This window comes from Triticum urartu, chromosome 4A, assembly GCF_056163025.1.
Source record: "Triticum urartu cultivar PI428250 chromosome 4A, HENAU_Tu73, whole genome shotgun sequence".
Lineage (NCBI taxonomy): Eukaryota > Viridiplantae > Streptophyta > Magnoliopsida > Poales > Poaceae > Triticum > Triticum urartu.
This window is the reverse complement of record NC_141876.1, coordinates 8,946,931-9,007,878: the sequence shown is the minus strand read 5'-3', so window position 1 is coordinate 9,007,878 and position 60,948 is coordinate 8,946,931. Positions and strand designations below refer to the sequence as shown.

Below are 60,948 nucleotides of genomic sequence, written 5' to 3'. Positions count from 1 at the left end.
GGTCGATGCCAGGACGCCCAAGTGCCTTGCGCTTTTCGGCCTCATTGTAGGCTTGCACGCATCTTTCTGCCAAAGACTTCATCCGCTCACGTGAGCCCTGAGCTTCTGCACGCTTTTTCAGAAAATTTTATTTGAGCTCATGCAGCATGGTCTTGAAGCTCTTCACTTCTTGCACACTGAGCTTGGCCATGTTCTTCTTAAACTGAGCCTTTTCATGATTAATTTTCTGCTTCAGCTCAACAATGCGCTGAGCAATGGCAAGTTCTGAAGCGATTGTGCCTTGAAAGGCGACGCTGAGGCCAACAGGCAGCTGCAGATCTTCGAAGCTGATGTCTGGTGAGGCAAACCATTCGTCGATGAAGTTGTGGATGATGGCGACATCAAAGAGAGGCAAATTGTTGAAGATTTCAGCTTCTTCTTTTCTTTTGATAAGCTGCTCTAGAGCGTCATCTCCAAGATCTTCATCGCTTGATAGATCAATGGCTTCGCTGCGCAGAATGGCAGCAGCAGTGAGCTCTTTGCTGGTGTGTTGCTGGGGCACCTTTTCCTTCTAGGGCTTGGAGACGCAGGATACGTCTTCAGACTGCACACTGACTTCAGGAGGTGCAGTTTTCAATGGCTTCGCCCTTGAGATTTTTGACGAAGGGGCCGGCTTTGAAGCTTTTGGCTTCTTGGACTGCTTTGGCTTCGGTACAGCAGGAGCTTCATCAGAATCAGAGTCAGCTGGAGGGTCATTCACGGCAGTCCTTTGGACTAAGATGTGGGTGATGAGGCCCTCAAGGTTGGCAAACGGACCGATGATATTGGGTTCTGCGTAGCGTGTGCCATCTGCCCTTGGTGCGGAGGGGCCAGGGTTGAAGTCTAACCCATATTTCTTCTTGTCCTGCTTCGCTGACTGTTGGGCAAACTGGTAGTTGCGCTTGAATAGATTGTCGTCACGACACCAGAGAAGTGACGACGGATGTGCATCATCAGGCTGTGGTCCTCGGACCATGCACGGGTAGAAGCCTTGAGCAATGGCTTCATCTCTGGTCCTGGGTACAAGGTTCTTGTATAAGATACCCCCCATGGTCTCTTGATGGCACTCTTTTCAGCATACTCCTGGGTGACGAAGCGGTATTTGAACCATTGTTCTGCCCAATAGCGTCGAATCCATTGGATTCGAGTCTTGCGCTGCCCATAGCTCTCTTCAGGATCTGTTTTATACATTTCTGCCAAGTCTTCAGGCAGATCTTTGGAAGTTCCTTCACGTCTCTGTCTGCGCCCCTTCCTTGCTGCTGCTTCTGAAGCCACAAACTTTAACTTGAAAGGCTTCAAAACTTTCAAAGGCTTCAAAGGCTTTCCTTTTCTGGACCAACAGGAACTGGCTTCAGGAGAGTTTATGTGATGCTGTAGGAATTCTGCAAATGAATGCATACTATGAGAACCGAAGGATTCTCCCACGGACATGTACCTGTGACAGCATTAAGGTGCGAGGGAAGGGGAATAGGTCATATGCATTCTCAGAAGGTTTTTGAGATTAATCAGTTTAGAAGACACTGACCTCATCGTGCGAAGACATTCACTCATAGATAAGAAGTTGGTTCCAGATTTGTACGAACCCACAGATCAATACAAGTGAGGAATCTAACTACTTTATGAAGCACAAGTGAATATACTAGGCATGTTATGAGATGCAGATTGAGAGATCTAACTTGTGTGAAGATAATCCTCTTATGGTAGAAAGTGACAGAACCATGAGATCAAACGGGGCTGTAAAAAGAAGTTTTATTTACCACACTTGGAACTGCTAGACGGAAGTGGGAGATGATGCCGAGCAGTTCAGTCCTCCGTGCCCTAACTTGGCGACGGAAGACACCTATGGCGACGGCGGAGAGAACGATGTCCGCGGTCGGCGTGAGGACGGCGTCGGAGAGGTTGCGGCAGCGAAGCGCTTCGTCGCCCGCATCGTCGAGTGCTAGTGGTGGCGCTAGGGTTCGTGCGAGGGTGGAAGAAGGAGATAATGACCGCGGTAAGTGTGAATTTATAGGCTCAGGGGCGGCACTGTGCTATTACACAGGTGCCCCTGGCGGTTCGCATCTGAGGAACGCGTGGCCAGTTTGCGGAAGTTTGGGGTTTGTTCCACGTCCCACGCACGCCTGGATTGTCGGGCGGTCGTTCCTGCTTCTCCGGATTTTATGTGGAGGAATGAGCATTGAAAACGGACTTTATGGTTGTCTCTGTATCTTCTGCTGACAACGACGCAGTGAAGACATTCGATAGTTTCAATAGAATGCATATGACTTGGAGAGATAGAATTTGAGATAGAAAGCATAGAGAGATTAGGGTCCGATCACATTCACTTAGTTCAAAAGATTCAACCAAGAAGACATAGCTATAAGTGAATGCTGTAGAGGACAGAACACTAGTATATATATATATATATCTATATAATCAACGTAGTGAAGATAATCATGAAGACATGTTGAGTTCGAAGCCAAACCAAATGTGAAGATATTGCAAGGTAACACCATGCGTAAAACACTTCAAAATGGAACGTTTGGTGGTGGCGTTACCCACCATATAGGAAGTATTAGACCCAGACACGGCGCACAATTATCGTGGCGCTCCGAAGTCAAATTCCACATTAATGTATTCACACTTAGAATGTATGTCTTCATTGATTGAAGATATACTTTACTTTGTGTGTTGCACATCTAAGTCATCATATGCATAAGTGTTAGAATGTGTGCCTGATCACAGGACATTTGAGGATTCCAGGATATTTAGCTCACACCGTAACTTGCAAAACCTCTTCTCATCCAAGGGCTTGGTGAAGATATCTGCCAATTGCTCTTCAGTGTTGACGTGTATGATATCAATGTCTTCCTTCACAACATGATCTCTGAGAAAGTGATGACGAATTTCAATGTGCTTTGTCTTCGAGTGCTGAACTAGGTTGTTGGCAATCTTGATGGCGCTTTCGTTGTCGCAGTAAAGTGGCACTTGCTTCAGATGAATGCCATAGTCCTTGAGTGTTTGCTTCATCCACAGAAGCTGAGCGCATCAAGATCCAGCAGCAATGTATTCAGATTCAGCAGTGGAGAGAGATACACAGTTCTGCTTCTTTGAAGACCAACATACAAGTGAGCGTCCCAGAAAGTGACATGTGCCTGATGTAGACTTGCGATCAACTTTGTCACCAGCATAATCAGCATCCGAAAATCCAACCAAATCAAACTCTGAGCCCTTTGGATACCATAATCCTAGAGTTGGGGTGTGAGCCAAATATCGAAGAATTCGCTTCACAGCTAAGTGATGCGACTCCTTTGGTGCCGCTTGAAATCGAGCACACATGCAAACACTAAGCATAATATCTGGCCTAGATGCACATAAATAAAGCAAAGAACCAATCATGGAGCAGTATACCTTTTGATCGAACCCTTTACCATTGTCGTCAGGACCTAGATGATGTTTGGCTGGCATTGGTGTTGTGAAGCCTTTGAAGTCTTGCATACCGAACTTCTTCAGGCAATCTGTGAGATACTTCTCTTGAGATATGAAGATGCCATTGCGTTGTTGTCGTATTTGAAGACCAAGGAAGAACTTCAGCTCCCCCATCATGGACATTTGATATTGCTCTTGCATCATATATCCAAATTCTTCACTGTACTTCTGATTGGTGCAGCCGAAGATAATGTCATCCACATATATTTGGCACACAAACAGTTCACCATCATATGTCTTCGTGAAAAGAGTGGGATCCAGGGAACCAGGTATGAAGCCTTTGCTCTTCAGGAAGTATTTGAGTGTGTCATACCAGGCCCTAGGGGCTTGTTTGAGGCCATACAGTGCCTTGTTGAGCTTGTATACCATGTCAGGATGTTTTGGATTTTCAAAGCCAGGCGGTTGTGCAACATACACTTCTTCAATTTTGCCATTGAGAAAGGCACTTTTCACATCCATTTGATATAGAAGTATGTTATGATGATTTGCATAAGCCAGCAGAATGGGTATGGCTTCAAGCCTAGCCACGGGAGCAAATGTTTCATCGGAGTCAATGCCCTCCACTTGAGTATATCCTTGAGCAACGAGACGAGCTTTGTTTCTGACAACTTGACCGTGCTCATCTTGCTTGTTGTGGTATATCCATTTGGTGCCTATTATGTTGTGCTTCCGTGGATCAGGACGCTTGACCAGTTCCCATACATTATTCAGTTCAAACTGTTGAAGCTCTTCTTGCATAGCTTGAATCCATTCAGGTTCCATGAAGGCTTCTTCAACTTTCTTGGGTTCTGATATTGATACGAATGCAAAGTGCCCACAGAAATTTGTTAGCTGAGTTGCCCTTGAACGAGTGAGTGGGCCAGGTGCATTGATGCTGTCAATTATTCTGTCAATTTGCACTTCATTGGCAACACGAGGATGTATAGGGCGAAGACTTTGCTCTTGCTGATCTGTGTTGTTGTTGGGAGGAATGTCTTCAGGATGAGCATTGTCTTCATGTTGATCAGGTGCTGAGATGATAAGTTCTTCCTCAGGATGAGCTTCAGAAGGTATAATCTCTCCAGTTCCCATAAGCTTGATTGATTCACTAGCTGGAACTTCATCTAGCACATTTGGCAGTTGCTCTCTTTGTGAACCATTTGTCTCATCGAACCGCACATCCACTGTTTCAACCACTTTGTAATGAAAGAGATTGAAGACTCTGTAGGAGTGCGAATCTTTTCCATATCCAAGCATAAAGCCCTCATGTGCTTTTGGTGCAAACTTTGAGGTGTGGTGTGGGTCCTTGATCCAGCACCTTGCGCCAAATACTCTGAAGTAACTAACATTTGGCTTCTTGCCAGTTAGGAGTTCATAGGATGTCTTGTTCAGAAGCTTGTGAAGATAAACACGATTGATTGTATGGCATGCAGTGTCAATAGCTTCAGTCCAGAATTTTCTTGGAGTCTTGTATTCATCTAGCATTGTTCTGGCCATCTCAATGAGTGTTCTGTTCTTGCGTTCGACGACGCCATTCTGCTGTGGTGTGTACGGAGCTGAGAATTCATGTGTGATGCCCAATGTATCAAGATATGTATCAAGGCCAGTGTTCTTGAATTCAGTGCCATTGTCACTTCTAATGTGCTTTATCTTGGCGCCAAAATTGTTCATAGCTCGATTGGCGAAGCGTCTGAAGACATCCGAAAAGATCCATGTGGAGCAGTTCGAAGGGTTGTGTAGTAGTCATGATTGTCTTCGAAGGATGTTTTGCCCTTGTCATCTTCCCTGCTTCACAGGCACCGCATAAGTGATCTTTCTTGAACTTGACGCCCTCGATGCCTATGACATGCTTCTTCTTCGCAAGAGTGTGGAGGTTCCTCATGCTAGCATGCCCAAGCCTCCGATGCCAAAGCCAGCATTCTGAAGCTTTTGCAAGAAGACATACTGCAAGTTGTGGTCCTGCTGAGAAATCTATCACATACAAATCATCTTTTCGATACCCTTCAAACACTAGAGACTTGTCAGATTCCATTAGTACTAGGCAACGATATTTTCCAAACATTACGATCATGTTCAAATCGCAAAGCATTGAGACAGACATTAAGTTGAAGCCAAGGGATTCAACAAGCATGACTTTATCCATATGTTGATCCTTTGAGATTGCAACTCTACCTAGACCCAATACCTTACTTTTACCAGTGTCAGCAAATGTGATGTGGCTCTTGTCGGATGGACGTAAGGTTGAGTCCATAAGAAGGCTTCTTTTGCCAGTCATGTGATTTGTACACCCACTGTCAATAATCCATTCTGAAGACTTTGAAGTCGCTGGTGTCGTACCCTACAGTGCAGTTAGGGGGATAGGCTTCACAAAGAGAATTGTGAAGCAAAAACATTTGACGAACCAGTGGGTTATGAAGACTTAGATCCAGATTAGGACTAATAGGGAGAGTAGCATGCGATTCAGGAATGAGGTACATAATGATGCCATTCGGGCATTCTATCTTGCGCCTTACAAGATTTTTAAGGTCCCCAGCAATAGCGTAAGAAGATTATGTTTTTCTGCTGGAGACCTTTCCCTGCAAAAAAGAGTTAAGCTTTCTTAACCACCCACATCTTCAAGGGTGGCTTAGAAGCAATAAGTCTAAGTGCAGCATCTGAGAATTTTGGCTTTGAAGCCTTAGCAAACAGTCTAGCAGGTGTACAATAATACTCATAGGAATAAGCAGAATAATTTTTGGTCATATGAACATGACGGTTCGATGAACCGCTCTCATATTCATATGCCTGAGTATGGTTTCCCTGCAAAACATTTGCGTTAGTGTGACTCAGGTGAGTCCTCTGTTTGTATGAAGCCATTGGACCGTATGAAGCCTTTGGTCTGAGGTTTGTCTTCTTCAAGTGAGGTGTCATGAAGACATTCACAGGAAGTTTTTCCAGACACTTTTTCGGAACCCAGATCTTCTTCATAGGCGGTCCATTCCTGCAGTTAGTATCAATGTACCTGGCAAACACTTCACCATTCTGATTCTTAAACAGTTTATAGTTTGCATCAAAGGATTCATCAATGATAATGGGGTTAGCACAAGTGAAGCCAGATAAATTGGATGGATCTGCTGAAAGTTCCTTTGCAGCAACCCATGTGGTTTTGGGGTACTTCTCAGGTTTCCAGTAAGAGCCATCTGCATTTATTTTCCTCACGAACCCAACACCCTCTTTCCTAGGGTTTCGGTTCAGAATCTGCTTCTTGAGGACATCACATAATGTCTGATGTCCTTTAAGACTTTTGTACATCCCTGTTTCAAGCAATGTCTTCAACCTAGCATTCTCATCAGCAATAGCAATGGTATCCTTAGCAGAGGGGTTAGTTACCACATCAACAGTTGAAGATATTGGAACAGCAGTAGCAGTGGAACATCCAGCAACAGAAGCAGCATTATCACGCTCAATGCATTTAAGACATGGTGGTTCAAATCCTTCCTGAGCGGAACTGATCTGTTCGGTGCGAAGTGACTCGTTTTCCTTTTGAAGATCTTCATGAGCCGTTCTCAATTTCTCAAGTTCTTGCTTCCTTTGAAGATAATCATAGGAAAGATTCTCATGAGTTGTTGAGAGAGTATCAAGACGATCTTCAAGTTCCTGATACTTAACGTGAAGATTTTTTATGTCTTCAATTAAGGATTCAGATCGAGTCATTTCAGCACCCAACAGATCATCGCTTCTGTCTAACAGTTTTTGAATATGTTCTATAGCTTTCTGTTGTTCAGTTGCAATTTTAGCAAGTGTTTTGTAGCTGGGTTTTGCATCACAGTCAGAGTCATCGTCACTAGATGTTTGATAGCGAGTAGTGTGTGTGTTTACCTTGGCACCGCGTGCCATGAAGCAGTAGGTAGGAGTGGAGTCGTTCTTGTCATTTGCATCGGTGTCGGTGATGAAGTCATTGTCTTCAGTGTTGAAGATGGACTTGGCGACGTATGCTGTAGCCAGACTCGCAATGCTAGAATCAGACTCCTCCTCAGACTCCACCTCTGCCTCCTCAGAAGCAGACTCCTCCTCTGAATCCATTTCCTTGCCAACAAACGCACGTGCCTTGCCAGATGAGCTATTCTTGTGTGATGAAGACTTTGAGGAAGACTTGGAAGAAGACTTTGAGTATTTCTTCTTCTTCTTGTCGTCAGAATCATATTCCTTGCTCTTCTTCTTCCTTCTGTTCTCATTGTCCCACTGTGGACACTCAGAGATGAAGTGTTCAGTTTTCTTCTTGTAGTCATGAGCAGAAGCTTCATCATTCCTTGAGCTTGATCGTGAAGATTTTCTGAAGCCTTTTTTCTTGGTGAATTTTTGGAACTTCTTCACTAGCATTGCAAGTTCTCTTCCAATGTCTTCAGGATCATCAGAACTGCTGTCAGATTCTTCTTCAAATGAGGAAACATCTTTTGCCTTCAAGGCACAAGTTCGCTCATAGTTTGGACCGTAGATATCTCTTTTCTCAGAAAGCTGAAACTCATGTGTGTTGAGCCTCTCAAGTATGTCAGATGGATCGAGTGTCTTGAAATCAGGATGTTCTTGAATCATCAGGGCTAGGATGTCAAACGAACTATCAAGTGATCTCAGCAGCGTCTTGACGATTTCATGTTTGGTGATCTCAGTGGCGCCGAGGGCTTGAAGCTCATTTGTGATGTCAGTGAGTCGGTCAAATGTGTGCTGGACATTCTCATTGTCATTTCGCTTGAAGCGGTTGAAGAGGTTGCGAAGAACACTGATTCTTTGATCTCTCTGGGTTGAGACGCCTTCATTGACCTTGGAGAGCTAGTCCCAGACCAGCTTTCATGTCTTCAAGGCACTCACACGGCCATACTGTCCTTTTGTCAGATGACCACAGATGATATTTTTGGCAGTAGAGTCCAGTTGAGTGAACTTCTTGACATCAGCAGCAGTGACACCTTCTCCAGCCTTGGGAACGCCATTCTCGACGACATACCATAGGTCGACGTCAATGGCTTCAAGATGCATGCGCATCTTATTCTTCTAGTAGGGATATTCAGTTCCATCGAAGACGGGGCACGCAGCGGAGACTTTGATTATCCCTGCAGTCGACATAGCTAAAACTCCAGGTGGTTAAACCGAATCACACAGAACAAGGGAGCACCTTTCTCTGATACCAATTGAAAGTGCGTTATATCGACTAGAGGGGGGGGGGGTGAATAGGCGATTTTTATGAAAGTCTTCAACACGTGGGAGTTATGAAGACAAACAGCGAAGATTATGCCTATTACTATGCAGCGGAAGTTAGATTACACTAGGCCAGCCATGGTCAAGTATTCAATAGAGTGAAAGCACAACGACAAACAGCTGCAGTGTAATAAGGATCAGGTAGGAAGAAGTTATGAAGCCAAACAGATCATACATTCATGTTGTGAAGACAAAAGATAAAGCAAGCATGCAATGTCTTCACAATGAGTAACAGTAAGAAAAGGAAGTGAAGATGAAACCAGTGACTCGTTGAAGACAGTGATATGTTGGACCAGTTCCAGTTGCTGTGACAACTGTACGTCTGGTTGGAGCGGCTAGGTATTTAAACCTTAGGACACATAGTCCCGGACACCCAGTCCTGAACACACAGTTCAGGACACCAAGTCCTCACCGTATTCTCCTTGAGCTAAGGTCACTTAGTCCTCGCCCAATCACTCTGGTAAGTCTTCAAGGTAGACTTCCAAACCTTCACAAACTTCGTTCACTGGCAATCCACAATGTCTCTTGGATGTTCTGAACGCGACGCCTAACCGTCTGGAGGATTCACAGTCCTCAAGTGTAATAAGTCTTCAGATCACACAGACAAGAAGACTTAAGTGATGCCCAATTTACTCTGGCTCTGGGTGGTTAGGGCTTTTCTCCTCGCTAGGAATTTTCTCTCAAAGGCTTCGAGGTAGGTTTCTCTCAAACGACAAAAGCCGTGCACTGAAATCTGAGCAGCCCCACCATTTATGGTTGTGGGGGTGGGCTATTTATAGCCACTTGGCAACCCGACCTGATTTGTCCGAAATGACCCTGGGTCACTAAGGAACTGACACGTGTCTCAACGGTCAGATTTCAAACTCTCATGGCAACTTTACTTGGGCTACAAGCAAAGCTGACTTGTCCGGCTCTGGACAAGATTCGCTCTCATTGTCTTCACTCGAAGACATAGGTTTTTGTTTTAGGCATCACTTCAGTCATTCTGACTGGTTCTCCTGGACCCCACTTAACAGTACGGTGGTTCCTATGACTCAACACAAAAGAAAAAGAACTACGAAAGATCTAAGTCTTCGAGCTCCATAGGCTTCATAACGTGTCTTCTTTTGTCATAGTCTTCAATGTGAATATCTTCATATACCACCTTTGTCTTCAATGTCTTCATACATTTTTAGGGGTCATCTCTGGTAGTAAAACCAAATCAATGAGGGACTTCTACCTGTGTTATCCTGCAATTCTCACAAACACATTAGTCCCTCAACTAGGTTTGTCGTCAATACTCCAAAACCAACTAGGGGTGGCACTAGATGCACTTACAAGCACACACTAGGAGAGGCCAACCATCGTATCATCCTATGGAGAAAGGATTGCATCATCTTTCGAAGGCCACCGACACCGCGTCATCCGACTCCTCGTCGCAGTCCGCCACCGAGTCAGCAGACTCCCGCTCCTCCAAGTCCACCAACGCGTCAGGCCACTCCTCCTCCAAGTCCAGCACAGCTTCAGGCCACTCCTTCTCCTCCAAGTCCAGCAAAGCGTCAGGCCACTCCTCCTCCAAGTCCGGCACAGCTTCAAGCCACTCCTCCTCCAAGTCCGGCACAGCTTCAGGCCACTCCTCCTCCTCCAACTCAGCCACGTCAGCCGTCTTCGCCGCCTCAACAATCACGGAAGAGAGCTGCCTCAGCTATGGTGCGTAGCGGTACAAGTCGAGGTAGTACTGGAGGTACAGGCGGAGGCAAGCGATTTCAATATGGTCCAAGCCTCGCGCCTCTTCCGCAGCGGCCTTACGACAAGTCCGAGGAGGAAAACGTAGCCATATCGAAGGCCGAGGTGGAAGCCCATTTTGCACCAAAACCGCCACCGCCGCCAAAGGAGAAAGTGCCTGTGGAAAAGATTGACCACTTCATTCGTATGGCTAGAGCACCAGCTCCCAAGCCTGTTGACACACACTATGAGCGCCACATCAAGAAGTTAAATCGAGCACGTCTACAGAAAGAGGCGAGCTCGAGCTCGAGCAAATCAGCTGGCAAAAGGAGCAGTAAAACCGTTCCCCAGCTGGGAGAACAGGCGGCGCAATCAATCCCCCCGCTTGTTGTGCCAACAACACATGAGAGTAGGCGCGCCCAATATTATTGTGGGCAAACCGTTAACGTTCCCGGGGTGGGCGATGTGGTAATAACCGAGGAGCATATTGCGCAGGCTGAATCGATCGGGATCACTATTGGACAACTCCTTGATATCGAGCCCATGTCTCCGACTAGAGAGGAGGAAATAAAACGGAAATATGCCCGGGGCCAACCTTTGGTCGAGCCAGAGGAGGTCCATAAGCTCCCAACGAGAATGTATGAATTGCATCAATGGTACATGGACATTACCAAGGTTTCCAATCGAGAGTCCCTCATGGTGAATGTCAACAAGGATCATTACTACCATGAGAAAGCTATGACCGTTGAGTATTCAGAACTATTTCAGCTATACAATCAAGACGCACTCGACAAATCTATCGTCAGTTGCTATTGTCTGTAAGTGATTTCTTTCTGCAATTTAAGTCTCAAGCTAGCTGTAGTGATCATTTTGATCAATCATTACCTGTAATTATCCTCATTATATTCTTTTCTGTGGTATTATGCAGGATGAAGATTTATGAAATGAAAAAAGGTGGACGCTATGGCATTGGGTTCGTTGACCCAAATACCATTAATGAATACACATGGAAAATAGATCCATATCACAAAAAAGTGTAGAGGAAAGCATGCTACAGTTCTTCAAGGAACTCAAATACAATGAAGATATAATACTTCCTTACAACTTCCAGTGAGTCACATTGTCTTGTACTACAAATTCTGTTTTTCCCTACTAGCTAGCTACATATTTTTGCTTACATATGCCCGCTTAATTAAGACATGCAAACGTGTGTTCATGCATGTTTCACTGGAACTTGTTAATCATTAAAGTTGATGAAGGAACAGTTGAAGTACTAGACTCACTACTTAAGAAAGCAAGTGACTACACCATCGTGAAGGGGATAGTGAATAGGTAATTTCAATCATTATTAACTATATCTCGGCCTATTTAGTTGGTTCGTCATTTCCTGATAACAACTATTTAATAACCCATTTATTCATTTTCTTTGTCGGTGGGCAGGGCTTGGGCAAAGTTCATCAAGGCCACTCCAGGCCCATGGAAACAAAATCTGAAATGGTATCGACCCAAGGTAAGTAATTAAGTAGTACTAGCTAGCTGTCATCTCTTTAATTATCATGCTTAATTAATTATTATCTGATCAAATTCCATTCTCGTAAAGGCCCTGAAGCAGGCGCCGGGGAATGATCTATGTGCATACTACGTTTGCGAGAACATTCGCATGATGGCGTCCGAAAGAAGCAAATCTCAAAGACAGGAGTGGGTACGATATCGATTGTCAGAATACTATATATATATTATGATCGGTTCTACTAGAAATTCTATTTATATATATGCATAACGTGTACAATATGTAGTATCATAAAATACCAGCAAACGAAAAATAATTAAATGAAAAACACAAAATTAAATGAAAAAGAAATCATAAACCCAAAACCCCCAACTTTTTAATACCGGTTGGTGACACCAACTGATACTAAAGGGCTCCCTGCCCCCGAAGCTGACTCGTGCCACGTGGTTGCCCTTTAGCACCGGTTCGTGCTGAACCGGTACTAAAGGGGGGGGGGGTAGTGCCTACACTTTAGCACCGGTTACCAAACCGGCACTAAAGGGCCTTACGAACCGGTGCTATTGCCCGGTTCTGCACTAGTGACTGAATCTTCTTGTCATGTGCAACAACCAAGTGTGGTATATGCTAATGATATGGCTGTGTGGAATCTGGAATTTGCACAACAATGTAGGGATGGAAAGACCATCCCGCCAACGGTCTCAAAAAATTCCTATGTCTTAGCTACTTGAGTCCCTTGAAGCTTATTCGACAACACAACCCAGTAGAAATAATCAATGAAGGAGCGCCAATACAAACCGAGCTCCCTCCATTGCCGCGGCCTCCTGCAGCTCAAACAGACATTGCGGGGTCTTGGCCTCGGACATGCAGTCAAACTGTTGACACACCAAAAGTCTCCGGTATTGATCACCCCACAGAGAGTGGCCAGCCTGCTCGAACGCTACAGACATCTGCCCAATGAGAGGAACAATGATGCCAAGTTTAGATCGCTTAGGCTGACCAACCACAGAAGGAAACACAGCTGGATGTGCACAAAGGAGTATAAGTGGCAGGCCAGAATAAGGTAACCAAGTAGATTGGGAATCACAATATTAGACACCTCTCGAGACTGCTTCAATGCACTCTTGGTGTGAGCGAAGGACTTGGAGGTCACGAGCAACGCGGTGACCACTCTCTAGGGAGGTCGCCTCTTGTACTTTGAGGTCTTCCAACGACGCTTGAACGACCGCCAACTGACCTCGGGTATCATCGACCTGCAGCCGGAGGCCATCCCCAGTTGCTTTCCCTTCCCGCAGTTGGGCACGGAGTTCCTCAGTCATTCCTTGGTTCTTCTCCAATGTCCCACCTTCCACATGGAGCTGCTCCTCGCAGGACCGCAGGTCCACAAGCTTCGCAGCAGCAGCGTCATGGGTGCGGCTTGTCTCCTTCTAGAAAGCACCGAGAAGATCCTTCATCTCCAGCAAGCGATCTACCGCTGTCAACAAGAAAGCAGGTTCAACACAGATAACACTCATAGTCCAACCAGCCCAAAAGGAGAATACAACAGGACTTGCGAACGATGTCTGCTAAGGACCTTTCAAGTTGGGAAACACGGCTCTGCTTCGTCCCCACAACTTGGTAAAGTTCGCTAACCCGCATAGCAAGATCTGATCTTTGGGAAAGCAAATCCTAAAGACATAGCAATAAAAATCCAGCATCAAGCACATTATGACAAAATTGACTTAAGACCAATGTTTTAAATAGCGGGCTATGGCATTTAGCGGCGACCCTTAAAAACAGCTATAGTTGGGCTATAGCGGGCTATAGCGGGGCTATAGCGGCAAATTGTACATGAAATCATTTAGCGGCAACACCCTCAAACAGCTATAGCGGGGCTATAGCCGGCTATTTAAAACTATGCTTAAGACTCGGGGGCTACTACATGGGATGCATTGCGCTAACATTAGTTCCGGCAACCGTCGATTGTCTGACCACCCCCAGGGCGTCCTTCCGGGCCTGGGCCATATTGCCGCTCCTAACAAGAGAGGCCCGCAGACGACCCAGCGCAGGAGGAGCTATGAGTCAGCCATCAAGCAACGGCGAGGAGGCCAGAGGGGCGTAGCACCACTCACCACGTCAGCCTCCGGGGCAGGTCTGCGTGGCAATGCCGCGACCTCCGCTGAGCCCCGGCTCCTGTCAAGGGGTCGACCGTAGAAGAGCTCGGTCCAGCCGGGCTCCAGAGCTCACATCTTCACGGGGCCACTTCCCTATAGGAAATGCGATCGCCGAAGACAGAGGCGGGTGCTGCAAGTTTTCTTTAGGACATGTGTCGAGCTAAGAAAAACAGAAAGATGGGAATCTCGCAAAAAAGAACCCGCAAAGGGCTGCAGATGACAAATACCTGAGCAGCCCATTCTTAGCCTTGACCTTCAAAATCTGGCGAGGAATCCCCGGGTAACCGCGGCCCACATCTGGGCTGGCTCCTTTAGAGGGCTGGAATGCGAGCGGCCTCAGCTCTCGGGGACTCCTGAGCAACAAGCGAGGGCTCCGGTGGGCGACACCCACTTGTACACACGACTGACGTGCCAAGTCGTCCCATGGATGGGTTTGGGGGGCCTCCGTCAGCATTTTGATGACCTTTCCCACAGTAGGGATGGCTGGCGGTGTATTTATATGACACTAGTAAGAGCACACGTGCAACGCACGTCTCCACCAATACTCATAATTTTTTTTGTGAGTGACCATAAAAATATCAATGCACAACAATATACATTTTTAAAGCACATCACCAGTAAAGAGACATAAATGATGTACATGTTCGAAAACATAACATAGGATGAACATGGGTCTAATTAGTAATCATGCACACAAGGCATTTCGCAGCTGACGTAGACATTCAATCAAACACAAGATACCTTACAAATTTATTTTCAAATTTTGTGGTAAAAGAACCAAGAGCTCCACTGAAGTGTTGCAATACAACCGGAGAAAAGTCAGATATATCTTTTGTGTAATATATGATTAAGAAATTCTCGCACAAAATATGATGTTTTCTTTAAGATTGGTCTCTTTAAAATTTGGTAAGTATATCAAATACTGGCATAAATGGAATACAGATGATCGCATCGTCTCCAAAGAAAAGGAGGGGTGTGTCTCAATCTATTCTGAAAACATAGTCATGGATAATGTATAGACAAAACATGTGCCCGTCCGGTGAGCACATCATTCATCGTATTCAACTCCATACTCTTACAACAAATCTAGAAGGATGGAAACGATATACCAACTCACACACAAAATAAGCTTATCGTTTACTTCATCTGCCTGTTCTTGGTTTGTCGTGTGTCTCTTTGTCTTGATTGTCGAGAGCTCCACGGCCATCTCCTTATCAGCAGCTGGCTGCACCGAGACTTCTTGTTTGCCAGGCCAGGGTGCTGTAGGAATGGACATTGTACGGGCAATTGATCTTGTTGCTGAACTGAACCATGGGAGTGATATCAACATGTGTACCAATACCTAGTAATCATGCACGTCTCTCTACAAACATAAAAAAACTAATAACACTTGAAGAGTACAAAAAATAAAAAACACATTATTCATAGTGCAGTTCATCCAAAAATATTCTTGAACTAGATGTTTCCGGAAATTTCTTCAAGAAAATTGAAAATAAATTATGAAATGGTGTATCAAGTAAAATGAATAAAATATAGTGAATTACCTATATGCAGGAATCATTCAAGAAGTTCATTCCACCTACCAGCAATAAATTGTATCAGGACAGTGATATAATTTCTCTTTGGTTTGTGTATATTTCTTTTTGAACAGTACAAAAATTTGAACCATAATTTTATAGGAGAGAACACAAGTTACAAGAGCACCCCAAAGGGGACGACATCCACGCTCCACCACCAACACATATTACAATGGACTACTATGATAATCCAGCCATCCTCTTCCCTCCCGCAATAGGTCAGAAAGAATGAGAACACAGAGGTGAGCATTATTGAATGCCCTAGCACTGCGTTGCTTCCAAAGGCTCTAGCACACATGCATCACAAGATAATCAAAACCACATCATTACTTTGCGAATGAACTGGCGAGACCACCCCACCAATCCTGAAGATTAGCAGTGACGGAAGGAGCAGGGACAACATCAAGAATCAAGATGAGTTGATCGAAGATAGCGATGACATACCTGTCGAGCATATACGCACTGAAGCATGATGCGATCGACAATGTCCTCATCCTACTTAGAGAAAAAGGCAAAATATGGTCCTGCAGCCCTCTTCTGACCTCACGATCAGATGTCCATACTCGATGACGCGAAGCCAAGCAAATGAAAATCTTGTAGTTCCATGGCACCCATCTATTCCAAAGTGCCTTAGCACCAGGAAAGCAAACAGCTCCTTCAGACAGAAGAATGTACTGGTTAGTGTATATAACACTTCACAAATTCTGCACCCTGACCTTCCAGCACAGCTGACGCAAACTTGATGAATTCAGAACTCAACAATGAACTCTGCCGGTATCTTTAGCACAACAAATTCAACCCATATTTTGGCTGGTCTTTGTCTGCTCACCGAGAAATTCCACATGAATACCCTCATCCTAAAAAATACTGTGTCTAATGCAGGCACCACCTGAATGCTTACTGGTTGGAGCACTTCAATCATTCACATCATTCTTCAGCCACACGATCACCTGTTCACAACCCAGGTATATCAAATGAGGCCACCCTTACTCATATAATCAAGCTATGCATCTCTACATTTGGGTTGTAAAATTCCAGGACGAAACTGAACACAAAGTGCTCTTAGATGCTTAGAAAACATGTATAGCGATGTGATTACATTCTCACACATCCTCTTTGTAAAATTTCATCCTCACAATCAGAAAGAAACCATGCTCGAGACCTGCAGAAAACATTACATCATTGGTACTCGAAAAATAAATAATTTATGTTAGTTTTGCCCTTGAGAAAATAATGGTCAATTTGGTTTAGAGAAACATGTTATAAAGGCAAAAAATATTAATTAGGAAAGTTTTAGCTTGCAGACTCTCCCGTTCATCATAAATAATGTAGTAATTTAGATAACAATGTTGGATGGAGCAAGAGTATGGATGTTAGATAACAATGTTGGATGGAGCAAGAGTATGGATGTTGTAGTCATCCTTGGAATTATTGGACCTTGGACAGGCGTGTAGTAGCATTTCAAGAGCATATGTACTCTATCTACAGTTTATATGAAGGACAAAAATATCTAGTGTCTTACCAATGTTGATTCCTTCCTGCCCATGGTTTCAGTAGCTTGTTTAGAAGGTATATTATGTTTATACAGTATTATATGAGTAAATACATTGGTAATACAGGAAACTGGATCTCCTGAGTTCAGGTGCTACCTCCGAAAGCAAGAACTTGACAGCCATTCTGAGGATAGTCCATGAGAGGTTCCCAATATGTTAGGTCCGTTTATCGGTATAGGAATATCACGACGGTGTTGTGTTGTTAGTTTGCTGACACACAATGGGACACAAAAGAAAACTACCGTTTATCGGTATAGGAATCTTGTGATAAAATAGCTTGACATGTATTTTCATCAAGCTATAAGAGCAAACATTATGGATGATGGTGAACAGAACCATGCACTATAGAATTAGCACATGACTAATTTTCATTTTGCCCGAGGAAAAGAAAAATATATCCAAACATGACTCTAGCTAGTAGATTTTAACAATCATGTGAAAAAAATGAAGGCCTCTGCGGTTTAATCACAATAATTAATTTATTATTAGCATGATATTATGAAACCATTCACTAACCTTTAGAAGGACAGAGAAGGTAGATAAACTACATCAGTATGTTGGTGTGCCTTTCAAGCAGCATCAATTCTACAAAAGATAATGGTAGCAATATGCCACCATACTAATCTCCCCGTCGAAAATAAGAACTGCATTCCTGTTCAATCAAACAAGGGGACACACAGAAGTCAATAGAAACACAGTATAAGCCCAATGACTGCTCCTAGCAGTCCACATTCTACTGATGTTGCAATCGGGAACTCTGCCTTATCTGACAAAAAAAAACCACTCAACATCTGTTAATCATATGAATCAATAAGCTCGCAGCTAGGACAGAAAGGCCAACGACCAACCTAGCTGAAAAATATTGTATATGGTACATGGTACACCCACCTAGATAATAGTTTAAATAATTACAACTTAAATCAGGTAACTATGGGAAGTGTAGGAAGATAGGTTATTGTTTCGATAGTGGGCAAAAAGCTAACAAATCATGATTTAGTTAATCAGGAAAACATGCTAAGTCTGAGATACACATCCTCTCACACTCTGTCGCCTTTTCCCAAATATGTGTTCTAAACTTCTAATACCGCATTATCCTTTCCATCGAACGAATTCAAAACAATAGTGGTGTATGAGGATTCTAACAATGGATTGGACGAATTGTAAGAAATAAAAGGGGTTGTTGGCTCCATTTTCTCGCGCCCATGGGGAAGCAGAGGAGGAGCGCCGGGCGGTGGCAGCGTTCCATGCTCGCATATCTGTTATAAAATTACGGGATTGGGCCAGCAGAGGAGGAGCGGCAAAGTTTTGTGGCAGAGATAAAATTACGGGATGAGGTAATGATAATCCCACTATCTGAGGATGAACGGGTGCGCGGGGCGGGGTAGTCTGCTTTGGCAGAACATTCAATCTGGACTGTTTATTTGCGTGGCATACTTTTGATGTAATATTGACTGTTAGATGTGAGTTAGTTAGACTAATCGAACGTCTCTGGTAATTCTGTGTACAGTTTGTGGTATGTCTTTAGTGCAATTCTTGTTTGCTCTTCTAATAGTACTGGAGATATAGAGTATGTGATTAAATTTGAAATGGATTTAAATTTTTTTATGACGTAGGATGCTTAGAAACTAAAGACGACCTCGAGGCAAACACCGCATATTAAATTAACCTGTAAATTTTTTCCAAGAATTTCTTGCGTATGACCTATATATACAGTCAAGGACTTATACTCCCTCGGATCCAAAATAAGTGTCGCAACTTTGAATAAGGTTGAACTAACCTCAATTCAAAGTTGCGACATTTTTTTTGGATTGGAGGGAGTACTTTATTGTACATATAGTTCAAATGTGATTCATGTCCATTAAATATCTGCCTCGCTGGTGGACCGCAAGCCTTGTGACCCATGAAATGTTGTCCGGCAGCACCTTCCGGTGGCCCTCCCCATCATATCTCCTTTTCTCCTCTGTCTGCAGAATGGTCAGTTTAGTGTTGCGGCGATGCTATGAGATTCCGATGGTCGTGGCGGAGGCCAGCAAGGAACACGTCTCAGTACACCAGCCAACAACAAGATTTTAGCTGGAGGAAATAGCATTTCCCAAGACGGTATTAAAAACAGCGAGCAACATACAATAAAACCAAGCCAAAAAGTAGCCAACCAAGTATAGAGTTTACACACAGCCGCAGACCAGCCATGACACACAAATATATAGAGTTGACAGACAAAGACACCGACACACAAGAGAAAAATTCCAGTTGCAGGGTGCTTGCGAGCCCGGAGTGCCGAAGCAAGAATTGTCATGTGATTCCACGCGCCCTGTCCAAAGCCCAGCAACCGTTGAACTGCCTACATATTCAAGGATACATACACCCTATCATTCCATATCACATGGGGCTATGCTTTTTTGGCTTCGATTACTGCTACTTAACTAGGACCCAAGGTTGCAATCTGCTTCTCCAACTACATCAAAACAAGAGTAGATTAATGATTATGACAGGTCTACAAAGTACAGTGGTGCTTAATTTATGTCGGTATATTTTTCCAGTACTTGGCAAAGGTTAAGTTAAGCTGGGAAACACAACTGGTTTTTTGGAGTTAGCCTAAGCATCTAACGAACCATCGTGACAACATTAAGACAGAAACATTCAACGCCAAATGGGACTTTCAAAGACCTCGTACTAAGTGCTCCAGAAACCAAACAATTTCAATAGTAACAAGAATAAGATCAACGTTATTACTTTTTTTATCTTAAACAATATATGCCCAGTCTACATATTGTTGATACTTTTGAGAAGTTGGAAGTCAAAAGCCAACACAGGCACATAAGATGCTACCTGCATAATGGTCTGTAGCCTGTCGCGCACATCGTAGAACTCATTCCTAAGAAGATTCAATCCCATGAGGCACCTGAAATAATGCAAACACACCACACTGTCACATTCTGAAGTAGTTAAGCAAACTGAACCGGAATGCTTCGGAAATTGTAACTGAATGTTTGAGAAAGAACTCTAGCCATCTCAAAATTTAATTGTGGTATAAACAAATGTCTAGAATTAACAAGTTACAAGAGAATAATCATACAGATAAATAAGTGAGTTATATCAATCAGCTGATTGGAGATGAAGTGAATAAGCAGGTTAGTGCTTATGAATATTAGATTAATATGAGCCAAAAATATTGTCATTAAAGACAAAATAAGTTGGCAGGTTTCACACAGGGGATTTGATAAGCACAGAGAGTAGAGAGTAATTACTGTGGTACATATATAATAAGGTAACAAGAACTGACCTTTCTTTGCTTTTTCCCTCATAGAACTGCTGGAAGTGCACGCATGCAAGGTTAACTTTCCTAGCACCAACGCTGATACATGCCAAAAAGAGCACGATCAAGAAACTAGAAATTTCCCAAACTTAACAAACACTGTGGAATGTTGAACATAAGCATAATTGCGGTGTCATAATAATATTATGGAGGAGCTATTTGTCAAGTGTTTGATCACCCAAAACAGAAAATAGTGTTGGTCTTATGTGCTATAGCAGTTAGTAGTGCTAGAGATATTTATAAAACTTTAAAGTTTCCCTAACCAAACATCATTAATATACATCGGCATTTCCACTGCACGAAACATAACTAAACTCGTCTTTTGAATTATGGCTGAACGACAACACCAACCGCATGAGGCACACGCCCACAACATATACACACCCACGCCGACACATCCAAATAGAGACAACATCGATGTATGTAGCGGAGAAACTGGAAAATAGCCATTTGCGTTACATAGAGGAGATCATTAATACTATAAATATTTTCATAACGGCAACTTTTATTGGTGACCTAAAATAATGCCATTGTTGAATATCACATTCAATAGTACGAGAAATTTCCACAAGACGGCAAAGTTTTCCTAGACGAGTTTTAGCGTTGCCATTGGCAGGAATGCTGACAATTCCGTTATATGAAATACGAAACACAACTAAACTTTGCTCTTCTATTTATTTCTATATGACAACCGCAAACGACACATCACTAACACATCTGAATAGAAACGTGGACAAACGAGAATACCCACCATCGCCATAATGCTGAATAGCATATCACTAGCTCAACTAAAGTTGGCTCTTCTAATTATGGCTAAACGACAAAACAAATGGCACGAGCCGCATGCCCACGATGTATCCACCAACCCCGACACATCTAAATAGAGACAACATCAATGTAGCGGAGAAACTGGAAAAACAGCCATTGGCGTTATGTAGAATAGGAGATCATTAATACTAGAAATATTTTCAGAATGGCAACTTTTATTGCTGGCCTAGAATACTGCCAATGCTGAAATTCACATTCAATAGTACTCGAATTTTTGCAAGACGACAAAGTTTTCCTTGACGCGTTTTAGTGTTGCCATTGGAAGGAATCAATGCAGACAATTCTATTATATGGAAGACTACTAAACTCAGCTTTTCTTCTTATGTATATACGACAACCGCAAACGACACTGCGCCGACACATCCGAATAGAAACATGGACAGACCGGGAAATCGCCATTGGTGTTATGCTGAATAGCATACCGCTAATTCCAGGAAGGCTCGCAAGACAACAAAGTTCTAATTTCTGATCGAGCCATAATAACATTGCGGTTGGATGAATGCCGGTGCTTCCGTGAGGCACACGAAATACAACTAAGCTCGGCACTTGTACTCAGGGTTACAGAATAGCGCAAACAACACCAACGGGGGGTATGCCCACCATTTCAATGGCAAACCATTTCAATGGCACGATCGACATCGATGCAGTGTGGGAAACAGATAATCACCTGCCGCTGCACTCCTTGAGCTGGTGCACTAGTTCGCCCACCATTTCGAAGTCGACGACGGGCAGGTTCCTGGGAGGGAATCACAAATTAAGCAGAGGATACGAAATCAATACCCAGGACGATGGGGCTAAGGAAAGCGGAGGGCTTGGTGCGGTGGTACGGCACGGACAGAAGGCTGGTGATGTCATTGAGCATCATGTCGGCCTCGTGGAGGAACATGTTGATGACCTCGGGGACGAAGCCCTCGTCCTGCGGCGGCTGAAGCTCTTGGTAGTACTCGTCTAGAATTCCCTGGATCCATCCATCAATACGGCGATCCGGGGGACAGAGCGAACACGGACGAATTCCGGCCCAGAATTGAGTTGAGGGGAAGGACGACTCACCATGGCGTACATGTAGCTGACGCGCGTGTTAAGCTGGCTCCTTAGCTCGGCGGCCGACATGGCGAAGGGAGGACAGAGCAAACACAGAGATGGAATTCGATGCTGCTGGCGGAGTGGACGAGGATAGAGGAGTGCAGGCAGGTCACGGAGGCTCTCTCACACGGAGCCTTTTGGCAGGGAGTGCTCGTTAAACTCTACTGGGCTGGCCGCCATCAATGAAGAGCTTGAAGAGGAATGCAGGCAGGTCACGGTGGCTCTCTCAAGGAGCCTTTTGGCAGTGAGTGCTCTATTGGCTGGCCGTCATCAATGAAGAGCTTCAAGTTGAATATGGCGTATGTGCGAGCATGCATGCAACTAGTACATTTTGGTGGATTGATGGATGGATGCCGGACCAGCTAGTCACTGCGGCACCCAGGAGGCAAGAAGATGTCTTTGGCCACTCGTTCGGCCCTTAGCCAAGGCCCCACAGGTCACTGACGGAAGGAAGGCAGGAAAGGGTCACTTTTCCAATTGCATAGCCCATCACTAAATAGTGCACATATGTTTATTGCTAATGAATATTTTTGGCATATTATATTGTTGGAGCAGAAACTCTTGCCCTAGCTCACCGCACCTCCCTCTCTGGTCACCTGACTCTCTCCTGGCTCGTACCGAAGAAGAACAAAGGAAGAAGGAGGGCACACGGTGGAATTTTTTCCGGCCTGAACGCCCGCCGCCCGAACGGCTTTTCTCCTCAAGCAACAAATTTGAGCCACACCTATAACACACGTGAGGGGTGAGGGTTTATACGTGCGCGCACCAACGCTCCATGACACGCACCAGACACCACCCCACTCACCCTCTCGCCACGCCCCGTGCTCCGCGGTTCACGCGCCCGCTGTGCACACACGCACACGGATGCGACCGGGTCCAGCGCCCAGCGCGACCACACACCTACATATCTCGCCAACTAACACCCCCCCCCACACACACACACGCGTGGCTACGGACCCGATGCGGCCTGGACCACGCCCGACACGTCTGGCGCACGCACGCATGCGCACCCGACGCGCCCTGGCCATAGACGCGGCTTATTTGGCTATCATTCAACCCCTAAGCCACGGCCTGGAGCAGTGCCGGCTCGAGCTTGTCGCCGGCCTCCGCGATGAGGGCTTGCTACGCCGCCGCCAGCTTCCGAAGCCTCGTGCACTCATGCCGGAAGTGTCCTCGCTAGCCACAATTGTAGCAGCGTCTGTGCCGTCATCGTCAAGGTCGAGTCAGCCTCCGCCCCGCCGTCTGTGCCGCCGTCATCATCAGCTACTTGTCTGCTCGTTTTCCGTCAGCCTGCGCACGCTGCCGCGACCTCTTGTCGAACGTCTTCAGCCGGCCGAGCGCCCCCTCGAACGGCATGGTCTTGACGTTGCAGAATTGCTCATTGTCGGCGACTGCCACGTACAGCCGGTCGGGCACCGAGTCCAACAGCTTATTCACCATCTCGGCATCCTCCAGCATCGTCCCAATTATGCCGCCATGCCACCAATCTTGCCGGCGAATGCGTCCAGCGACTCACCGTCCGCCATACGCAGACGCTCGAACTCACCGTGGAGGGTGGCTAGCCGCACCGCCCGGACCCGATCAACTCCAGCAAAACGGGTCTTCAAAATGGCCCAGACCTCCACCGCCGTCTTCTTCATCGACACCTGCATCAGCAGGTCTTCGGAGAGCGCCCCGAGCAGGTAAGCTCGCGCCGTCTTGTCCTTATTTGCGACGACCGCCGCCACCTCTTCCTCCGCTGAAACCACCGCCTCCCAGAGCCCGGCCGCATCCAGGTTGGCCTCCACCTTGATTGCCCAGGTGGCGACGAAGCTCACCGCCGGGGAGGTATGGGACTCCTTGAAGGTGAGGTTCGTCGGCGCCGATCGGGTCCGCGCGGCGAGGCTGGGGACGCTGCGCGGCGAATTTGACCGGATGAAGATGGCGGAAGGCGAGGAGCTCGACGTGTACGGCGGGAGGCTCGCGGCGATGGCGGCGAGGTACGCCAACCTCGGGGAGACGCTGGGCGACGCGGCGCTCGTCAAGAAGTTGCTGGATACGGTGCCGGAGCGTCTCTTCAGGCATCGAGCAGTCCCACGACGTGACGACGATGGCGTTCGACGAGGCACTCGGGCGGCTGCGCGTGTTCGATGAGCGGGTTCGGCACCGTGGACATGACGGCGGCGAGCGCGGGGGTGAGCAGCTCCTCATGACAGCGGCGCAGTGGGCAGCGCGGGAGCGTCGACACGGCGGTGCTCGGGACGACGACGACGACAAGAGCGTGGCGTCGAGCAGCAGCGGGAACCGGCGCGGGTGCTGCTACAAGTGCGGTGAGCGGGGCCACTTCAAGCGGGAATGCCCTAAGCTGCGGAGGGCGCCGGCGGCGGAGCAGGCAATGTTGGCGGACGTCGGCGTCGAGGATGGCGGACTTCTCTAGGCCACGGCTTAAGAGGTGAATGTTAGACAAATAAGCCGTACATGCATACGTGAGCTAGGTAGACGTGAGATGCATGCATGTATTAGCTGCGTGTAGTGTGTGTTGTTCTGTTGACGGGAATCGGGGGAGCGTTGGAGTCGGTCCTGGCGGGCGCGCATGACCTGGGCATGTACGTGCATGTCGCCAAGGGGCGTGGATGGCGCGGGCTGGATCGGGTGCTCAGCGTGATCTGGGACGTGGGTACGTGCCCGGCGAGTCCCAGGGTATAAATACCCCAACATTGTAACAGATGGATCTGGAGTTTGTTGCTCGAGGAAAATATAAACGGCCGTTCATGCGGCCGGCGGCGTACGTGCGCCGGGGCAAACTCTTGCTGTACGTACGTTCAACTCGATGACGTCCCGCGAGCTTCGATCCAGCAAAGCTTCACATGAGAGTTTCGTCAGCACGACGGTGTGATGACGGTGATGATGATGCTACCGACGCAGGGCTTCGCCTAAGCACCGCTACGATATGATCGAGGTGGATTATGGTGGAGGGGGGCACCGCACATGGCTAAGAGATCAATGATCAATTGTTGTGTCTATGGGGTGCCCCCTGCCCCCGTATATAAATGAGCAAGGGGAGGAGGCGGCCGGCCAGGGAGAGGCGCGCCAAGAGGGGGAGTCCTACTCCCACTAGGAGTAGGACTCCTCCTTTTCCTAGTAGGAGTAGGAGAGGGAAGGAAAGGGAGAGGAGGAGAAGGAAAGAGGGGGCCGACTCCCCTTGTCCTAAACCAATTCGGTTTGGGCCTTGGGGGGGGGGGGCACTCCACACTCCCCTTGCTGCCCTCTATTTCCACTAAGGCCCATGTAGGCCCATTAACCCCCCGGGGTTCTGGTAACCCCCCGGTACTCTGGTATATGCCCGAAACCTTTCGGAACCTTTCCGGTGTCCGAACATAGTCATCCAATATATCGATCTTTACATCTCGACCATTTCGAGACTCCTCGTCATGTCCGTGATCATATCCGGGACTCCGAACTACCTTCGGTACATCAAAACACAAAAACTCATAATACCGATCGTCACCGAACTTTAAGCGTGCGGACCCTACGGGTTCGAGAACTATGTAGACATGATCGAGACATGTCTCTGGTCAATAACCAATAGCGGAACCTAGATGCTCATATTGGCTCCCACATATTCTACAAAGATCTTTATCGGTCAAACCGCATAACAACATACGTTGTTCCCTTTGTCATCGGTATGTTACTTGCATGCGATTCGATCGTCGGTATCTCAATACTTAGTTCAATCTCGTTACCGGCAAGTCTCTTTACTCGTTCTGTAATACATCATCCCGCAACTAACTCATTAGTTACAATGCTTGCAAGGCTTATAGTGATGTGCATTACCGAGTGGGCCCAGAGATACCTCTCCGACAATCGGAGTGACAAATCCTAATCTCGAAATACGCCAACTCAACAAGTACCTTCGGAGACACCTGTAGAGCACCTTTACAATCACCCAATTACGTTGTGACGTTTGGTAGCACACAAAGTGTTCCTCCGGTAAACGGGAGTTCCATAATCTCATAGTCATAGGAACATGTATAAGTCATGAAGAAAGCAATAGCAACATACTAAACGATCAAGTGCTAAGCTAATGAGATGGGTCAAGTCAATCACATCATTCTCCTAATGATGTGATCCCGTTAATCAAATGACAACTCATGTCTATGGCTAGGAAACATAACCATCTTTGATCAACGAGCTAGTCAAGTAGAGGCATACTAGTGACACTCTGCTTGTCTATATATTCACACATGTATCATGTTTCCGGTTAATACAATTCTAGCATGAATAATAAACATTTATCATGATATAAGGATATAAATAATAACTTTATTATTGCCTCTAGGGCATATTTCCTTCAAAATCTCACTCAGGAAACCGTCGAGCAGCTCCTCAACACCCCGATCTCAGGGGATTCACCGGCTGACAAAGTCTTAGAGGTGTCACGTCATTCCACTCTGGCTGAGCATGCTCGCCTTGCGCAAAGCCACCGAAACCTCATCGCCTGAGAGCAAGAGCTAGCGGACAACAGTCGGCAACATCAGCAGACATCCCGGTCTGTAGTTTGACGAGGGCAAGATATCAACAAGTTTGTAGCCAAAGGCCTAGGCGACTCCCGAGTCATGTGCACCCTGATTGAAAATGTCTAGGCCGCGACTAGAGTGGCAGATGCAATCCAACAACAGGGAGACAGAGACATCGTTGACGGCATCCGACAGCTGTCGAATTTCCTGAAGGTCACAGTCGTGCAGAACAAGATGATTCACGACTGTCTGGCTTCTCGCAGCAGAGTGCCTGTGGGAACCGAAAACCGAGTGCCAAACAATAGCCTCTTCACACCCACGACAGCTGGCCAGTCGTAGGGCCGACAACTGTGTGGGGGGATGTGCATGAGCCATTTCCATGTTGCCGGGAGGAGCCTCCTCGGTGGCGTGAGGACCCTTCTCCACGACACCGACTAGATTCTCCTCAACACCATGATGGCGTCTTACCACAAGGGCATAGAGATGTTCCCCGTGGCCGAGACGATTATTCTCAACGAAGACAGAGGACTCTTCCTCATCGACGTGATGATTCTCCATGCCATCAGGATGCTTATCCCCAACGTCATGATTTTTCGCCTCGCAATCGGGATTGTTCACCCTGACAGTTGGATGACCAGCCATGCAGACAAGACGATCAACGTCATAGGCATGATGACTCGCCCTGACATAATAGAGATTCACCTAGGATACGGGCGAATTCTCCACACCAATGGGGTGACCAGCACTACGACGCACGCAAAACCTTTGTTCAAAAGTGAGGGGGATCATGCACAGGATGCAAGGCATGAACATGAGCATGACTGACCGAGTGGATCAGGATCCTCAGGCCCATTGTGCTTCTTGTTGTTGAGCTGGAGGATGTCTTCTTCAAGAACTTCTAGGGTATTATAGACAGAGACATCTAGAGTCGGAAGATCCATATGGTTCCTTTACCCTATCGATTCTGGATGAGTTCCGGAATTTAGAAGTATGATGGAAACACCAAGTCGGAAACTTGCCTCGCAGATTACCTATTGCCCGTGCAGATCGGAGGCGGTAACGAGAATCTATCTACGCGGAACTTGTCTCTTTCCTGGAGGGATCAACTAGAGCGTGGATCAACAATCTACCGGAAAATAGTATTTACCCCTGACAAGAGCTGGAGGATGTCTTCTTCAAGAACTTCTAGGGTATGTAAACGCGTCTCGGAGGTTAATAGGAACTAATGCTTTTGTGTGCGAGGGCCCAAGGAGATGCTACTTGTGAGCTGCGTTGAGATTTTCTCGAAAAGAAGTGAATTGCAGTACAGTAGAGATAAGTATTTCCCTTAGTTAAAAACCAAAATTATCAATCCAGTAGAAGAACCACACGAAACCTCGTTATCAGCACCTACACACAAAAGAGCAAATACTTGCACCCGACGTGATCAAGAGGATTGTCAATCCCCTTGGTGGTCGTTTGCAAGGATCAAATCTGATAGTAATAGATAGAAATAAAACATAAAATAAAATAACGATAAATAAATTGCAGCAAGATATTTTTAGAAACAAAAAGCATACGGTGGGTAAACAAATTACTGTTGAAGACGTATCAGGAGAACACTCGGGATTATATAGAGGTGGACTCAGCTAAGCAACGCCGTGGAGGGTATCACAAAGGACAGAGCCATCCTGGCCTTCCAACGGGGTGTGAGGTACAAACACCTCCAGCTCAAGCTGGGGCTAACTAGGATTACGTCCATGCGCCTATTGATGGACATGGCCAACAAATATGCAAATGGAGAGGAAGATGACAGATTCCAAAAAGGAGAACCTCAAACCAGCCGACTGCTCATAATGGGTAGAACAATTAGATTTGCAAGAGCGACAAGAACAAGCGCCGTCAGAATAGACGTTGGAGATGGTCGCATTTGTCAGCTAAGGAAAGAAAGGTGTGGGGCAGAAAAAAGAATGGAGCCCGCGAAATAAACAGGAGAGTGAGAATATACTGGACAAGCCTTGTTGTATCAAGAATAATTTGGAATTCGGACACACACGCACACGCACACGCGAGCGCGCGCGCACGCACACACACACACTAGCACTTATGCCCATGCTTTGCGACCGAAAAGAAAATTAGAGTTATGTGCAATCACAATGGTTCATAGCGAATACACTATGAAGAAATGCTAGTTGTCCCACCTATATATGCAAAGAAATGCTGATTGTTCCATTCACCTAAACATCCAACAGTGCTACCGACGGCAGGGAGGCGCACGCTGAGGTCTAGAAGAAATACATATCAGCCGCACAATCACGAAAGGAGCCATAGCGTAGTTGGGAGTTCCACGTAAGGTCATCGGTGCATAGCGTAATTGGGAGTTTTTTTTTCGGGGTTGTAGTTGGGAGTTCCACATAAGGTCATCGGTGCCTACTAGACGCTCAGAACACGGGCAGTCATCTGGACATAGCTGGCTAGCCATGCCTCGCTTGTTTTTTTTTGAGATAAGCCTCGCTTGATGCAGGGCCGTCTTTTGCCCCGGACAACATGAAATATCCATGCATCTGTTTATTGATATAATTAGAATTTTCATCCATGCACAGGCCTAATGAAACAACGGGAGGAACCCGTCAGGCGAAGGCCCAACCCAGCAAATTGGAAACTCAATCTTGTGTGGGCTTTGACACAGATAACAAAATTTATAGAAAAAATAACTTCACTTTAGAACACATCATCTTGTCTGGCTGGGTGGCAACCCCTGGGTTGTCTCTTTAACCCGCGCCACGGATAACAAAATCTATAGAAAAAATAACTTCACCTTAGAACACATCATCTTATCTGGAGGGTGGCAACCCCTGGGTTGTCTCTTGTATAGATCGTGCGTTTGACTCCTGGCTCCGGCGATTATTTTTTAGTCTTCAGCAGACTCCCGGTTTCGTTCGTACGTACGGGACGAGCACATATGTCCGTGCATTGCAACGGGAAAGAAAATTAGGGTTATGTGCAATCACAATGATTCATAGCGAGTACACTATGAAGAAACGCTAGTTGTTCCACCTATGTATGCAAAGAAATGCTGATTGTCCCATTCACCTAAACATCCAACAGTGCTACCGACGGCAGGGAGGCGCACGCCGAGGTCTAGAAGAAATACATATCAACCGCACAATCACAAAAGGAGCCATAGTGTAGTTGGGAATTCCACGTAAGGTCATCGGTGCATAGGGTAGTTGGGAGTTCTTTTTTTGTGGGGAGTAGTTGGGAGTTCCCCGTAAGGTCATCCGTGCCTATTAGACGCCCAGACCACCGACGGTCATCTGGACATCGCCGGCTAGCCATGCCTCGCTTGATGCAAGGCCGTCTTTTGCCCCGTACAACATGAAATATTCATTCATCTGTTTCTTGGCATAATTAGAATTTGCATCCATGCATAGGCCCAACGAAACAACGGGAGGAATCCGTCAGGCGAAGGCCCAACCCAGCAACGTGGAAACTCAACCTTGCGTGGGCTTCGACTTTGTGTGGGATCTTTAACCAGCGTCACAGATAACAAAATCTATAGAACCGATAACTTCACATTAGAATGCATTATCTTGTCTGGATGGGTGGCAACCCCTTGGTTGCCTCTTGTATAGGTCGTGTGTTCGACTCCTGGCTCAGGCGATCCCTGAGGACTGCAAGCTTCATGATCCCCTAGATGTTGCCCTGCATCACCTTTAGGGGCCCCTCCCAGCATATCCGTTGTTCTTCTCTGGCGGACAAACGATCAGTTCGCTGTTGCGGCGATGCTGCGAGATTCTGATGGTGGTGACAGCGGCCAGGAGGCAACACCTCTCGGTATACCGGCCAACAACAAGATTTTAGCTTGGTTCAAGAACCAACAAATCTCTCCCCTCACCCAAAGGGGAGGAAACAACATTTCACAAGACGGTAATTAAAAACAACAAACAACATACAAGAAACCAAGCCAAAAAGAAACCAACCAAATATAGAGTTTACGCATAGCCAACAGGCTATCCATGACACACGAGTATATAGTGTTGATAGACAAAGACATCGACACACAAGACAACAAGTTCCATTTGCAGGGTGGTCGCGAGCCCGGAGTGCCAAAGCAAGAATCGTCATGTGATTCCACGCTTCCCCCTCCAAAAGCCCAGCAACTGCTGAATGCTGACTACATCTTGAGAGATACATCCTCCGCATCATGCCAGATCACACGGGGCTATGCTCTTTTGGCTTCAATTACTGCTACTTAGGACCCAAGGCTGCAATCTGCTGCTCCAACTACATCAAAAGAAGAATAGATTATTATGATAGGTCTACGAAGTACAGTGCTGCTTAAGTGGGTACATGGCAAAGGTTAAGTTGAGCTGGGAAACAAGGAGATACAACTGCTTTTTTTGAGCTAATGTATACATCTAACGAAACATTGTGACAAAATTAAGGCAGAAACATTCAACGACCAAATGGGACTTTCGAAAACCTCGAACTAAGTGCTCCAGAAACCAAAAAACATATTGCTATAAAAATTTCAACAGTAACAAAAATAAGATCAAGGCTATTATTGTTTTTTTATCTTAAGCAATATATGACCAGTCTATGTATTTACGATACTTGTGAGAAGTTGGAAGTCAAAAGCCAACATAGACGCATAAGATGCTACCTGCATAATGGCCTGTAGCCTGCCGCGCACATCATAGAACTCGTTCCTAAGAAGATTCAATGCCGTGAGACACCTGAAATAATGCAAACACACCACACTGTCACGTTCTGAAGGGGTTAAGCAAACTGAATTGAAATGCTTCGGAAATTGTAACCCGTTGTTTGAGAAAGAACTCTAGCCATCAAAACTTAGTTGTGGTATAAACAGAAGTCTAGAGTAACAAGTTACATGAGAATTATCAAAGAGGCATATATTGAGATAAAGAAGTGAGTTATATCAATCACCTTATTGGAGATGAAGTGAACAAGCAGGTTAGTTCTTATGAACCTTAGATTAATATGAGCCAAAAATAGTGTCATAAAAGACAAAATAAGCTTGCAGGTTTCACAGAGGGGATTTGATAATCACATAGAGTAGAGAATAATTACTATGCAACATATATAGTAAGGTATCAAGAACTGACCCTTCTTTGTTCTTTGCCTTGTAGAACTGGCGAAAGTGCTCGCAGGCGAGGTTAACTTTCCTAGCACCAACACTGATACATGCTAAAAAGAGCAAGATCAAGAAACTGAAAATTTCTCAAACTTAACAAACGCTAAGGAATGTTGATTCACATAAGCATAATTGCGGTGTCACAATAATATTGGGGGAGTCATTCATCATGGTTATTACCAAGATATTTTTTTTGATAAACCGGAAAAGAAAACAACATTGTTGGCCTTATGTGCGATAGCAGTTAGTAGTGCTAGAGATATTTATAAAACGATAAAATTTCCCTGGCCTAACAGGATGAATATCGGCATTTCCATTTGCACAGAACACAACTAAACTCGTCTCTTGGAATTATGGCTAAACGACAACACAAACTGCACAAGGCACATACCCACAACGTATACACACCCACGACGACAGATCCAAATAGAGACAGCATCAATGTATGTAGCGGAGAAACACCCATTGGCGTTACATAGAGCAGGAGATCATTAATACGTTGTTGAATATCACATTCAATAGTACGAGAAATTTCCACAAGACGACAAAGTTTTCCTAGACAAGTTTTAGCATTACCATTGGCAGGAATGCCGACAATTCCATCTTATGAAATATGAAACAAAACTAAACTCAGCTCTTCTATTGATGTGTATACGACAACCGCAAACGACACAACACCGACACATCCGAATAGAAATGTGGACAGACGAGGAAAACCGCCACCACCGTTATCCTGAATAGCATATCACTAGTAATAACATGATGGCTCACAAGACGACAAAGTTTCAATTTCTCGCCGAGCCATAACATTGCCGTTGGATGAATACCAGTACCCCCGTTAGGTACACAACAATTATTTCCTTAACGAGTTTTAGCATTTTGCCATTGCCAGGAATGCCGACAATTCCGTTATACTAAACCCAGCTCTTATATTTATGCGTATACGACAACCGCAAATGACACAGCACCGACACATCCTAATAGATTTGTGGACAGACAAGAAAAACCGCCATCGCCGTTACGCTGAATAGCATATCACTAGCTAATACCAGGAAGGCTCGCAAGACGACAAAGTTTTAATTTCTCGTCGAGCCTTAAACATTGCCGTTGGACACTTATACTTATGGCTACGCAGTAGTGCGAAGCCGCAAACAACACCTACCAAAGGGTAATGCCCATGACAAACACATCAGAATCGATGCAGTGGGGAAATAAATCACCTGCAGCTGCACGCCTTGAGCTGGTGCACCAGTTCGCCCACCATTTCGAAGTCGACGACGGGCAGGTTCCTGGGAGGGAATCAGAAATTAAGCAGAGGAGACGAAATCAATACTCAAGACGATCGGGATAAGGAGAGCAGAGGGCTTGGGCGCGGTGGTACGGCACGGACAGAAGGCTGGTGATATCGTTGAGCATCCTGTCGGCGTCGCCGAGGAAGATGTTGATGACCTCGGGGACGAACCCCTCGTCCTGTGGCGACTGCAGCTGTTGGTAGTACTCGTCCAGAATTCCCTGGATCCATCAGGCCAAGTCAGAAGACAGCCATACAGCCATCCGGGGCACGAATTCCAGCCCCAGGGCCACACGGTCGCGCGCTACAGAGTTGAGGGGAGGGACGACTCACCGTGGCGTACATGTAGCTGATGTGCTCGTTGAGCTGGCTTCTTAGCGCGGCGGCCGACATGGCGAAGCGAGGAGGTCCGGGAGTCCGGCGATCCGGGAGACAGAGGTCGGAATTCGAAGCTGCTGGCGGAGTGGACGAGGACAGGAGAGGAGTGCAGGTCACGGAGGCTCTCTCACGGAGCCTTTTGGCAGGGAGTGCTCGTTAAACTCTACTGTGCTGGCCGCTATCAATGAAGAGCTTGGAGAGGAGTGCAGGCAGGTCACGGTGGCTCTCTCACGGAGCCTTTTGGCAGGGAGTGCTCTACTGGCTGGCCGTCATCAATGAAGAGCTTAAAGTTGAAGATGGCATACGTGCGTGTGCATGCAGCTACATTTTGGTGGATGAATGGATGGATGCCGGGCCAGTAAGCTACAGGTTGACCACGACAGCGTCAGCCAGGCAAGCAGATGCTAGAAGGGCTTGACCACTCGTTCGGTCCTTAGCCCATGCCCCACTGGTCATTGACGGAAGGGAGTGTTGCTTTTGCAATGCATAGCCCCTCACTAAATAGTAAACTAGATCGGGATCGCGCCTTGGCGCGAGGGTGTCTGTTCAAACATTTTGGTCAAGCAAGTAATACTAAGTCCTAAGTCCAGTAGTAATCTTGGTTTAGCATATACATTCATACAGAGTAACAATACAATGAAGATTCAGTACAATAATGTTCATCTAAGGTTGTCTGAATTTCAGTTTCACATGAATATATATTTACTAAAACACTTCCACTATTTGCACCAGAAGGCATCGTAAATGGTCCTCCAATGTGTTCTTGATGCCGAGCCCTACAGAGAAGGAAGAAGGGAACATGCGATCAAAGAGCACTACAAGAAAACTGAGATGCTGTGTCGAAAATCCTCGTGACGGAGATGGACAATGTCATGGAAATACCTAATGTGTGATATTTTCGTGGGTGGCGTCATTGATTACCGCAAATCAGAGACGATAGAAGTCACTAAGTCGTTTCAACCTTTGAGCGCACCTGGCTACCAATTTCTACGACGGTTTGGTAATTTCTTTGACGAACCTAATAGAGTCGCCGAATATTGCGAATGTTTTATGATAAAATTTTCTCAACTAATGTCTACCGATGGGACCCGCCATAGCTGCTTCCACTAGTAGAAAATAGGGCTTTGGTCACAGCTCAATATACAAATTAGTCCCGGTTGCATTACGAACAGGGACTAATGTGAGCATTAGTCCTGGTTCGAGCGGCTAAAGGCATTAGTCCCGGTTCAAATGAGACCTTTAGTCCCGTTTTGAGACACGAACCGCGACTAAAGGGTGCGATGCTCTTTAGTCCCGGTTCGTGTCTCAAACCGGGACTAAAGATTAGACCTTTAGTCCCGGTTTGAGACACGAATCGGGACTAAATGGTGTGATGCCCTTTATTCTCGGTTCGTGTCTCGAACCGGGACTAAAGGGGTTCGTGTCTCAAACCCTACCACCCCCCTTGTATCGTCATTTCAGTTTTGAAAAAAACAAAAGAAAATGATAAAAACTTCAAAAAATAAAATCCTTCGAGATATAGTTATATTACTACATCTACTAGTTAGGAAAATTTTAAAACTTAAATTTGGACATGTTTTGTAAAAAAATGTTATGAAAAAGTAAAACGGCCATAACTTCTGCATACGATGTCGAAAAAACGTATGATATATCAAAATGTTCAGCATGAAAATCTGCATCCGATTTTGACTGCCGTAGGCCTGTTTGCAAATTTTTTGAATCCTCAAATTTTAAAAGAAAAAATGTTATGCTCAAATGTCGTTTTTTTAAATTTCGGTTAAATCTGGTCAAACTACTTATTCAAGAAGTATTAGTGTTACTAAATAATTATTCAAGAATATTAGTTTTACTAAATAATTATTTCAGTTTTTTTGATTTTTGGTTAAATTTGGTCACACTATGGTCAAACTACTTATTCAAGAAATATTAGTGTTACTAAATAATTATTGTTTTTTAGAATAATAGTTTCAAACTCAAACAGTGAAACATGTGACTTCATGCTCAAGCTAAACTCCTGAGGGTTAATAGGATTGACATCTTACTATTGTCAGGAAAACAACAAATGCAGACTTGGAAACGAGGGAGAATAGAACCCGGAAGTTAAGCGTGCTCAGGCTTGAGTAGTGAGAGGATGGGTGACCGGCCGGGAAGTTAGATAATTTGGAATGATGAGGGGTGATTAGAGATTAGAGGTTAAATTGAGCAGTGATGAGGGGTGTTTAGAGATTAAATTATCAAATAATTCAGAAATTTGAAAATCGGGAAAATTAAAAAAATTTAAAAAAAATCATAAAATTTCCTTTAGTCCCGGTTGGTGTCCAGACAGCGGCCACGTGGAGGGCCTTTATTCCCGGTTCGTAACAGAACCGGGCCCTCTAGAACCGGGACAAATGGGCCTTTTTCTACTAGTGTTCATGGCTTATTGAGCGGTAGGACCTGTGTACCAATGTTTGCAGTAGGACCCACCTTGTTTTTTTAGAGTCTAGTGAGCTCTATAAATATTTTCTTCCATCTAATATAGATAGGTAATAGCCAGTGAAAAACTTATTTTGTTCCACCTAAAAAAATAGATAGTGGCCGGGCAAAAAAAACTTGAAACCATGCATTCATGAGCTGATGTTATTTCGTTCTATACAAAAATAAAAATGGAAATATAAGTTAACAAGTAAAAGTTTGGTACACGGGGTTTGAACCGGGGACCATTATGGTCTGAGCAAACGGCGGTGCTAATAGGCTAGAATTTTATTTAGATACTTATATGTATTTAGATACTATATGCATCCGAAAAATAATATTATGGTCATTGACCGAATGGAGCGTCCCTTTTGCAATGCATAGCCTATCACTAAGAAGTACATTGCATACATATACTATATGTTAGTTTTGCTAATGCATATTCTTGGCATGTTGATATCTTTTACCTCGAAAACATAAATACATAAAAAACATAAATACGTAATAATGTTGGTTTGTGCTAAAACAAGGAAAGAAATCATGATTTCATCAGATGCAAAATGCCAAATCAATTTGTAGATTTTTTAGTGGTATTCACATCGGATCCGGCTTGCCTACTCCCTCTCCATGCTTCCATCCGTGCTCCCACTTCATCCTACGGCTATCTTTTTCCCTTTTTCCTTTCTAATCTAATCATCTCCCCCCTGATTTTAAGAGGGTGGGGCCAGACCTTATTTTGTCCAATCAAATCAAGCCACATATGCGGGAGTACGGATGGGCACACGGGGAGGGAGCAGGCAAGTCTCGTCCATTCACATCGGACGTGGACTTTAATTTGGAACATGGTTCCATGGGAACCCCCTGCGAATAGTAAATTTGGAAAACATACTTGGACAAAAAATCTGATCTTTTTGTAAGATATGTAGCCGACCGATATACTCGCGTATGAAGCTTCATGATGAAATGATATCCGTGGTATTCTGAGCAAAAATGACGAAATGATGCTATAAAAAAGGCAACTGCTAGGCGTCAGCCGGAAAGGATCAGCCGCCTCGCCAGCCATCGATTCACCCTAATAAGAACCCGTTTGATCCTCCTGTTGAGTTGACCATGCCATCTCTTCAATCCCCATGTACGCAACATCCGCGTAAGTTGCAAAAAAAACACCTGCATAAGTTGCAAAGCAGCATCCCCGATTCCCGACCCATGCCCTCGTGTACCTCCAGTGGGGGCATCAGCTTCCGTCGACAGAGCATGCTGTAACATAGCATCCTACACGACTCCGGCGGCAGCTCATAAGCTCATCACGCTCGAGCATGCTGCAATGCAGCACCCACGTGACTTCGGCTAGCAACCGCGCTAGTCCATCTTGCAAGCACAACGGTGGCAGCATGCGATGCTACATCACAACTCCTTTCTTCCTGCTTGCCACGGATCTCTGGCTTGCAGCACCCTGACCCGGCTCTATCGCAACCTTGAAGTAGCCGACGCTCCAAGCTAGCGGCCATATGACACTCCGGTGAGTGGCCTCAAAGTACGAGCACATTAGCTGCTATGACCACCCGTTGAACCAACGACAACTGTTGCATTGTCGGCGAGCTCTTAGGTTGCAGCATCGGCCGCGGCTACCATGCCGACAAGCTTGTGGTAGCAACGTCAACGAGGCTCTGCAGTTGCAGCATCGGCATGCGAGTGCGGTCTTGTAACATTGGCCTCTAGCAACGCTAGATTGCAGCAGGCCAGGAGCCATGGCAGCTGCGACGACCGGCTACAATAGCATTGCCGCACTCTGGCGAGGATATAAGGTTCCAGAACTAGCGAGTGCTGCCACGAGCGGCTTCCTGGGTTAGATCGAGTAGATGCTACGGGGGAGATCTGATCAACACACTGGGGGTAGGAGAAAAAAATAGCGGTGAATGCTTTGTTGGTCGGGAGCTGAGATGCGCTGGTCTCAGCGGGATGCGTGGCAAGCATAGGAGGCATCTCAAGGATTTTCCAATAAAAACACACTTTTGAACGAATAGTATGTTGTTGTTAACCTTGTCCTCTTTCCTAGTTTCCTAAGACTGTACGTCTTTCTTCTTTGTGTTTCAGTTATAGACACCTAGGAGTTTATCTGTACGTGTTTTGTACGTACATGTTTCTGTATGGCCAGAAGCGTGCTTAGTCCACGTTGCGGCCAAGTCGTGTCTAACGTTTTCGTAGCACGAGCGAGTCCACGATCTGAAGCCGTGGGATGGTGCGAGCATGTTGGGTCGGGGCGTAGAAGTCGCTCAGTTTGTTTTCCCTGTTGAATAAAAGAAGAGAAACAGAAAAGACGCTGGAATTAAGGCGTCGCAAAACTGTCTCCCGTGTTCGTGTGTGTTTTCTGTTCGTCCTCGAGTTCCTCCTGGGCTCAGATCGAGGCATCCACAGATCGCGTGTGTGTAGATCACGACCTGAAAGCTGTCAATTGGTATCAGAGCTTCGGGTTTCTAGGTTCCTGCGGCGTCCGGCGGCGGTGATCGGAGGCGATTGGTGGAGATGGGGGATACGTCTCCTAAGAAGAGCGACGGGAAGAGCGGCGGCAGCGGTGGCGGAAAGTACACGCCGCCGGCAGCCAAGAGGCCGAGCACAGGCGACGGTGATGGCGCCGTGGTGCTGGCTGCTCCGTCGAGAGCCACCAATGTGCCCGTGCAGTACCCCATGCTGACGGACACGAACTACTCTTTGTGGGCTATCAAGATGAAAGTTTTGATGAAGGCGCTACGTGTCTGGTCGGCGATTGATGGCTCCGGTGAGTACGACCAAGCGGCGGACGAGGGGGCCTTCGCGGCGCTCTCCCAGTCCGTCCCGGATCATGTTATGCTGCAGGTTGCGGACTGTGACACCGCGCAGGAGGCGTGGGAGATGATCCGATGTGCCCGCGTCGGAGAGGATCGCGTGAAGAAGGCATGCGCGCGGCAACTGAAAAGGCAGTTCGATCGCCTCGACATGGCGGACGGGGAAACTATCCTGGAGTTTGCCAGGAAACTCACCACACTGGTGAGCGAGATCCGCTCCCTCGGCGTCACCCTTGGGGAAGAGGCCGTGGTGGAGCGTCTATTCAGCGCCGTCCCGGATCGCTTCGCTGACATCGTCAACACCATTGAGCAGTGGGGTGACATGTCGACGATGACTCTGCAGGAGGCAGTTGGGCGCCTCACAGCGTTCGAGGAGAACCAGCGCGGGCGCCGGCAGAACCGCAGCGACAAGGATGAGCAGCTGATGCTCGTCACACGTGCCCTCGAATCGCTGATGAAAGGAAAGAAATCGACTGACAGTGGCGGTGCCTCAGGTTCCGGTGCAAAGAGAGGCGGAGGACAAGGCGGCAGCCAGGACAAAGGTCGTGGTGACCATGGCCGGAACAATGGGAAGGGCAAGCAGAAAAAGCATCGTAAGTTTGATATTTCAAAAGTTAAGTGTTTTAACTGCAATGTCAATGGTCATTTCGCCTCTGATTGCCCGGAACCGAAGCGAGAGAAGGCCAATCTTGTGCAAAAGCAAGTTGATGAGGATCCAGCACTGTTGTTGACAGAGGTGTGCACTCTGGTTGAGGTGACAGAGACAGTGAGTGAAACTGTGATGCTGCACGAGGACAAAGTACAACCTAAGCTGCAGGGAAGCATGGATAAGGCCTGGTATTTGGACACCGGGGCTAGCAACCATATGACTGGGTGCTTAAACAAATTTGCAGAGATCGATCATTCCATTCGCGGTGCAGTGAAATTTGGAGATGGTTCCACTGTTGAGATCGAGGGACGAGGCTCGGTTTTGTTTGAGGCATACACTGGTGATCACCGCATCTTGACTGAGGTGTACTACATACCGAGGCTGAAAAACAATATCATTAGCCTCGGCCAGCTTGACGAGATAGGCTGCAAATATTCAGTTGAGGATGGAGTGATGGTGGTGCAAGACCGAGAGTGCAAGGTGCTAGCTAAAGTGAGAAGAACCAAAAACCGGCTGTATGTGTTTCATATTGACATCACATTGCCAGAGTGTTTGCTGTCCAAGTCAGGTGATGACGCATGGCTTTGGCATGCAAGATATGGTCATGTGAGCTTCTCAGCGCTAAGAATTTTAGGTCAGAAGGAGATGGTGAGAGGTTTACCATTGATAGATCAAGGTGATCGGTTTTGTGATGGCTGTTTGGTCGCTAAGCAGCGCCGTAGACCATTTCCTTCTGAAGCTAACTTTCGCGCAGACGAAGCTCTGCAGCTGTTGCACGGAGATCTCTGTGGCCCAATTTCTCCAGCAACTTTTGGTGGGAAAAAGTACTTCTTGTTGATAGTGGACGATTGCACTCGCTATATGTGGGTTGTGCTCATCAAAAGCAAGGATGAGGCACTAGGTGCAGTGAAGAAGATCAAGGCATCAGTTGAGACTGAATTGAAACTGACTGTCAGGGCACTTCGGATAGATAGAGGAGGCGAATTCACCTCAAGGGAGTTTGTTCAGTTCTGTGAAGATTTGGGGATCAAGCACCATCTCTCTGCTCCGTACTCGCCGCAACAAAATGGTGTGGTTGAACGCCGAAACCAAACTGTCGTGGGGATGGCGCGGAGCCTGTTGAAGAACAAACAATTGCCAGGTACTTTCTGGGGTGAAGCTGTAGCCACTGCAGTTTTTCTGCTCAACCGTGCACCAACTAAGAGTTTCCCAAATATGACTCCATATGAGGCTCTGTACAAGAAGAAACCGGATGTGCATTTTCTGCGCACATTTGGATGTCTTGGACATGTTAAGAAAATTGGTGCACATCTTCCCAAGCTGGCTGATCGCAGTTCGGTCATGATCTTCATTGGTTATGAGCCAAATTCAAAGGCATACAAAATGTTTGATCCAAGGACAAACAAACTGCACATCTCTCGTGAAGTAGTATTTGAAGAAGATGGACAGTGGGATTGGGTTTCAGAGAAGACTGAACCGACACAGCCGAGTAGTGTTACCTTCACAGTTCAGTATGGTGCACATCTGGACATTGGCGTGCCCATGCCATCTCCAATACCTGGGAATTGCAGGTTGATCACGAGGTGAGAAGTTCTGAAAGTACAGCTGAACCAGAGACCCCGATGACGGCGGTGCAGTCATCCCCAAACTCTGTATCACCACCAACAAATGTTTCAGAACCAACAACGTCAGAAGGACCACAAAGGTACCGGCTGCTCGACGATATTTATGATGAAACTTTCGAGATTGATGGTGATGAATATAGCTTGTGTATGTTGGGAATGGCTGAACCAACCTCGTACCTGGAGGCAAGCAAAGATGCATGCTGGAGGCGTGCAATGCAGGACGGTTTGAGCTCCATTAAAGAAAATAAGACTTGGAAGCTCACGCATCTACCACCAGGTACAAAGCCAATTGGTCTTAAGTGGGTTTTTAAATTGAAGAAGGACTCACATGGCAACGTAGTGAAGCATAAGGCCAGGTTAGTAGCCAAGGGATATGTTCAGAGGCATGGAATTGACTTTGAGGAGGTGTATGCACCTGTTGCTCGTTTGGAAACCATCAGACTTATCATTGCACTTGCAGCTCAGGAGGGTTGGGAAATACATCATATGGATGTAAAGTCAGCATTTTTAAATGGTGAACTTGCTGAGGAAGTGTTTGTGTCACAGCCACCAGGGTTTGAAGTGAATGGAGAGGAAGAAAAAGTTCTGAAATTGAGCAAAGCTTTGTATGGTCTGAAGCAAGCTCCAAGGGCATGGAACACAAAGTTGGATCAAACTCTAGTGCAACTAGGTTTTGAAAAATGTCCTTTGGAACACGCCCTATACAAGAAGTGTCATGGCACATCCAAGTTGCTGGTTGGAGTATATGTAGATGATTTAATCATTACTGGAACAAGCACTGAAGAAGTGGCTTCTTTCAAAAAGCAAATGAAAGACAGATTCAGTATGAGTGATCTGGGGTTGCTGTCATATTATCTTGGAATAGAAGTATGACAAAGTCCAAGGAACATCTTTCTCTGTCAGTCAGGCTATGCTACAAAAATTCTTGAGAAGGCGGGAATGATGGACTGTAACCCAGCACATGTGCCGATGGAACCCAAACTGAAATTGAGGAAAACCAGTACAGCTCCACCAGTAGATGCTACTGAATACCGTAGCATTGTTGGAAGTCTCAGGTACTTAGTTCATACACGACCGGACATTGCTTTCCTTGTCGGTATTGTCAGTAGGTTCATGGAGAAACCAACCAGTGAACACTTGGCTGCTGTCAAGCACATCCTTAAATATGTGAAGGGGTCACTGGATTATGGGTGCTGTTATGAGAGGAAGGAAGGAACAGCATTGCGCCTGTATGGCTATAGTGACAGTGATATGGCTGGGGATGTTGATGATCGAAAAAGCACAAGTGGAGTTATGTTCTATCTTGGCCCTTGTCTGATCACTTGGTTCTCACAGAAACAGAAAGTCGTCGCTGTCTCATCATGTGAAGCTGAATATATGGCGGGCGCATATGCAGCTTGTCAAGGAATATGGTTGGCGAGGCTATTAGCTGATGTGCTCGGGCAGGAGGTTGATCAAGTATTGCTGAAAATTGATAACCAGTCAGCTATAGCTCTCTGCAAAAACCCGGTCTACCATGACAGGAGTAAGCATATTGATATTAAATATCATTTCATCCGCGACATGGTGGAGTCAGGATCCGTGTCCGTGGAGCATGTCCGTAGTGGCGATCAGTTGGCTGACATACTCACAAAACCGCTTGGAAGAATAAAATTTCTGGAGATGAGGGAGAGGATTGGCATGAGGGCAATGAAAGGCAAGTGACAAGTTTAAGGAGGTGATTGTTGTTGTTAACCTTGTCCTCTTTCCTAGTTTCCTAAGACTGTACGTCTTTCTTCTTTGTGTTTCAGTTATAGACACCTAGGAGTTTATCTGTACGTGTTTTGTACGTACATGTTTCTGTATGGCCAGAAGCGTGCTTAGTCCACGTTGCGGCCAAGTCGTGTCTAACGTTTTCGTAGCACGAGCGAGTCCACGATCTGAAGCCGTGGGATGGTGCGAGCATGTTGGGTCGTGGCGTAGAAGTCGCTCAGTTTGTTTTCCCTGTTGAATAAAAGAAGAGAAACAGAAAAGACGCTGGAATTAAGGCGTCGCAAAACTGTCTCCCGTGTTCGTGTGTGTTTTCTGTTCGTCCTCGAGTTCCTCCTGGGCTCAGATCGAGGCATCCACAGATCGCGTGTGTGTAGATCACGACCTGAAAGCTGTCATAGTATAATCCTGATTATATTTTCTTCACTAACAATACCACGGGTTCTCATTCGTTTATACAACTTCATATGGGAGTAGAATGGTTAAGCAAGTTTGATACCCCAAATTCCAAGATTTTTTTGCATTTCTCTAGTATTGTTTTTTCTGATTTTACAAATCATGTGGGTGTGCACCTTTGTATTCCAGTATTCACACCCTTTTATGTCAATGTAAGGCATCTATCTTCTCTCGCGATTGGTGAAGTTCGCTAAAATGACTAGAATAAATATGACCACAATATATTTTCTCTGCACCCATTAGTCTCTAGCTTGAAAACGTAATATGCAAGAATATTTGCAGTTTGGCAAGAAGACAATATTATTAGTGGCACAAACTATTCACACCTATGTAATGAATATTTTTAAATTACTGGCACATGACTCTGTGATGATTTGACTTGTACGTTGACACAATATTGGTGGTGGTTGGCGGTGGGTAGAGAATAATAAAAAGGAAAAATGTCATGGTTATCATGGCACAAATTAGTTCTTTTGAATGCAAAATGTGGCATATGCTTTAGAGATATATGCGAGCATTTGATCAAGCCCTATTAGTAAACAAGCTTTGTTGATTCTGGACTCTTTGAGAAGCATATATGTGCAAGGCTTCTCAGATAGAACTATTATCGTAGTGGTAATTTGTTGATACTACCCCCGTCTAGGTGAATAAGTCATTCGCGTAGTTCTGGGTCATCGATTTGAGGAATTAAATATGTGTTATATGTCATGAAAAGTATACCAATAGATTTCTACATGGATATAGTTTCTAAATATATATTTTTTGTCACGTATAATACATATTTAGATAGTTAAATAGTCCACCTAGAACTACGCGAATGACTTATTCACCGAGACGGAGGTAGTACCCTTTTTTGGCAATGCATAAGTAGTGTGGATTGGAATAGAACATGGCTTGGAACTTGTGAAGCATGATATTATATTGTGTGGGTAACGACACATTCATAAGGATTTGGCTCGATCCATAGATCACAAATGAACCCACGTTTCGACTTAGGACACCGAGGGGGGAACAGCCGATATAACCGAGTTTTGACTTTCTTAGATGTCCACGGGATGTGTGATATCCTTATTTTGAATGCGCGCTTCTGGAAAGTTGATGCGGGGAGCATTTTGATTCTTATTATGATGCCCATGCTTCAGTTTGACTCCCTCTTAGGAGCAGGCATTTAGCTGCTTGTCGGTCTGCGTCCTCTATAGGTTTGCGTTGTCGGAGCTCGAGCAACAGGTCGCTCTTGGTGCATCCAGTGCCCACCAGGATGGTCTCTGGCCCATATGAAAATTTATATGGAGGTCCGATGTACCACTAAAGATGAAGTTAGGAACATGGAAGATTGTGTTATGAGCCGTGGCGACCATGCAATGCAAATTTCTCGCCATATTGTGATGCATGCTCCCTGTCCTTTTTCGTGGTTTGGACGATGAGATGTCATTTCATGTGCTCATTGTCTGCCCGAATGCAGCGAAACCAAGGGATGGTATGAAGGTTGAATGACTGATACCCTACTAAAGAAGGTCTAATTGACACATCCAAAGAATGGCACTCATTAGTAGAAAAAGGGTCAAACGTGAAGCACATTAGTGCCGGTTTGAATTTGAGCCGGCACTAATGTGTGCATTAGTGCCGGTTCCAACGGCCAGCCGGCCGCTCTCATTAGTACCGGTTTGTGGCGAACCTTTAGCACCGGTTCGTGCCACGAACTGGTACTAAAGTGAGTGGTGGCAGGATATTGTCAGTCCGGGGCCCCTCCAGCACCTTTAGTACTGGGTCGTATCACGAACCGGTACTAAAGGTCGTCCTACATAGACCTTTCGTCCACCCGAGCCCGCTCTGTTCTTCCCCTTTCCCCTCTTCTCTCTGTTCTTTTCCCTCTTCCTCTCAAGCTCATCACACATTTTGCCCAAAATTTGTCAAGATTTGAAGGCCCCCATCCATTCAAATGATCACAAAGTTTAGCAACTTTGTCCTTTCATCTCTCATTGCTAGATTAGCTCGTGCAATGCTTTATATAGTGATTGATTTTTGAGTTTAGTAATTTGGGAGGAATTATATATATGTGCTAGTATTTGATTTATATGCAATTTGAGGTAAAAAATAACACTTAGTTTGCATATGTAGGTGTGGTTTACTTAGTACCTTCTAAATCTCCGTCGTAACCACCGTCGATCGCTCGCAACGTCCCGTCGCCGGCACCACCTTACGGTGAGCCTCTTGTTCATGAAGTTTTATATAAAAAAAATGATGTTTGTGTGATTTGGATATATAGTTACTCGTATAATTATCTTACCCATACATTGTTTGTTATACATAGTGCCATGGTTTTGATATCCGTCCCCGTCGGCCCTCGTCCGGGTTATGATTCGGATGTGGTATATTCTCTTTTAAAACTATTCATTGCATTTCGTGTTTATGACAAATTATGCCCATCAAGTTGACATAGATATTTGTATGTAGGAGGTAGTTGAACCGGAAATTCCAACCGACCCTATTGTCGAGAGGTTAAATTTAGTTGAAAGAGAAAACGAGGATTTGAAGGAAAAATTGAAAAGAATTGAGGGGGAGAAGATGGAATTGGAGTTGCATGTTGCCGATGTCGTCGATGATCACAAGATTAAGATGGAGAAAATGCGCTTGAAGATTAGAAAGATTAGAAAATATGCCATTCATAGTGAGGCTTGGTATCATTATGCTGTTGGATCAATTGTTACATTAGTTGCGATCTTGATCGCATTTGTTGTTGCATTTAAATTCTTTTGATAGAGAGTTATTTGTTTGTTGCATTTAAGTGTTGTATGATCTTTATGTATGAACTTTATGTATTGTATTAATTTGGTGTTTTCGGTGCTGTGTATTGAAGATGAGCCGGCAATGGATGTACGATGGCCGATGCTGTCCTGAGTTCATTAATGGCGTGCGTACTTTTCTGCTTGCGGCTGAGGCAAACAAGCAGGCGGATGGTTTTATGCCTTGTCCATGTGCTGGCTGTAAGAATGGTCACAATTACTCTACGTCAAGAACCATTCACGTCCACCAGTTTGAGTCCGGTTTCATGCCGCACTATAATGTTTGGACCAAACATGGAGAAAGAGGGGTTATGATGGAAGAAAATGAAGAAGAAGAGGACGACGACAGCTATCCTGGCCATGGGTTCCCTGAATACGATGATACAACAATGAGGGAAGAAGCTGAGCCAGTAATGCGGGAAGAAGCTGAGCCGGCAATGCGAGAAGAAGCTGAAGAAGAGGCATCAGATGAGCCCGTTGATGATCTAGGTTGGGCCATTGCCGATGCAAAGTGAAACTGCGCAAGTGATTTGGAGAAGAAGAAGTTGCAGCGCATGTTAGAGGATCACAAAAAATTGTTGTACCCGAATTGCGTAGGTGACAAGAAAAAGCTGGGCACCACACTGGAATTGCTACAATGGAAGGCAGAGAATGGTGTATCTGACAAGGGATTTGGAAAGTTGCTGGTAATGATAAAGAATATGCTTCCAAAGGACAATGAATTGCCCGAGAGTACGTACGAAGCAAAGAATGCTGTCTGCCCTCTAGGGTTAGAGGTGCAGAAGATACATGCATGCCCTAATGATTGCATCCTCTACCGCGGTGAGTACGAGGATTTGAACGCTTGCCCGGTATGCGGTGCATTGCGCTATAAGATCAGCCGCGATGACCCTGGTGATGTCGAGGGCGAGCGCCCCAGGAAGAAGATTCTTGCCAAGGTGATGTGGTATGCTCCTATAATACCACGGTTGAAACGTTTGTTCCAAAACAAAGAGCATGCCAAGGCGATGAGATGGCACAGAGAAGACCGTAAGAAAGACGGAAAGTTGAGAGTACCCGCTAACGGGTCGCAGTGGAGAAAAATCGAAAGAAAGTACGGGAAGGAGTTTGCATATGACGCAAGGAACGTATGGTTTGGTCTAAGCGTAGATGGCATTAATCCTTTTGGTGAGCAGAGCAGCAACCATAGCACCTGGCCTGTGACTCTATGTTTGTATAATCTTCCTCCTTGGTTGTGCATGAAGCGGAAGTTCATTATGATGCCAGTGCTCATCCAAGGCCCTAAGCAACCCGGCAACGACATTGATGTGTACCTAAGGCCATTAGTTGAAGAACTCTTACAACTGTGGAATGGAACAGGTGTACGTGCGTGGGATGAGCACATGGGGGAAGAATTTGACCTAAAGGCGTTGCTGTTCATGACCATCAATGATTGGCCTGCTCTCAGTAACCTTTCAGGACAGACAAACAAGGGAACCGCGCATGCACGCACTGTTTGGACGATACCGACAGTATATATTTGGCTAATTGTAAGAAGAATGTGTACCTGGGACATCGTCGATTTCTTCCGAGCAGGCATCCCGTAAGAAAGAAAGGCAAGCATTTCAAAGGTGAGGCGGATCACCGGACGAAGTCTCGCCACCGTACTGGTGCTGATGTACATGATATGGTCAAGGATTTGAAGGTGGTCTTTGGAAAGGGTCCTGGTGGACAACCTGTTCCGAATGACGCTGACGGACGCGCACCCATGTGGAAGAAGAAATCTATATTTTGGGACCTGCCCTATTGGAAAGACCTAGAGGTACGCTCCGCAATCGACGTGATGCACGTGACGAAGAATCTTTGTGTGATCCTGCTTGGCTTCTTGGGCATGTATGGGAAGACAAAAGATACACCTGAGGCACGGGAGAACCAGCAACGTATGCACGGAAAAGACGGCATACATCAGGGTCATGCAAGCTACGCTCTTACCAAAGAAGAGAAGGAAATCTTCTTTGAATGCCTGCTCAGTATTAAGGTACCGTCTGGCTTCTCGTCGAATATAAAGGGAATAATAAACATGGCAGAGAAAAAGTTCCAGAACCTAAAGTCTCATGACTGCCACGTGATTATGACGCAACTGCTTCCGGTTGCATTGAGGGGGCTTCTACCGGAAAACATTCGATTAGCCATTGTGAAGCTATGTGCATTCCTCAATGCAATCTCTCAGAAGGTAATCGATCCAGAAATCATACCAAGGTTAGAGAATGATTTGGTGCAATGTCTTGTCAGTTTCGAGTTGGTGTTCCCACTATCCTTCTTCAACATCATGACGCACGTCCTAGTTCACCTATGTGAAGAGATTAACGTTTTGGGTCTTGTATTTCTACACAATATGTTCCCCTTTGAGAGGTTCATGAGAGTCTTAAAGAAATATGTTCATAACCGTGCTAGGCCAGAAGGAAGCATCTCCAAGGCCATGAAAATGAGGAGGTCATTGAGTTTTGTATTGCCTTTATTCCTGACCTTAAGCCGATTGGTGTTCCTGAATCGCGGCATAAGGGCAGACTGGATGGAAAAGGCACGCTAGGAGGGTAACAAATAATATGTATGGACAGACATTCTCTCACTGAAGCACACTACACAGTTCTACAGAATTCCGCCTTGGTGGCTCCGTATATGGATGAACACAATAATTTGCTACGCTCCAAACACCCGGAGCGGTCTGATGACTAGATTACACGTGAACAAACCAAGAGTTTCGCTAGCTGGTTGCAGACACGTACCATGCATGACGCCCCTATTAAAGATGACCTGTACTTGCTGTCCCAGTTACCATCTTCGAATATAATGACTTTCAAAGGGTACGAGATAAATGGTAATACATTTTACACGATCGCCCAAGATAAGAAGAGCACCAACCAAAACAGTGATGTCCGCTTTGATGCAGAAACCAAGACGGGAAAGGAAACACATTATGGTTATATACAGGACATATGGGAACTTGACTATCGACGTGGTTTGAAGGTCCCTTTGTTTCGGTGCAAATGGGTCAATATGACACGAGGCGGGGTAACGGAAGACCCGCAGTATGGAATGACAACAGTGGATCTCAACAATCTTACGTATGCAGACGAACCATTCGTCCTAGACAATGATGTGGCACAGGTTTTTTATGTGAAGGAAATGTCTACCAAGCCGAGAAAAAGAAAAGATAAGGAAGCGAATGCATCGTACAATGAGCCAAAGCGGCACATAGTTCTTTCTGAGAAGAGAAACATCGTGGGAGTGGATGACAAGACAGACATGTCAGGAGATTATGAAAAGTTTGATGAAATTGCTCCATTCACAGTGAATATTGACCTGAGCATCCAGTTAAATGATGAAGATTTTCCATGGCTACGGCGCAAAGGGACACACGTGAAGAAAATGTTTCACACCCAAAGATCTGGGATGTGATCGGCTTCACTATCATCACTTTCTTCTGTGTTTCACACCCAGGAGGGAATCTCTGTAATAGTTAGGGTAGCTAGTTATGTGTTTTGGCATTTGAAACGCGAAGAAATTTTATGTGCAAGCAAATTCTTTCATGCATTTACTGATTTTTCAACTAAATGACCCTGAAATTGAAAAGCATTTCAAATGAACTCAGAAAGGGTTGAAAGTTGGCATGGTATCATAATTTCACCCACATAGCATGTGCAAAAAAAGTAGAGAGGGTTACCGCAAAAACTGGATGCACTTTGTGTACAAAATGGACAATCTCTTTCAAAGTATCAGGGTTTCGGACAAAAACTCATCCGTTACAAAGGCATTTCATTTTTTAAATAACCTAAACATTACCAAATTGAATATAATGATAAAACACACTAATATTAAACATAAGAAAAAAGAATCACTGAAAAATCTATTTTCAAAGTTAAGTTATTCACAAACTAGTGATTCACACAAATTTCAAATAATTCAAAATTTAAACTATTCAAATTTGTAAACTACCATTAATAACAGAAAGTTTGTAATTTTTTGTACCTAAAGCAAAAATATTCACAAACAAACTCTAAATACAGCAAAAAACAACTCTAAAATAAATAAAACAAAAATAAATAAAGCAAAAAAAAGAAAAAAAGCCCACCTACTGGGCCACAGCGGCCTGCATACGACTAAACCCCAAATTCTAGTTGTGCCAGGATGCAGGCCCGCTAGCCCAGTAGGCCCAATAGGGCATCGCAGAAGAGGTAGGCCCAGAAGGCCTGCTTAAGTGAGGAGCTCGAGACAGCAGCGACGGCGGGGCTTATAAGCAGGTGTTAGTGCCCCTCGGCTAGCGAGGTGGGACTAAACTTTTGCGCCCTCGCCTGGCAGCGCACACCCTTTAGTACCGGGTCGTGGCTCCAACCGGTACTAAAGGTGGGGGGGGGGGTCTTTAGTACCGGTTGGAGCCATCACCCGGTACTAAAGGGGTGCCGTTCCCGCCGCTTGGCCTAGCCAAAACAGACCTTTAGTACCGGTTGGTGGCTCCAACCGGTACTAAAGGTTGTTCTATATAAGAAAACACTTCAAAAAAAAATTGTCAGTTTCTCATATCTCCCTGCTTCTTTCTCCTCTGCCCCGTCGCCTCCGCCCCTCGTCGCCGTCGCCGTCGCCGTCCGTCGCCGTCGCCGCGCCGCGCCCCGTCGCCGCGCCCCGCCCCGTCCTCCCGTCGTCCCCGCCCGGCCCGTCCTCCCATATGTCGTCCCCGCCCGTCCCGTCCCCGTCCCCGTCGTCGCTGCCCCGTCCCCGTCGTCGCCGCCCCGTCCCCGTCGTCGCCGCCCCGTCTCCGTCCCCGTCCCCTCGCCGCCCACCGTCGTCGCGCCTCACCGACGAGCTGTGCCCCGGCCGCCAACCACAGACACACACACATTGTTATAGAATTGTTAGCAATCTTTCTGTTTTTTAGTTATAGAATTATTAGAAATGTTAGTTTTAGTCATAGAAATGTTAGTTATATAGAAATGTTAGTTATATAGAAATATTAGAAATGTTAGTTTTAGTTATAAAATTTAGAATTTGCATATATGAAATCACAATCCATCATTTAAAAAATGTTACTTTACTTTTGCGGCATATAGTATTTGTTGTCGACGATGCCCGGCCCGCATCCTCGTCGTCGACCCGTTCGCGACGACATCCTGCTTCAGAGGACCCATGTCCGGGACTGGGCTCCGCCGGGCTGGCACTGGGAGGTGCTACCTTCAGGGGCGCGACACTTGGTGAGGAACCCGGCCCCGGGCCCCGTCGTCGACCCTCATCTCCTTTGGTGGCGTTCGCGTGGGCCACTTTCGGTGCGGAGGGAGCCAGCCCCGTCGGAGGTGGTACGTCGCCGTGTCAGGGAGGAGGACGAGCACGTCCATCGCTACATGGCTGCTATGGACGTCAGGTTCTCCAATACCTGGCAGGTTCTTTTGGGAGATCACCCGAGCTATGATCCAGTGATGGTTCCTTCTCTTTGGGTGTCCACCGCCCGCACCTCAGGAACCGCGAGTGGCCTAGATTACTCTGTAATATTCGATCTTTATTAGCTTGCTAGCTAGCTAGCTAGTGATGTATTCGATATTATATCTATTATTCGAGATGATGTATTCGAGATTATATCTATTATTCGAGACGATGTATTCGAGATTATATCTATTATTCGAGACGACGTATTCGAGATTATATTCGATGATGCTTATTATGTACTATGATTGATTCAGTTTTTCCTTATTAATTGATTGCATCCATGCATTGTAATTTGAATATATTTCTTTTGGATTAGTTAAACAAAACCTATGGCGGACAATACCGGCAGAGAGGGAGAAGAGGCCCTGTTCAATATCATACACAATCCTCGCGGGCCAGATGATGATCAGAATGAAGAAGATTATGACGGCTCCGAATATCTAAACAACACCGGGGAGGGTGATATGATATTCGATCACGACGACCGAATTGATGAAGTCATGAACTATGAACATGACGAAGAAAATGTTGATCTTGAAACAACAAAGACCGGCGAGGTATATATATTTATATAAGCAGGCATCTGGTGATCATCACATGTTTTAAATGACCTGAAGATATATTAACGAATCGATCTTTCTTCTTTTAGCCATCCGGATCGAGCAAATCTTCAGGCAACAGGAAACATGGCCCGAACAAAAAGTTGAAGGAGGACGTAAAGTACAATATCGAGGCCATCAGACCTAATGGCGAACCATTAGCGCCTAAGAAGATTGCGGACAAGTTCATTCGTCAGTGCGGAGTTCTTGTGAAGGACCAACTCCCGATCTCCCTTCAAGAATGGAGAGAGCCAGCAAAGCCACGTCCAGGAGTTACTTTTGTCGACGACAGACAAAAACTTCTGCTTTGGGAAATGCTCATGGAACATTTCACCCTACCAGATCATTTCACAGATGCAGATGTGGAGAAAGTCAAGGACGCTGCTCTTAGGAAGATGGCGGTTGCATTTAAGAACCACAAGATTCGTGAATGGGCCAAGTACGTCAACGGAGGAAGGAGGACTCCAGTATTCGAGGGAACACTAGAGAAGCAAAGTGCTCATTGGGACGATTTCATGAAATTCAAGGATTCGGAATTATCTAAGGAACGGTCGAGAATAAATAAGGCCAATGCCGCAAAAAAGGATAAGTTCCATAAGCTGGGGCCAGGTGGCTATGCGGTGGGAATGCCTAAGTGGGATAAGTCTGAGAAAGAGATGCTGGATGCAGGTGTCACTCCAGAAACATTGAGCTGGCCCCCCAGGTGCAGGACTTGGTTCTATGCGCATGGGGGGGAGTTGGACCCGAAGACAGGCAAAGTTTCGAAGAAGGCATGTCTGGACGGAGCCGAAGATAAGCTACTTGTTGCAATAGAAGAGGCTCGATTGGGGTTGTTCGAGCCCAACAGAGAGAACAACGAGCTTACGCGTGCCCTGGGAAATCCTGAACACCCGGGAAGAACATGAGCCATGGGCGCTATTCCGTGGTATGAGGGGTTTTCGGACTAGAACGCCGACTACAGAACCCGTGCGAGACAGAAGATTGCGGAGGAGAAGAAGAGGAAGATGGAGGAGGAGCAGAGGAAGCTAGACTATGAACGCTTTCAAGGCCTAGAATCAGCGCACACGGACTTGGCAGTCAAATTCCAGCGGCAGCAGGAGCAGATCAACTCACTTAGCCAGCAAAGGGGGTCTCAACAACTAGCGGATGATCCACCATTGGATAGCACCGTCCCATCCATGCCGAGAAGCAGCGTGGGTTCCGCCCCGGGCGACGCATTGCTGGATAGCTACCCAGTGGATGACATCATGGAGAACACTAACTGCGAACTACACTTTAAAATGAAGAACATATCCATGAAGGTGGCGGACGCCCTTGCTTTTACAAATCCCCCCGAGGCAACCTTCCATTGCAACCCGATTCGAGCGGGCTATGCTCGTGTCTTGGTTGATAGGTGGTGGACCAATATTCGGGGCTAGATATTGACATTCCTGGAGGTGACGATGAGCACTGAAAGTGCGTTATATCGACTAGAGGGGGGGTGAATAGGCGATTTTTATGAAAGTCTTCAACACGTGGGAGTTATGAAGACAAACAGCGAAGATTATGCCTATTACTATGCAGCGGAAGTTAGATTACACTAGGCCAGCCATGGTCAAGTATTCAATAGAGTGAAAGCACAACGACAAACAACTGCAGTGTAATAAGGATCAGGTAGGAAGAAGTTATGAAGCCAAACAGATCATACATTCATGTTGTGAAGACAAAAGATAAAGCAAGCATGCAATGTCTTCACAATGAGTAACAGTAAGAAAAGGAAGTGAAGGTGAAACCAGTGACTCGTTGAAGACAATGATATGTTGGACCAGTTCCAGTTGCTGTGACAACTGTACGTCTGATTGGAGCGGCTAAGTATTTAAACCTTAGGACACACAGTCCCGGACACCCAGTCCTGAACACACAGTTCAGGACACCAAGTCCTCACCGTATTCTCCTTGAGCTAAGGTCACTTAGTCCTCGCCCAATCACTCTGGTAAGTCTTCAAGGTAGACTTCCAAACCTTCACAAACTTCGTTCACTGGCAATCCACAATGTCTCTTGGATGCTCTGAACGCGACGCCTAACCGTCTGGAGGATTCACAGTCCTCAAGTGTAATAAGTCTTCAGATCACACAGACAAGAAGACTTAAGTGATGCCCAATTTACTCTGGCTCTGGGTGGTTAGGGCTTTTCTCCTCGCTAGAAATTTTCTCTCAAAGGCTTCGAGGTGGGTTGCTCTCAAACGACAAAAGCCGTGCACTGAAATCTGAGCAGCCCCACCATTTATGGTTGTGGGGGTGGGCTATTTATAGCCACTTGGCAACCCGACCTGATTTGTCCGAAATGACCCTAGGTCACTAAGGAACTGACACGTGTCTCAACGGTCAGATTTCAAACTCTCATGGCAACTTTACTTGGGCTACAAGCAAAGCTGACTTGTCCGGCTCTGGACAAGATTCGCTCTCATTGTCTTCACTCGAAGACATAGGTTTTTGTTTTAGGCATCACTTCAATCATTCTGACTGGTTCTCCTGGACCCCACTTAACAGTACGGTGGTTCCTATGACTCAACACAAAAGAAAAAGAACTACGAAAGATCTAAGTCTTCGAGCTCCATAGGCTTCATAACGTGTCTTCTTTTGTCATAGTCTTCAATGTGAATATCTTCATATACCACCTTTGTCTTCAATGTTTTCATACATTTTTAGGGGTCATCTCTGGTAGTAAAACCGAATCAATGAGGGACTTCTACCTGTGTTATCCTGCAATTCTCACAAACACATTAGTCCCTCAACTAGGTTTGTCGTCAATACTCCAAAACCAACTAGGGGTGGCACTAGATGCACTTACAATCTCCCCCTTTTTGGTGATTGTTGACAAACTAGTTGAAGTTTTCAACGGGGAATATAGTCTGTAAAATTGTAAAGGATAAGGAATTGTCTTCATAAGTTGCAAGGGCTCCCCCTGAAGATGTGCATATAAGTTAATTTGCTTTTGGAATGCAAATGCACATGGAAGGTTGTACTTGTGGAGATCCACTTCAGCTTATGATGACAATCCACTATGCATGTGAAAGTATATGAAGATAATGACATGCATAATGTAAAATGGACGTCTGCAGAATGAGATAAGTGCGGAATTTATCGTTGCACATGCGGAATTTATCTTCGCATACAGGGTAGCAAACGAGTAGCAGACGACCATCGAGTTTTAGTGTTACAACTCAAAGAACCAAATGAAGCAAAAACGAGAGTTGTAAACACAAAGCAAAATATAGCAAAACATAAAGCACCCACCCATATGGACCCGCTTGAAGACTATCAACCCATATGCTTCTACCCCTTTTGTCAGCAAGGACCAAAAAGGTTTGAAGACATAGAGTGTCTACTCGTTTCCAGGAGCAGCAGGGTCGTTGGAGTTGTTTGGCGGTGCAGAAGAGCTTGGAGGTGCTGAAGCAGGTGGCGGTGATGTAGCATCGTCTTCTTCATCAATGATTCTGGCAGTGATTGTGGCAGCAGATGAAGAAAACTCAGAGTCTTCAAGTGATGGTGTGTTGCGCATCACAACCCTTCTAGGAGGTGTGGTGTCAAACTTGAATCGCTCCGTGAAGCCATCCTCTTCAAGTTCAGCTTTAGTACATATCATTGAGAGCCCTTTCCATGTACGACGGCAGGTTTCATGTGTAACGAAAGCATTCTTGGTGGCAAGGTTTCGAAGACGATTGACATCCACCAAGAGGCTTTTCATCTGACACTTTAGCCAGCCGTGATGCCTATCTTGCTTTTGGTGAAGGGCCACAAGAAGCTCTCGGTCAGTGAGAACACGAGTGCGCTTCTTGGGTCTTGAAGCAGTTGCACTATCTGTGGCTTCAGTTGAAGCAGGGTGTGGCGCACGTGTAGTGCCAGCCAAAGGATACACCCTGGAGATGGCTTCAACACCTTCATCATTCTTAGTGAAGCTCTGGTGTTCTGCATTCTGAAGACTCAACGGTTGCTTGGCAGGCTCAGGATATATAGCTTCATTTGAGGTATCCACATCTGGCAAGAAAATCCGATGGTTTCGGGCTGAGGGCTGATACGAGATTGCAGAGTGCAGTTTGATCAGCTTCATCACCCAAGGAGCATAGAACTTCAAACCAAATAAATCTGAGCCTGACGCTGCAAGTTGGCGTATGAAGAAATCCTGTGCGTTGAAGCACTTGCCATGAAGGATGCAGAATATCATAGTCTTCATTGCTCCCTCAATCTTGGCATTTGGAGAGTGTCCCTTAACGGGCCAGAGAGTCCGCCGGATGATGTGATATATGGTCCTCGGCAGGTACTCAAAGTCTTCAACGAAGAACTCTGTTGGATAAGGAGCATCTTGGGGCAGTGGCTTCATCATTGAGAGCATCTGACTCATATTAGGTTCAGGCCTCTGGAATATGCTCTCAATAGCTTCAGCATGGAGTTGACAGCCTTCCTCGAAGAATTCGCCAGGAGTGGGCAGGCCGGTGAGCTTAATGATATCAAATGCATTGGCTTCATGATGGACATTGCCGGTCATCCACTCCAGGACCCAAGTCTTCGGATCTCTGTTGTATCCTTTAATATGGAGGGTGGCATAGAACTGAAGCATAAGCTCTTCATTCCAGTGCTCTTCATCAGTTATAAACGGCAGCAGACCCACTTGCCTGAAGCAATCCAGTGCTTCCTCTAAGCAGGGCAGACCAGCAATGGCTTCAACATCAAGGCGCTTGTGCGGGAAGATGCGACCTTGGTTGTATAAGATGCACAAATAGTAGCTGCGCTGAGGATAGCTCCAGAACCTATCTGATACAATCCTTTCCCTTGAATAGGGGTTCTTGGAGCTATTGAAAAATGTATTGTCTGCCTTGAAGCTATTGATGTCAAAGGAACCAGGTGCTGATGCAGGACCTGGGAACCTTGGCAGCCTTGGAACTGGCTTCTGGACATGAGGCCTGTGCTCAACATGGTAATCAGATTGAGGACCAGCAGCAGACTCAGGAACAGAAGTGTCTGGTTCAGTAGCTTCGCTGTCTGCTGAAGCTTTTGGTGGGGAGGGCTCCACATTGGCTTCAGTGTTGGTTGTGGCAGCCTCAACAGTTTCAGCCTCCGCTTGACTAGCAGGAGGGCCAGTCACAAGCACGTTCTCCTGGAGAACTGCTTCTTGGTGTAGCGGGAGCGTGGGATCTTGTGGTACTCCTTCATTTTCTTCGGCTGATGCAGCCGGAATGTCTTCATCACAGACTCGAGGCCTAGGACCTTTGCGAAGCCTGCGGAACGCAGATGACGCCTGTGGTGTTGGAGCGGGCTGGGCCTCAAAGTCTTCTTCCTCTTGAGGGCGATCCGCCCATGACGCATCTTGTGCAATTGGCGTCAGAGGACGACCAATGCTGATGAGTTCGCTTTGTTCATTCTGAGGAAGGGCTGCATCATCTTGTACATTGTCCTGATGACCAATGTCTTCAGCAGCTATTGGGTCGGCTGCTGGTATGTCTTCAGCTTCAGGAGCCTCTGTGGAAGTAGGCTCATGAACTGTCAATTGGCGTTCTGCATTGGGGTGAACCATGGAGATAGGTTCAACCATCAAGGGCTCTGTGGGAGCAGCCCGAGATTTCTTGATCTTGCGCTTCTTTTTGCTGGGCGCAGTAGGAGAGGCTTCAGAGCTTTTCCTTTTCCTGGCTTCAGCTTCAGCAGTTCTAGTCTTCTTGAGCTCTGAAGCTGTTGACCGGCTCTTTGGCTTCGAGCCAGTCGTTGTGGTTGGGAAGACAATCGGAACAGCTTCTTGCCTTGGTGCCTCTGGTTCAGCTGGAACAGTCTTCTTCTTTTTCTTTGCGGCCATCTTGGGGTCGATGCCAGGACGCCCAAGTGCCTTGCGCTTTTCGGCCTCATTGTAGGCTTGCACGCATCTTTCTGCCAAAGACTTCATCCGCTCACGTGAGCCCTGAGCTTCTGCACGCTTTTTCAGAAAATTTTATTTGAGCTCATGCAGCATGGTCTTGAAGCTCTTCACTTCTTGCACACTGAGCTTGGCCATGTTCTTCTTAAACTGAGCCTTTTCATGATTAATTTTCTGCTTCAGCTCAACAATGCGCTGAGCAATGGCAAGTTCTGAAGCGATTGTGCCTTGAAAGGCGACGCTGAGGCCAACAGGCAGCTGCAGATCTTCGAAGCTGATGTCTGGTGAGGCAAACCATTCGTCGATGAAGTTGTGGATGATGGCGACATCAAAGAGAGGCAAATTGTTGAAGATTTCAGCTTCTTCTTTTCTTTTGATAAGCTGCTCTAGAGCGTCATCTCCAAGATCTTCATCGCTTGATAGATCAATGGCTTCGCTGCGCAGAATGGCAGCAGCAGTGAGCTCTTTGCTGGTGTGTTGCTGGGGCACCTTTTCCTTCTAGGGCTTGGAGACGCAGGATACGTCTTCAGACTGCACACTGACTTCAGGAGGTGCAGTTTTCAATGGCTTCGCCCTTGAGATTTTTGACGAAGGGGCCGGCTTTGAAGCTTTTGGCTTCTTGGACTGCTTTGGCTTCGGTACAGCAGGAGCTTCATCAGAATCAGAGTCAGCTGGAGGGTCATTCACGGCAGTCCTTTGGACTAAGATGTGGGTGATGAGGCCCTCAAGGTTGGCAAACGGACCGATGATATTGGGTTCTGCGTAGCGTGTGCCATCTGCCCTTGGTGCGGAGGGGCCAGGGTTGAAGTCTAACCCATATTTCTTCTTGTCCTGCTTCGCTGACTGTTGGGCAAACTGGTAGTTGCGCTTGAATAGATTGTCGTCACGACACCAGAGAAGTGACGACGGATGTGCATCATCAGGCTGTGGTCCTCGGACCATGCACGGGTAGAAGCCTTGAGCAATGGCTTCATCTCTGGTCCTGGGTACAAGGTTCTTGTATAAGATACCCCCCATGGTCTCTTGATGGCACTCTTTTCAGCATACTCCTGGGTGACGAAGCGGTATTTGAACCATTGTTCTGCCCAATAGCGTCGAATCCATTGGATTCGAGTCTTGCGCTGCCCATAGCTCTCTTCAGGATCTGTTTTATACATTTCTGCCAAGTCTTCAGGCAGATCTTTGGAAGTTCCTTCACGTCTCTGTCTGCCCCCCTTCCTTGCTGCTGCTTCTGAAGCCACAAACTTTAACTTGAAAGGCTTCAAAACTTTCAAAGGCTTCAAAGGCTTTCCTTTTCTGGACCAACAGGAACTGGCTTCAGGAGAGTTTATGTGATGCTGTAGGAATTCTGCAAATGAATGCATACTATGAGAACCGAAGGATTCTCCCACGGACATGTACCTGTGACAGCATTAAGGTGCGAGGGAAGGGGAATAGGTCATATGCATTCTCAGAAGGTTTTTGAGATTAATCAGTTTAGAAGACACTGACCTCATCGTGCGAAGACATTCACTCATAGATAAGAAGTTGGTTCCAGATTTGTACGAACCCACAGATCAATACAAGTGAGGAATCTAACTACTTTATGAAGCACAAGTGAATATACTAGGCATGTTATGAGATGCAGATTGAGAGATCTAACTTGTGTGAAGATAAACCTCTTATGGTAGAAAGTGACAGAACCATGAGATCAAACGGGGCTGTAAAAAGAAGTTTTATTTACCACACTTGGAACTGCTAGACGGAAGTGGGAGATGATGCCGAGCAGTTCAGTCCTCCGTGCCCTAACTTGGCGACGGAAGACACCTATGGCGACGGCGGAGAGAACGATGTCCGCGGTCGGCGTGAGGACGGCGTCGGAGAGGTTGCGGCAGCGAAGCGCTTCGTCGCCCGCATCGTCGAGTGCTAGTGGTGGCGCTAGGGTTCGTGCGAGGGTGGAAGAAGGAGATAATGACCGCGGTAAGTGTGAATTTATAGGCTCAGGGGCGGCACTGTGCTATTACACAGGTGCCCCTGGCGGTTCGCATCTGAGGAACGCGTGGCCAGTTTGCGGAAGTTTGGGGTTTGTTCCACGTCCCACGCACGCCTGGATTGTCGGGCGGTCGTTCCTGCTTCTCCGGATTTTATGTGGAGGAATGAGCATTGAAAACGGAGTTTATGGTTGTCTCTGTATCTTCTGCTGACAACGACGCAGTGAAGACATTCGATAGTTTCAATAGAATGCATATGACTTGGAGAGATAGAATTTGAGATAGAAAGCATAGAGAGATTAGGGTCCGATCACATTCACTTAGTTCAAAAGATTCAACCAAGAAGACATAGCTATAAGTGAATGCTGTAGAGGACAGAACACTAGTATATATATATATATATATATATATATATATATATATATATATATCTATATAATCAACGTAGTGAAGATAATCATGAAGACATGTTGAGTTCGAAGCCAAACCAAATGTGAAGATATTGCAAGGTAACACCATGCGTAAAACACTTCAAAATGGAACGTTTGGTGGTGGCGTTACCCACCATATAGGAAGTATTAGACCCAGACACGGCGCACAATTATCGTGGCGCTCCGAAGTCAAATTCCACATTAATGTATTCACACTTAGAATGTATGTCTTCATTGATTGAAGATATACTTTACTTTGTGTGTTGCATATCTAAGTCATCATATGCATAAGTGTTAGAATGTGTGCCTGATCACAGGACATTTGAGGATTCCAGGATATTTAGCTCACACCGTAACTT

At 45.9% G+C, this 60,948-nt stretch overlaps 2 protein-coding genes across 3 annotated transcripts; both read right to left on the bottom strand.

The window, feature by feature from the left end:
• Positions 1 to 19,291: 19,291 nt before the first annotated feature.
• On the bottom strand, positions 19,292 to 22,586 carry LOC147974360 (histidine-containing phosphotransfer protein 2-like). Its single transcript, XM_087519458.1, has 6 exons — positions 22,383 to 22,586; positions 22,169 to 22,290; positions 22,000 to 22,068; positions 20,472 to 20,543; positions 20,018 to 20,090; positions 19,292 to 19,643 (listed from the first exon to the last, which is right to left on the bottom strand). The coding sequence occupies exons 1-6, from the start codon at positions 22,440 to 22,442 to the stop codon at positions 19,608 to 19,610; spliced, it is 432 nt and encodes a 143-aa protein (XP_087375584.1). The 5' UTR covers positions 22,443 to 22,586; the 3' UTR covers positions 19,292 to 19,607.
• Positions 22,587 to 30,860: 8,274 nt separating this feature from the next.
• On the bottom strand, positions 30,861 to 33,938 carry LOC125524856 (histidine-containing phosphotransfer protein 2-like). Of its 2 annotated transcripts, XM_048689883.2 has the most exons (6): positions 33,673 to 33,937; positions 33,439 to 33,560; positions 33,269 to 33,337; positions 32,020 to 32,091; positions 31,557 to 31,629; positions 30,861 to 31,177 (listed from the first exon to the last, which is right to left on the bottom strand). In XM_048689883.2, the coding sequence occupies exons 1-6, from the start codon at positions 33,730 to 33,732 to the stop codon at positions 31,142 to 31,144; spliced, it is 432 nt and encodes a 143-aa protein (XP_048545840.1). In that variant the 5' UTR covers positions 33,733 to 33,937; the 3' UTR covers positions 30,861 to 31,141. The 2 variants fall into 2 exon arrangements, with proteins under 2 accessions (XP_048545840.1, XP_087373543.1); XM_087517417.1 differs by lacking the exon at positions 32,020 to 32,091 and having other exon boundaries at positions 33,673 to 33,938.
• Between the last annotated feature and the right edge of the window lie 27,010 nt (positions 33,939 to 60,948).

What these genes read in the sequence shown, in the direction of transcription:
- LOC147974360 (XM_087519458.1), bottom strand. Translation starts at nt 22,442, where the DNA reads ATGTCGGCCGCCGAGCTAAGGAGCCAGCTTAACACGCGCGTCAGCTAC. An exon ending in TCAGCTACATGTACGCCATG is followed by an intron (nt 22,291 to 22,382) that starts GTGAGTCGTCCT and finishes GGATGGATCCAG; the next exon opens with GGAATTCTAGACGAGTACTA. An exon ending in CTCAAGGAGTGCAGCGGCAG is followed by an intron (nt 20,544 to 21,999) that starts GTGATTATCTGT and finishes GGCATGTATCAG; the next exon opens with CGTTGGTGCTAGGAAAGTTA.
- LOC125524856 (XM_048689883.2), bottom strand. Translation starts at nt 33,732, where the DNA reads ATGTCGGCCGCCGCGCTAAGAAGCCAGCTCAACGAGCACATCAGCTAC. An exon ending in CTCAAGGCGTGCAGCTGCAG is followed by an intron (nt 32,092 to 33,268) that starts GTGATTTATTTC and finishes AGCATGTATCAG; the next exon opens with TGTTGGTGCTAGGAAAGTTA. An exon ending in AAGGCAAAGAACAAAGAAGG is followed by an intron (nt 31,630 to 32,019) that starts GTCAGTTCTTGA and finishes GCATTATTTCAG; the next exon opens with GTGTCTCACGGCATTGAATC.